The following is a 72089-nucleotide window of genomic DNA, read 5'->3' on the forward strand; positions in this document are numbered from 1 at the left end:
GGATCAGAAATGTCGATTTCTGTGCCAATGAACGCTGTCAGTGTAAAATGTTACCAAAATCTGAAGAGTGCTATCTTCAGGGTTAAAGCTTCTTGTAATCCGGTCAGAGTCAGTTAACATTTCGGAGGAACATATCGCCTCCATCTCCAGGGTCGACCAAGAAAGTATAGACTATATGTTCCTCCTTAAGGTCCGTTGATTTTCGCCGAATCACACAGCGTTGTATCCAAGTAGTTAAAACACTTCATAGTCACCACCGCGAGAACCGAAGATTACAACAACATCTGTTTGCAGAGTGTGCCGAAGGACAGCCAGTATTTGTTTAGTGGTGTGATACATTTATAGAACCCCCCCCCCGCAAGAAAAAGGAATTAAATCCGAAAGAAGTATCCAAAACAGTATGATGAATTATGCTTCATTTTGAAAGTTCAGAGGAGATGAAAATCATAACGCACATTCCATCAGTAGTCTGGTGGTTTAGAGAGATAGTGTAGCAGACTGGCGGAGCGTATATTTTTTAAAGTGTTGGCCAAAATCGCGAGGCAGAGGGAGGCCATGAAGATTCTGGCAATTGGGTGCATACATCATACAATACAACCATGCAAATTTGTGCTAAAAAGTAACTAAGTTAAAGATAAAAGGGAAAGTAAATGTAAGTGAAAAATCGTTACCGACTACTGAGCTTGTCCTTTTATTGGTGTTGTTCATAACTCCCTCTCATTAGTCTGTGTGTCGTATGTGGGCAGGCAGTGGGCAGTGCTAGGCAGTGGCTTTGTAAACATATTCCCACAGCAATGAAGAATTGTTTGAGGCGTCGTTTTCTATGCGGTCCATTTCGTGTCAAAGGAAAATAGGCTATTCTTCGCAGAACTTCTTGTTTTTATTTTATAATTACAATAGACGACTGCCATGATAGTCCATTAAGCAGGCCTCTTGCCATTTGACAATAATGGATGTAACAATAATACAGAGATTTTTTTAACTTTGTTGACCGGTTCACCGCTCTGCGCTTCACGGCGACCGGAGCGCTGCTTGCCGCGAGGCGCATACGAATTTTGCCAATGATTCAGCATGCCTGATGACCGAACAACTTTTGGAACTAAGGGAAGTAATTAATCTATGGACCGCTTGAGGGCATTATGTTTCACGGCCAGCAGTGCGGTTCTTGCGTGGAAGTGTCTTTATGATATGTCAGCAGTAGGCAGCAGTTACCAGCTCCATTAGCCATTTGTTCTCAATTAAAATTAGTGAGTAGCGTGTTCCGTCATGGTGCGTATACTTTACAGCAACGTGTATTTCTGTATGACACCTATGTGAAATACAAATATGATAGAATGTGTAAGATTTTATTTTTTCACGGCGGTGACTGTGAAGAAAGCAGTCTTCTGGGATGTGGCACCATGTAGATGTGGTGTTAACCGACGTTTCGGAGGAACGTATCGCCTCTATCTTCAGGGTAGAAGGAAAAATAAGAAAATCCGCAAGCGAAGAGACCGTGAGAACCGGTACAAGCAGACTGGTGTTGGTGTTGTCTCAGCAAGTCATGGAAGCCTCTGATCTGTTCCCTAAAAAACCCCCCCCCGGGACATGATGCCAGATTCACAAGGCTACACAGGCCATGACCCATTAACATAGCAACACCCCAGCTTAAGGGTTAGTGCCCTCCCTTTAACCTTGCCTTTCTCTCCCACTGACACAATATCATATACAAAACCCTGCTTCTGTCCCAGCCCCTTCNAAAATTTGATGTAAATTTCATGATGAAAGAGTTTCCACCAGACAAACAGTTCACAATTTGATGAACAACCTTAGAAAAATGGGACTCTTAATAAACAAGAAAAAGAAAAAAACATCAGCACTGAATGTTTACTGAGGAGAAGTGAGATGATGTAAATGCAAGATTGAAACACACAGAGAAATACTCACTGATACATCTAGCTCAAGAGACTGTTATGTCAAAGTCTAATGCAAGAATGGAAACAAAATTGCTTAAGCTTAGACCCTATAAAACTACAGCAATCCATGCAGCTGTGCAATCCAGTTAGCAGGGTTCATTTTTTGTAGTTGGTTTCTACAGTCTGTCATCGAAAGGGAGATCAATCCACAATTGACATTCTTTTCTGATGAAACATGGTTTCACTTGCAGGGATACATAAATAAGTGAAATAATCGCTACTGGAGTTCACAGAATCCATATCTAATCCATGAAGTTCCACTCCATCCAATGAAAGTTGGTGCCTTGTATGTTGTAAGTGCTAGAAGGATTGTTGTAAATGTTTTTTTTTTAACGAAACAAATACGAAAGATATCTACGTGTAGAGGTACAGCATTTTCAACACCTACTGTGATCTAGAAATTGTAATTACTTCATTCCAAACGTTATCGGTCATCAGGCATGCTGATTCTTAAAGAAATTTGTATGCGCCTTGTAGTCAGTGGTGCAGAGCAGTGGAACTGGCCAACAAAGTAAAAATCCTCCCTGTACTTATACGTAACATCTAGTGAAAGCTGTGGAACCGGTCAATGAAGTAAAAATCCTCCCTGTACTTGTACCTAACATCTATTGAAATAAAAATTTATTACAGACATTTCATTCATGCTGCTCTTCCAGCAGTCATATGGCCAGATCATTAGATTACACTAATTGAAATTCTGGGTTTGCTTCTTAGCTAGAGTGACAGATTTGTATAAAGCTGAAAATAGTGTAAGCATATGAGTTTTGAAGCTTTTATGATAAGTAAATGCAGTGAAGTCTTCTAGGGCAGTTAACTGTCAATCTTGACAGTGAAAATTATGCATCTAATTGTGTATTACTGATAGTATATACAGCCAGCTGTAGGATATCAATAGAACAAAGAAAGAAAGTTAATTAGAAACATAGTTAAATTTCCATTTTTGTATAAATTTCACAGAGATTTTCCAAATGTCTTATATATACAGAATATCTCATTTCACTGTCTTGATCTGCTGCCTGAAGTATATTTATTTATATTTGTATCTGTTTAATATTTTATTGGCCCTGATAGAGTGAAACACTATTATTTTATTATTAATTCTTCTTATTACAGGAAAGAAAGATGAAGTAACAAGGAAATTATGTTATGTAAGGGGAACTTATAAAACTCCTCACCTAATACTGTCAGAGTAGTCAAAAATAAAATGAGGATGGGTTGGACATATACCTTTCAATAGGGAAATAAGAAGTTCATATAGAACTTTATTAGAAAAATGTCTTGGAAAATTGATTCTTGAAAGTTTGAGAAGCAGATTGGGAAATTACAACTGGGTGTTGGCAAAATACTCATAATTTGTGAAGTTGTGACTGTTTTGAAGGAACTCACAATCAAATTTAGTAGTGTGGATTGACATAGTAGCACGATCTTCAGATTCTATTATCAGAGAGAGAGAGAGAGAGAGAGAGAGTAAAAATTGTGTTGTATTTTAGTATCCTGTTGCACTGATTCATATCCATAATGTGTATATATTAACCGTCTTCTAGTGCATACAATTTCACTTGTCACTTCACACTACATGTTTCGGCATCATTCTGCCATCCTCAGGTGTATTAAACACGTTAAACCATTGCACTGCCTGCCATCAAGTGTCCATTTATAAAATGATATAAAATGTGTGTTCATCGTTGTTCAATAATAAAATTTATATATTAAAACTTGTTAAGATCTATCATCTTACATGTCGTATATCAAACTCATGTGTAATGCCATTCATCCGTTATGGGAGTCGTTCTTCTTATGTTTAATTGTATATATACTGTGTCTTATGTGGCTGCATGCGTTGTATTGCTGGATGTATGTGTGTGTGAGTAAAAATTGTATCTTCTGTACATTTAAATAAAACTTCTAGCAGCCCTAGTTTAATGTAATGTACAAAAACAGCATATGACCCTTCATCAGATACCAAGCAAATGCATATGAAAATGAAAATCTCTTCAGTGTATTTTAATAGTATAGTAATAGTATAGTGTAGTATTTCTGAAATCAGTTCATTGCAGTCTGCTTCGATCTTTTTGCAACAAAACTATGAGGTAAGGTTAATTTTGTCTTTTCATGTGTATGACTATGCATTGTAGCATGTTGGCTTGCGTGCTTTTGATTTCTGTTATTGACTAAGTTGCACCTGAAGTTGTCAACTATTTTTATGCTTATTTTATATTATATGACTAATCTACTGTTTTTGATTGTTTTAATAAGTGAATTTTGTATGATAAGTGTCTCTTTTATATGCATTTTAATTTGACGCACTTGATTAATGGAATGAGTAATGAATGAACGTCTTAATGGAAATTTTATTTTATTTTAGTCCATGATAAATCTTGATAAATTTCTTGATCATTGTTTAATGTGTATTATAAGTATTATAAGTTTACCTCATTTAATTGCAATATTACTGTATTATTGTATAGATACTATGTATTCTAACTTGACTTGTTCCATATCCTATGGTGTCTCACCTGTACTGGATTTACAGAAGGTAAAAAAATTCAATTCAATTAAATTCAATTCTCTCACTTCAGAGTGAAGACTGTAATATAAGTATGTTGAACAAATGTCAAATGAACAAATTATGAACACAAAGATTTTAATATTTATTTACGTTGGACATATAGACTTAATGAGTTTGTTTCATACTAGTTGTCACCCCTGTTATATGCAGAAGAAGATGTTGAGGTGGTGTATCTCAAGAGGATGGTATTTACTGCTGCCAGCTCCAATGAAGAACCCCTGTCCTCAGATTATTATGATGATGATGACTCACAATTACATTACAAGTTCACAGCATTTGGCAGGTGCAAGTAACATATAAATGAACTATTCTCTTGATATAAACAAGATATCTTGCTTAGAAGCACAGACACTTCTGTTGTTAATTTGTTTGGTTTTCAAGAAAACCAATAAAAGAAGTGTAGGCTACTGATTCTGAATTGTTTATAGCTTTAAACAGAAATAATATGTTGTCATTGAAATGTGCTGACTAAAGAAGATTTACTAATGAAATCCACCATGTGAAGCGTTAAGCTCTTACAGCTACAAATATAAAATTCATATCATAACATCATACCACTTTCTTAACTGAAATACATGTACTGCAGTTCATTTTGACTGACTAACTGGTTGACTAGTTTACTCACTGAGTGCTTGATTGACTCTCTGATATTTGAACTGTGAAGCTCAACATTTTTAATACAGATTCCATCATTTTACTTGAGCAAATTAAATATGATCCACATTACCAAACCGTGGATTTATAATATTGCTTTTAATATTATCTTTCTAGTTTCATTTCACTTGGTTTTCAAGAGATAAATAATGTAAGGAAATATATCCTTTTGCCTGAAGGCAGATGGGGAATGTGTTGGCGTATATATTTTCAAATATTTTTCTCTCTGGAAACAGCTTCTTCTTGATTAATCATTGATTCAAATATTAGTTTTTTATGTGTGACTGTTGTGTAACAGCTGATGCATGAAACTGATCATCAACCTCCATTTAGTTCCAAGGTTAACTGTATATGGAGATATACCTCCATTCCCCCATACATCTAATTGACAGAGTACTGCATTAAGCACAGGGACTTCACATTTACTTGTACCATATATGGTTACTATGCAATCTACTATAAAATTCAGTGTAATTCTTTTTGTGCCCTTTAGGGTGCTTTGCTTTTATTATCTATGACCAATTTCATTTCATTGCATCAAGCCAAATGAACTGTATTGCAGGTCAGTATCCCTAAGGTTACGGCCCAACAAGAATCTAGTTGCACCCAACTTCAAAATTTACAAACATATGGATGTCAACAGAATGGAGCCACTACTGCTTCCTGCCAAAAATTGTCATTACTTGCAGCATAAGGAGGGAATCGTGGCTGCCCTCAGTGACTGCCGCCACCCTAACTCTCTGGTCAGTTTTATTTCAGTGTGATAGAACATGAGAGCTATGCTCAATAGGACTTTTTTTTTTGTGATTTATTATATTACATACTTGGAGATTCTAAGATAACTAATGATGATGCTGATAAGACACGATGGCCCATTACATACTGTCATCACAAAGAGACCCCATTCATTACCACCTCATTACAATAAACATAAGTTCTACAGCAAAATTATGCACTTGTACGAGTACATTTGGGAATGATACTTACTGTCTTAAGGAACTGGAAATAATGCCTTATAATGAAGCACCCCAGAACTAAATAGACTGCATGTACCCATGTCTCACTCATTTTGAGGCCTGATTCTCGTATAACTTTTGTTATTTACATTTCATTGTCTTTCAGAGCATTCTGCAGTTCTATACAATTAACACTGTATATACTTACTGGTTTTAGGCTTCCTTTATGGCTAATTATTGATGTTAAGTCAGTTCCTGTGTGTTCACACTATGTGGATAGTGTTTCTGATGTTCTGGAGATACATGCTGCCTCCATCATCAGGGTCATTAGTGTGTAGGGTTTGTTTGTTTCTGTGTGCACATAAGTTTATGTTTCAGAGGAATTGTATAGGGGCAGTAGAGGCTGATGATTGTATAGATCAGTGAAGACTAAGATGGATGGAGCATGAAACACTAAAAAGTCAGCAGTACTGCCACCATCACACAATGTAAATACCCAAGAACTGAATTAATGTCAAAATATATACTACATTTCTGCAGCATGGATTTGTGCTCTTGGACAACTCCACTCTAGAGATACAACCCATTGTGACCGAGGCACTTACCAGTACAGAGAGTGGTGCACTACACATAGTGAGGAGGGTACCAGTCCCCCACGCTGGTGCAGGTAATGTTTATGAAGTCATATCCACACACCATGTAAGCAAATATAGACAGTTCACACTATAGGGTGGAACTGAGAATGTGAATAAACATTCCTGTTCTCTCTTTCTTCTGTATGCCTTCATCTTCTTCTTCTCCATCTGTTCCTCCTCCTTCCTCTTCTTCTTTCTTCTCTTTCTTCTTAAATATGTCAGCCTTATTAGATATGTATCACATGGCTCTTTTATCATTTCTTTTGTATCTTGTTTCCTTAGTGGGTGATTTGCTTGTAGAAGTTACCAAAAGCTTTTGAAACATGCATATTTAAAATTAATTTGTATTTGTTGGCATAAAATACACTTCATAAGTGCCTGATTATGACATAATTATATGGTCAAAACATGTAGCACAGTTATGTTTACATTAAACATGCAAGACATATACCAACATCTATTGTCTTTATTGAAGATATCCCCATATTGTTTGTTGTGTCAGTTGTTGTAACGTAAGTAATTAAATGAAGTACAGTATTTATATGCCCAGGTGTCTAAAGACTTTTGTAGCCCTAATGTAAACATTTTTTTGCTGAAATGATGTGGTTCTGTTCACAGTGCCTGAGCTGTTGCTGCCAGACTCACTTGACAACTTGAAAATGATTGAGGTTGGTCAATCATCATGAGAGTTATTTTTAAAGAATTCTTGGATAATACAGGGCTGGATCATTTGAGTACTATGCTACTTACCTGTCAGAATCATAGACTGTTAAGAAGGTAGTTGAAGCCAGGCAATTATGCTTTAGCCTCAGAGACTGCACAGTCATTATATGAGATTGAAGTCCATCTACTCTACGATCCAGGGTACATCATACCTTATGTAGGCAAACATGTGGAAGAAAAGCCTTCGTAATTTCGTTCTAATTTTGCACCAAGTAGAGGGGGCACACGGTAGCGTAATTGGTTGAGGCACTATACTACAAGCCGGAAGGTCATGGGATCGAATTCTGATGAGGTCATTGGATTTTTTCAACTGACCTAGTCCTTCCAGCCTCACTATGGCCCTTGGGTTGACTCAGCCTCTAATGGAAATGAGTACCAGGAATGTTTTTGGAATGTTCTTGGGGTTAAAGGGCGGCTGGCGTGTAAGGCTGAGAACCTTACCACCATCTATGAGCTGATTGTCTAGAAAATGTGGGAACCTCAACATCTCACAACCCTATGGGCCTCCACGGCCTGTTACAGGGAGACCTTTACTTTTAGTTGAATGAATAATGGAAACATGTTGAAAATTTATTCTAGTAACTTTATAATGAACCTGAAATGGTATACATCAATAACTAACGATGATGACCCTTGTTCTCATAGTAGATGGAGTATAGCAGAATATCTGGTGATAACTGATCTCTATGGTACATTTCTGTTTCTAAGCCATGAAATCTACCTGCAAAGTTTGCACTGCAGCAGATGCTGTTGTAGTGTATAGAGTGGGCTGGTTTCAAATCTTGCTATTCAGTATTTTGAATAAAAGATTTTGAAAAATATTAATTGTGTAATTTTGGTAGTATGGAATGTGCACATATTGGCTTAGAACAAGGATTCAAGTGCACTTCCGTGTTGCAATTTTAGGCTGAAACTGAGGACCGGTCAACCCGCACAACTAAGAGGACAACACTAGAGTTGGCACTTTTCTTTGATGCAGCTGGGTACCAACTATTTATGCCATATTTTGGTGGTGATGATGCCAAGCTACGAGACATGCTGTTGGCCTACATGAATGGGGTATGGTGTGTGGAGGACAGAAAGAACTTATCTTTGTCAGTACAAGAATTTACCTTATATTTATGTTCCGAGATTTTACCATCCCTTCTAAGTCATTACCACTGAAACAATCTTAAGTAAGGGCCTGCACCTTCATAGGTGCTAGAAATCCTTCAGAAAGTGTTATTTCCTTTGGGAAAGTCTGTGCTTTTGATGGGAAGCTTAAATGATACTGATGCCTGTATTCTGTATGCACTGCCATGGCATTAGGTAAAGTCTGCATCTTTCACCTTTGTCTTTTAAAATTTGAAATCAAGAAAGTGTGGGAAAGGACATTAGAATAAAGCACTAACATTATAACTTATGTTTATGATAGGTAAAACACTAGTCTTAATTGTTAAATTGCATGCTTATAAAAGAAATTGAAATTCTTGTGGTGGTGAATATTGAGATTATAGTCTTTGGGGATGTGACACCATGTATATTGGTTCTGGAGTAAACTACTGCCTCTGTCCTCTTCCCTGAAAATAAAGGCAGCGTTACTCTGAAACATTTGTACTTACATACTAAACTACATGGTGTCACATCCCATGAGAATGTAATGTAATGTAAGTTTCTGCCTTTTAAACTAAGAATACTGTATAAATATGTTTGGTCTTGATTTGATAGTGAGAATATATATTGGTTAATAAAGAAGACTAAGATAGCTTCAGTTATGGTACAAACAACTAAAATTTCTTAAACTGTAACTAGATAAGGCATCAAAACACGGGTTGAAGAGGCTTCTGTTCATTAAAGTCTGAACAAACTGATCATATTTCACATTACTTGCTTGAGACAGAAAATGTTCCATAGTAGAGCATGCTGTGATGGCGACTCGTATCTTAAAGTCTAGTTGCCAAAAAAAGAAACCTAACTTTATTAAAAACTTTGTGTTTGGCAAAAAATCATTACAACACTGGAACCTGGCATTCTCTCCTCTTATCATACTAGGCATTTTAGATTTTATACATTTTTAAGTACAGTAATATTGCCCTATTTAGGTTTGTTGCTGGTTCCAGTGATTCTCTTAATGGTGTTTTCCATGAATTACTGGTGGGACAACTTGTACTCAGGATGGTCTCGCCTGAGCAGCAATTCCTCTTCATTCATGTATGCATTTAAGTGATATTCAGAACAGTATATTTATACTGGTACCAAAAAATAGGATTCACTGATGGATGAATGAATCAGTAATTCATAATTGTAAATAAATTATATTTTTGAGAATGCAAATTATGTAGATGACAATTTAATCATATGATCACTACAGGTCCAGGCATTATACCATCATCCCAGTCTGGGTCAATCAATTGACTTGACCTTGGTACGACTGAACCTAATGTCTCATCAGCCCAGGGACCTGCCTCACCATGATGGGGAACGGGGAAAGTTGTTAGATTCCTTCTGTGACTACAGTGCACGCAACAATCCTGGCAGTGATTCAAATCCAGACCATTGGGACATGGGGCTGTATGTGTCTGGGTGAGTCACATAAATCTTATGTTCTGTCACTGCTTCAGCAAAAATACTGACTTCCAAGGGCACTCAGAGAACTGTTATGATATGTTACAGGCTAGACTTCTTTGCATACGAGAATGGACGGAAAAGTGGAGTGACCATGGGTGAGTATTTGCGCATATGAATCCCACTGTAAGAACGCTGTGCACCTCTGATTTTATGACATCTTGCAGGTCTCGCCACAGTAGGGGGCGTCTGTCAGGACAAGTATGCATGCGTGATTGCAGAGCTGGGCACAACCAATGTGTTTGGAAAACCTTACCCATCTGCAGGGTTCACATCTGTGTACATCCTGGCACATGAGATAGGACACAAGTGAGTGAATTTGTCTGTCAAGCTGCAAGGGTATATAATGTAACTTCAGAATTATTCAATGACAAGATTTAAGTGTAAAATTATGCCTCATGGAAGGAAGTCATTTTCTGTTAACTGACATCAGATTGATCTCATAAGTTACCATGTTGGAAAATCTTGGAGAAATGTTTACTTTCAAGGAAAGTTTGCTTTCATTTGAGACAGTTAGTTCCAGCCACTGTAGCTGACAGCCTAAGCTGCAGTGAGCGTTATAAACAGTGCTTCTGTGAAGTACTTCTATACTGTGTCATGTAGGCCCCAATGCTAGGCAACGACTGTGAAAGAAGCAGCTATACAATAACCGTTGTTAAGTAATGGCTTCGCAAACAAGCATGATTCCACGGCAACAATTGCACAGCAGTGATTAAATTGTGTTTTCTGTGTGGTCTGTGCCAAGATGTTATAAACAGGCCAGGTTGGGTGAGTTGAGCTGGTTGGTCAGTGACTGAATTAGTCAGTCAGTAAGTTAGAAAACTGCTGAGGTACATTCAGTGGGAGCTGTTGCTGTGAGAAGCTGGTAACTAAAGCCGGGGTTAGTTTGGGAAGCCAGGGGAAGGGAAATGTTCGCCGTTGGAAGCCACTACCAAGCGATGACTGGTGAAGACGTGATTGTGGACACTAGTGTGTGTGCATAATAATGAATTGTATAGTGTAGTCATGTGTTGTATCAAAGAGTTCAATAAATCCAATTATGAATCCAAAACCCCATCTATGTTTGCTAAAATCATGTGAAAATATATTATGGGTGTACCTGACTTGACAGGAGGGGCAGCTGACTCTTCCACCTATGTGAACACTCATAAAGATGCCGTGATTTATTCCAGTCTGGGGATGCATCATGACAGTAGTCAGAATAACTGCCCAAAGGATGGCTACATAATGTCCCCATCACGAGGCACCAATGGTGAGACAGTGTGGTCCACTTGTAGTGCTGATGTCATTAGGAAGCTGAGGTGGGCCATAAAATTTAACATATTCATGCAGCCTTAAATTTAAGTGACTAATACTAAGTTGGGCATGTTTCCTGTAAAAAAAGAAAAATTATATTATACATGAAAATACAAATTTTCAAGGAAACTGATGTGATTTGTTAGGAAATAATCTGAAACATACTGCAAAGGACAAGAATTAGATGAGCCTCCAAGTCATAAATGTTCGATCAAGATGTGTGAGATGCTGAATTCCATACATATAGTTGAATTGTTTCTGTGGAGACCAGGTTACAGAGCACTATGTTGATTATCGATTTCTTATGGAAAGCTGTTTTTTATTACTCTTAAAATTTTAGCATAAAAAGTGTTGGTAAATTGTCAGTCACTGGTTCAGTGATTTGTATTAGCTCTTTCCAAAGAGTAGTTCAGTGGGTTGAGGGATGGATTTGTGGACTAATAGGTATGATGATATGGCAAGGCAACAGAGCTAAACATTGCCACATGGTGATGATATTTGCTGCAGCTGGGCCACCTGTCTGAATGATGTCCCTACCAAGACTCAGCCAGAGATGGATCATGAAGCACGGTTTCAGGATGAACCTGGGCAGAGATGGGGAGCAAAGCGGCAGTGTGAGGTGCTGCTACGTGACAAGGATGCCACTCTGCTGAACCCAGACAAATTGCAGGTGGAGGAAGGAAAGCAACTGTATTTCATTGGTTTCAGATATAAGATGCTATACAGGTTTATCCATGACATAATGATATTTCTGTACGATATTCTGCAGTACTTTGGATGTGGCTATGTTTCTGCATTATGAGAGACATAATTACCATGAAATATTTTGGTTAAATGTCCATGTTGCTCTGATGAAATGATGGAGAGGGAGACGGCATCCTATTTCCCCCTGAACATGTATTAAAATAATAATCAGTCAGGTAGATTGCTTTTATTCCTGATGGAGGATACAGAGGAAACTCACAAGCATTACACTTTCTTCACATATTATTCTCCATTTATTTAATATATTTTTAATTTAATATCTACATATTTTCATCATTGCTGACTGCTTCTGAAGGCCAAGTGTCCACCATATGCATATATTTCTACATTATTTTTTCTTGCTTCACATGTTTTACCATGTTACAGTCACTTTCCTCCTTCTAATGTTAATAATATTATGAATGCTTGCTGACTTTGTAATTGGCCATTGGCTGTTGACTTCAGCAAGTAAATAAATAAAGAACTGAATTTAATTCGTGGGCCTCTCTCTTTCCACATTAAGTCTACACATCAACAGATACATATCAGAGACTGTTTTAAGAGCAGATTTTTGGGCAGTCAGGTACACTGTACTCTGCTGGATCACTGTTGATTGATTCCTGAGGTTCTGAATTTCTTTCTCAATAGACAGAGATGTTTCTATCAAGTTTCATAGAGGTTGTGTGACCAAATTGTGTGCTCTATATAGGATACTTAAAAGGATGAGTGAACTGCATACAACTAAGTTGCATGTGTTTCCAGACACTTAATTTGAATTTAAGATTTGAGCTTTTCATGGTTGTGCTGTTCTTGGTTATGACATCATGGGGTATGAGAGGTGGTTAACAATCTTTTTTGAGGAACTTGTGGCCTCAAGCTTCTACTCTGTAGATGGTGACAGTATGCTTCTCTGAGATGTTGGTAATGCCCTATGACTAGTGTCATGGTGCAGAAGATGACAATTCACAATGAGTTCTGTTCAGACACTTTGTACAGACAAGTGAGATTTTCTTTGGCTTAGAGGATTTGCACCAAAGTTCACTCCTTTCCGTTAATGGATTTAGTGTTGTTTCATGCTGAATATCTGATCATACTGATCTTGCTGGCAGTGAAGCAGCTGTGAGACTTGCTACTGTTTGTGGTATTTTATATTTTGAACACATTTTATACCACAGTTTTCTAATTATTTTGCACCAAATCATATTTCCATATTTTGTTGTCTCAAATAAAATGCCGAAAGTTTGTGATCTCCTTATGGTGTGAGAGATGAAGTCCTAAGGACACAATATCTCATGAATCCAGTCATCTTGCTAGTGGCTGCTTGATCACAGGATCACCACCTTTATCTTTATATATCTTGCAATATTTGCAATTGTTTCTAACTGCCACCAATACTAGATGCAGAGACAGATACTTACCAGATACTTTTAAGATTATTCTGGAGGTCCACACATTTTTATTATAGTCTTCATTTTTCCTTCTTAACATTTACATGATTACTCCTTTTAGGTGTCAGGAACTAGCCCTTTTACAGTATCCTTAGGTGCACAAGGGGGCATACAGTAGTGCAGTTGGTTGAGGAACCATGCAACAAGCCAGAAGGTTGCAGGTTTGATTCCCGATGAGGTCCTTGATTTTTTTCAATTAACCTAAACCTTCCAGCCACACTATGGCTCTGGGGTTAACTCAGCCTCTAACAGAAATGATTACAAGGAATCTTCCTGGTGGTAAAGGGCAGCCAGTGCGTAAGTTTAACAACCTCACTGCCATCTGTGAGATGATTGTCTATAATGTGTGGGAGCCTCAATATATCACAACCCTATGGGCCTTCATGGCTTTTACAGGGATAGCTTTTCTTTTACCTTTAGGTTCAGAAGTAAGATTCCACTTTACTTTTTGATTTAGAATTGGGATTTAAAAAATATAATTTTAATACTTGGACTTCCTAATACACACCCATTTTTTAAAAGGAATCTGAGTTTTTAAGGGGATTTCATAGCTACGACTTCTGTATTTTCAATTTGTCGTTGTTTTTATCTCATTCCTCTTTTAGTCTGCATGTAATAATTTTGCCTTAACAGAGTCTAAAGGAGCAAAATAGGTCTCAGTACATCACAGTAACAATAAAAACTGCTGGTCACAAATATAGTAGAACACCAATTATCCGAATTAATTACTGACAAAGCTGGTTTGGATAATCGAAAATTCCTATAATTCAATTAAATTCTTATTCACGAAAAATGACCAGTACAATATAACACTATTAAAATGTGCTGTACTATTATAATAAAAAGGTAAAGTTGTCCGTGTGCCTAACTAATTAAGCACTACGTCATGAAGGCATGTGGGGGAGTGGATGTATGGATCCAAGTTTTCTTGACCTCGTCACTAGTTGGAGGTAATCGGTCAGCTTCACGACCTGGCTGCTTTACCCCCGGGGAAAGAGTCTCTGGTACCCATTGGATAGGAGACTTGGTAAAAAAAGTAAAAACTTTGATACAGATGAAGCATGAAAAATTAGTAAATGTAACTATGAATTAACATTTTCAGACAATTTATTTCAGCAGTGGTGTTTGACAGATGCACTCCTTACTTGAGTTGATTTGGTTAACCGGCAATTTGGATAATTGGCACTCTACTGTTTGTCAAATATATAAATATACAGAATTTATTAAAATATAACTTGATTCATGAGATTGAACTTGGGTAAAGCTTGCTACCATTCAGTCCAGAACCTTTTGTCTTCTTGTCTGCTGTCCAAAAACATAAAAATTAGAATATACAAAACTATAATTTTGCCTATGGTTCTGTATGGGTGTGAAACTTGGTCTCTGACATTAAGGGAGGAACATAGACTGAGGGTGAAGAAAGTCGTCTTCTGGGATCTGGCGCAGTGTATTCTTTGTTTCAGCCGACGTTTAGGAGGAACGTATCTCCTCCATCTTTGGGGCAGGTGAATTGCGTTGCGAACGCAACAGGTTATTGTTTGAGCATGAACGCTATGGGGTATCATGTAATATGATTTAAAATGATAGTCATGCCAGTGTCAGATAATTCTGATATCAGCTCTCACTGCATCATATCCATTTTAATGAGATCTTTTGGAATCAAGATATGCTGTACAGAAAGGATTAATTTCATCAGGCCTGTTAGGTTGTTGTGGTTTCAGAGGATCCTCTATCATTCTCTTGCTTGCAGTATGACAGTAGTTTATCCAGGAATTCAGCGTAGTATTCAGGCATTCTTGACTGGTATTCCTCAGTCCCTTCATGTGAATGCATAGTTAGTGATGACCAATATTTTTTCTGTTTCTTATCATAATATCATCATATAATTTCGGTTTGTGCTACATAACTTCATCAGTTGATGTAATATATTAGAGTTACTCAATGAAGAAAGAGAAGTAGAACAGATTCTACTTTCAGGTGGCATCTTTCATCATTTCAATCACAAATACAAAATGGAAGACTATTAATAGGACTTTTTTTAAAAATTCTTAAATTTAAACTGACTGTTGAGCAGACACAAGTTTAGCATTATTATTGTCTTCTGCAGGAAATCTGCCAAAATCTCAAGTGCAACACACCACATCGATCAGGCTTCTACTTTGCAGGACCTGCACTAGAGGGCACTACATGTGGCAAAAATAAAGTAAGTGTTGGCAATTGAAATGACTGCTGGTACTGTGGCACTGCAGTGTGATACTGAGCTATGTGTGCACATTACAGTGGTGCCAAGGTGGAGAATGTATGCCAGTGAAGAAGAAGAAACCTCCAGTGAAGGTGGTACCAGGTGGCTGGAGTGAGTGGAAATTGGGCTCCTGCTCTTCAGGGTGCATCACTAAGTCACGAAGTAAATACCTTCACCTTCATTTTATCTTCCTACTCAATAGCTTAAATCTAGTACAGTTTCATGATGGTGTGTTGGAAGTACATCTGGGGGGGGATTAATATACTGGGACCCAAACAAAGACTGAAGGGTTAACAGTGTTAGATTTATATAGTCATGGAAGTTGACCAGTGTACTAACTTGAAGAGTGGAATTCAGTGAATTTTCAGAACTGAATAGACATTTATAATTCATAACCATATACAAGGTGGTTCAAATATGACCGGGACTGATTTCTTTTAAAACCATAATTGCCAAACACTTAATTGCACATGTCAGTCTTCAACGTACTCCCCTCCAAAGTCAACACATTTTCTCCAACATTCTGGAAGCATCCTGATGCCCTTTTCAAAAATGACTTCTGGTTGGTGGTGTATCCACTCCCAAAGAGTCTGGATAATGGCATCATTGTCCACAAACCGCATGCCTTGCAAGTCTGATTTGAGCCTTCCGAACAGGTAGAAATCACTTCAGGCCAAATCGGGACTGTATGGCGGATGTGTCAGAAGGTTCCATTTCAATTTCCGGAGGGTTTCCATTGTTGTTTTGGCCGTATGGGGGCATGCATGGTCTTGAAGGAAGGCTACCTGCTTTCCACCTGTCTTCCGCTTGGATCGGAAATTTTCCTTCATGTCTGTTGCCAGGAGCTCTGAGTAATAAGCTGCATTGACTGTTCTGGCATTTGTCAGAAAGTCTACATGGGTAACCCCCTGCCAGTCCCAGAAGAACATTGCCATCACTTTTCCTGCCGAATGGCTCCTCTGCACTCTCTTGGGTTTGGGAGAACTGGTATGCCACCACTCGTGTGATGACTGCTGGGACTCGGGAATGAAGTAGTGCACCCACGTTTCATCGGTGGTACTATAGACTTCAAAAATTCATCACCTTCATTTTCAAACTGCTGTAGGAGATGATGCAGCTTGCATGTGCACCATTTTGTTCATGTACATCAAAGTGTGTGGTACCCATCGTGCATTCACTTTGCGATAGTGCAAGTGGTATTTCACGATATCTTGACGATACCAACACTGATGGACAGCATTGCTCCAAGTTCCTTGGTAGTGATGCGCCTATTCTCACGAATAAGCATGTCTGCACGATCAATGTTTGGCTCGGTGACGGATGTTCACGGCCGACGATCATGCAGTTCATTCTCCATGCACTCTCTGCCCTCTCTGAAGCACTTACACCACTCAAACACACGGGTCCATGAGAGACACTCTTCCCCATATTGTTGTTGGAGTCTGTGGTGAATTTCAGTGTACAGGACGTTTTCTCCAATGAGGAATTTGATTACAATGCGTTGTTCCACGTTCTGCAGTGCCTTCTGTTCGCTCATCACTCTAGCAACTCCCAGACAGGACTGAACAGGTTCTAACCTGAACAGGAGGGAGCGTGGAGGTTGTGGCTTCACTCTCTCAAGGTCGCACAGCTGCTGCGCAGTGCAGCTTGTTTACACACAAATCAGTCCTGGTTATATTTGAACCACCTGGTACATATTCTGTGCTGGTGTGCAAAAGCAGCCACAGCATAACCAGTTAATGATGCTATCAGTCATGTTCCTGTACATCAATTGTAGTGAAGAAACATGCAAAACATTAGAGAGAAAGATCATTGAAGTATTAATAAGCTGTAACTGACATTACTTCTTTTAGTTTATTTTGGATTTCACCCATCGTCTGGTATGTGAAAGACAAAAAAACCACGACGTTTCGGAGACTGGATCTGTCTCCGTCTTCAGGTGGATAGGGAAGGATAAACCTACTTAGTTGGGCCCCTTAGAAAGAGCTAGTCTCAATCACTCAATCAAGAGACTAGCATTTAAACTCTGCTAGTGGAAGTGTGTGCACACGCCGCTAGTAGAAGCGAATGCACAGTCCTAAATATTTAGTTTTTAGTGTAGTAATTACCAGACAGACTTGAGTAAAGCCCTAATAGAGGAATTAAGTGAACAACAGCAATAAAGAATATACGTATGAGTTATGCCCAAACTCATCCATGAACCAGTACTTTTATTGCAGATTCTGCAGATTAATGTGTTAAAAATCTATATAAATAAAAATCGATGTACATATCTTTTTCGTTGTTACCTGCTTGATGTACATATAGGCTGAAATGAAACTACAGTATTCGATTTCACTACGAACGGACAGAAAACAGATTGCACTCTGTAACTCAGCCACGATGCAACTGTCTGTTCATGACCCTAGAAAGGGCAATAATCTCTTGCAGCTATGACAGAAGGTTTTAGCACTGAAAAAGGGAACCCTCTAGCTTTCTCTTGAATAGCCATTCTTTCATTCTTCTGCCCTTCAGTCAAAAGATTCGAAAATCCGAAGAGTGTAAGCAGTGCTAGCAGAAGACCAAATGATTTTATTGCTTCCATCTGTTTTATGACATCAGGGACTGCTAAAATTTGTCAAGTGTTACAAACAGAAATCAAATTATAATGCAGACCAACTCTGTGAAGAACTGGGAAACCATTTTTGCAGTAAGCATCAAAATTAAAAAACAAAAACTTGAAAATAGAGTATAACACTTTGTATAAAAAATTTCAAATCTTCCATTATAATCTGTGACCCTATGTTCTTTGCTGATACAAACAACGTTAATTCCATCCATTTATCATAAAAATTGTGTTAGATACAGCATTTTTAAATACAATGCTTAAAATTGTTTAAGCGCACTAACAGGAACGGACATTTAAACGCAGAGTAGCAATGGGCACTTAAACGCGCACCAGCAGCGGGAAATTAAATAAACTGCGGCCGGCTCAAGCTTATCACTATTTCAGAAGTCTGGTGTTTAAAGGTTAAGTAACTTTGTTTTTTGAACGAGATGAAAACTAAGAATGCTCGAAATATGTAGTGAAAGTGTTCACCACTACATCATAATACTTGTATATGGTGGTTCACATAAGTATTTTGCCAAAACATGACAGATGTATAATTTCTTCACTTCATGGCACTGCGTGGATTCTACAACCACGTATAATATGTATTTAATTACTGCATCAGTTTATAATTTGTCATACATTAATACTATACATTTGATACAAGCAGACTGCAGCAACAAATATGTTAATCCACAGGCTTCCAGCAGAGGCATCGCACCTGTGATAATCCAAAGCCAGTTAACACAGAAGAAGGCTGTGAGGGTTCTAGTTTTGATGTGGTGCTCTGCAAGGTTGATAAGGTATGCAATTTAGTATTGTCACTCACAAATTAATAAGCGTGAAATGAAGTTCTCATGTATAATTATGCACTTTACAGATTTGCAAGAAGCAGATTTCTGTTGTTGATTTTGCTGGCCAATCCTGTGCCAACTTCAGCAAGCTACTTCCAGAATTGGACCCAAAGGGCTCTGGACTGCAGGCCCCACATGAGAATTGTAAGTCACAGCATAATAAGATCTTGAATGAAACAATGGAATTGCAAAACATTAGGCACCATGGTTTTACGTATGACCTGGAGAACTCCAGCTTCCCCGGTTTTTTCATTCTTTTCAGAACCCTAATTTTTCATTATCCCTGCTACAAATCACAGGCCTTCCTAATAATCTCACATTTATTTTTATTTACTTGTTAGGTCATTTTTTGCTTATCATCTCATTTATCTCTGAAGCGGTGGTAATACAACCTGTTTTTCCATCAAATGATAATAGTGTAATTCCATTCCCTCCGGAATAGAAGAAATGCTACTACTGTTTTAGGTTAGTTTCATTTATTTAACCTTGCATTTGTTAAGCAGTTGACAATGGGTAGCAATTCAGGCAACAATTATTTAATCAATTATGATTCACTGACAAGTGGCAGTCGCTCGGTAGGTATAGTTCACTTGCGGACTAAAGCCACGGAGTTGTTTTCTTATATTCTATCTGTGCACGTTGAATCAGTAGCATTATGAAGTGACATTTAATTTTCAGACAGACAAATGAAAGTATCTTCTTTGTTTGTAAATAGATCTTTCATTTAAAGTGCTTGTACAGTTTGTGGCCATGTGTTTAAAATTAGCAGTGCCAAGAAAGTTGGTCATCCCACATCTCACCATCTCACATAATGTCTTTACTCTGTTGTTTTGTTTTGTTAATACTGACTAACTAATTAACTAACTAACCAACTAACTAACCAACCAACCAACTAACTAACTACATGAAGCTGAACCCTTCTTGAGAAGCTGCCTATTGTGCAGCTACTCAAGAACTTCCCAGCAGATTAAGGAAACGGAAGGTTTATTACCACATCCACAAGAGTCCTCCACTGGTTCCTATTCTGAGCCAAATCAATCCAGTCCATACCACCCCATCCTATCTCTTTAAGATCCATGTTAATGTTATCCATTCACCTAAATCTTGTTCTTCCTAGTGGTCTCTTTCCTTATGGCTTTCCACTTCTCCCCATTTGTACTATATGCCCTGCCCATCCCATACTCTTTGACTTAGTCATTCTAATTATACTTGCAAAGAGTAAAAGTTATGAAGCTTCTAATTATGCAGTTTTCTCCAATCTCCTATCATGTCATCTCTCTTCGGTCCAGATATTCTTCTCAGCTCCCTGTTCTCAAACACCTTCTGTCTATGTCCCTCCTGTAATGCCAGAGACCAAGTTTCACACACATACAGAACCACAGATAAAATTACATTTTTCTATATTCTAAATTTTATGTTTTTAGACACAGATGGGAAGACAAAAGGTTCTGGACTGAATGGTAACAAGCATTACCTGAAATCAGCCTCCTCTTAACTTCCTTGTGAATCAAATTTTGATTTGTTACTGTCATTCCCAAATACAGTGGAACCTTGCTTAACGAGCATAATTCGTCCCAGAATCTTACTCGTAATGCTAAACACTCGTTAAGCGAAACAATTTTTCCCATATAAATTAATGTAAAATACGATAATGTGTTCCATGCCGAAAAAAATACTCAAAAAATTTTATGTATAATGTTTATTCAAAGAAAATTATATATACATTGTTAAGGAGCGTGAATCATCTTCATCTTTTCTTTTATATGGAATGAACCAACCTGGAATGCGAATTCGATTTGCAGGAAAAAAAAAAACACGAAATAATTAGTTTATTATTTATGATACATATCTAATTCTATTTTACTAGAAAGCTGTCTGGAGACATTTGTTTTTGCTGACGCTTCAAAATTTGGTGAAAATGCGACACAGCATTATCATTAAATAAATTTGTAGCGCGCATAGCCACTGCCTTATTAGGTGATGCTTCTCAATGTACGATGCAACAGTTTCCCATGCTTTCAGCATTTCTCTTATTGTGCCAGAAGATTGTTCCTTTGCTGTTACCTCCTCCTCCTCTGACAAACTCTCCTCCACAACTTCTTGCTGTGAAACACAATGCAACTCCAAATCATGCAAATCGTTGATGTAGACCGATTGTATGTGCGTGCTAGATCAGCCACGCTCACACCTTGTTCTCACTTTTCAATGATTTTACTTTTCATTTCTATGGTAATTTTTATTCTCTTATGGCTGTCTTTTTGCGGCTTTTTCTTCGGGGACATTTTTGCAAGGGTTATTAAACTTTGCACAAAAAAATCACAAATAATATGTCTGAACACAAGTTTGGAAAAATGTGTGATCACAAGCGACACTAAGATGCTAGCGGAACAAGTGCTAAACATAGACTGATGTAGCAAGTGCACAATCCGGGACTTCCCCTCTCCTCACTCGTTATGCGAAACGTCGCTCGTTAAGCGAGTCATTTTTTACAATTTGTTTTGCTCGTTATGCAAATTATTTGTTATGAGAGGTGTTCGTTAAGCGAGGTTCCACTGTATTTGAACTGTACCACATTTTCAAAGGTTCTGTTAGCTATCTTCATATCAAGAGTTTGCCTTATGTTCTGGTGATGATACAGCAACATATACTTCTTTTTCTCTGTGTTTACTAATAGACCCACCTCCTTACTAGTGTCAATTAAAGTTTGTGTGTTTTTCTTTATGGTATCTATATTATCACCCAATATATTCACATCATCAATATAGACCAGCAGCTGATGTGTCCCATTTAATTTCAGTCTCACCTGGTTTTCCTGGACTTTTATAATGGCATATTCTAAAGCAATGTTGAAAAGCACTCATAATAAAGCATCTCCTTGTTTTAGCACATTCTGGATATGACAATTATCAGACAAATATTTACATATATGGACTTTGCTATATGTTTCGTTTAAACATATTTTAATCAGCTTAACTAGTTTTAAGGGTACCCCAAACTCTACTAATGAATTAAAATGTAAGCTAAATATGTGTACCTAAAATGTGCAATAAAAATCAAAATTGCCTAAAGTATGTATTTATGTGTAAAATGAGAATTAATTGTTGATTATATAGAAACTAGGATGCAATTAAATATGAAATACTTTTTCATATATATGCAGCCCTTACTTATTACAAACCATTTATTTCAAGAAAAAATTTGATACTTATTATGATTCAGTTTCGGAATTTTTATCTTCAAAAAATTTGCTGCTGTAATAATTGAATATTTATAAATACCTATCATCATACCAAATTTTGAAATCTAGTATGGAATGGTGCTAGTGTTATTCCGATCTTGCAGGCTTTTAACTACTGCCATGTTTGTACTGCTGATGGCGGGGAGTTAAGAAATACTAATATGTGGAGTCCAGGTTTCACAAAATTCTGTATACTGTTGTCCTCAGTTGAAATGAGGCACATATCTTGCTAATCTTTATCATCTGGGAATAGAGGGTTTTAAATCCTCTAGTACTGTGGGGCTGGCAGCCAGACTTTAACTCTGGGGTGATTATATTTGTATTAAAAAACGCATTATTGGGCCAGCTGGACTGCACACTTGTAGTGTGCATGTTCAGTAAGGGCTAATGTAGGGTCATAAAATGGGATTATCAGTTCTTAGTAATGTAAAAGCTTTTACATTTGATTGGCATAGCTCGCCTATGGATGGGTTGTGCCATCTTCTGTCGACGTAAAGACACAGGATCATACTATACACCACGACTTGACCTCAATGATTTGGGCGTGAACCCATACTTCCCTGATGGCACATGGTGTCACAATGATGGTACATCAAACTACTACTGCCTGCAACATCATTGCTTGCCCGAGGTACAGCCTGTAGCCAGTTTTATGTGAATCTTCCTTTTGTAATGAAACTAAAATAAACTTTTCCAGTAAAGTCATTTTGAATAGTCTTAATTGTAAAAAAAAAAGAGCTTTTCTTTCACTTTATTTGTTTGGTTTTTTTTGTCTCATGTTGGACTACAAGTGATGTATAGGAAATCATAACACTAAAACTTTCACTCTAATTGCCGATACAATATATATAAGGCCAAAACTGTCTTTTTAACTGTTTATGCTGACAGGAAACTGTCAGGCATCCTGGCAAGTTGTTCCAATTACCCACTTACTTGGATCAGAATTTCCATATTTTCTTTCCCCCTCCCTCAGTTCAACAGAAGACTTATCCAGTGATGTTCAACCAACCAATTTAGTTTTTCCAGCATACACCCTCTACATTATGTAAACTCTTTACTTAAATTATCTCATTATAAATGTACTCCTTGTATTCTCCACAGAACTTCTGGCTTGGCAAGAGTCTGCCACATTTGTTTGGCAGTGAAGATGTACCACTACCACAGAATGCACCACCCCACCTTGTTCCACTCTCTGGTGACCTGCTGCGCTACCTCAGTCTTGGCACAGATGGTCTTCCATTGCTGACCACACTCAAACCTGGGTCTACATCCCCACCTGCTGAGGAGGAGTGGACAGACCATGACTATGTGGAGCTCCCTTCTCATTAGAGTGATGTACACTCTATGATGTTGATGTTGCACTCTTGTTTTGCCTTGTCATCACATTTTTTCAAAGTGTTCCAGATGTCCCAGTTTCATCCATATGCAAAGATTTTTTTTTTTTTAATTCTTGGTAATTCTAGAGTGGCTGCTTGTCACTTGGTTGTTCATATTCTTCAGATAAATGTATTCACTCATAAAGCAGAACATAAATATTTTCTGTTTTGCACTTTATTCATTATCACCATCTACAGCAGCAGCAGTAGTATTGTTTAAAGGACATTTAACATCACTGTATTAGGTGCAAAGATTTTGTAGCACTGAAAGAGTTGAGAAGCTTATTATAAAGAGTGAATTAGAAAGGAGGGAGTAGAAAATGGTTTTATTCTACATTTCCATGTATAATCAAGCCTGTTGTATGTACCCTTATTATACATAGCTATAGGGTTTTGAAATAAAGTCAGATGAACTCCTGACAGCTTGTTTTGAATAATTTAGCCATTCAGTAAGGTCAGGTCCATCATCTGAAAAAGCATCTTCATCCTCCTCCATATCTATCTTCTCTAGCCCTCTTGTCCCCACAGTTAATGGCCCTCATATGCTGACTGCAGCCTCTAACAGTGACTGATATCAAGCAAGTTTCATTCATTTGTCTCACTGTATGTGGGAGATACACAATTTGAATTTTACATGGGGCACTGGCTATTCTTTTTCACTTGGGTTCACTGCGGATTTCCTCAGTCATTCTTGGTGAACCTGGCATATCATTTTGAAACATGCTACAACTGTATTCTTTCCAATTTACTGCACAAAATACCCCCCCACACACACTCACACACAAAAAAAATCCCATTCACTAAAAATAGAAAATACAGAAATGAGATTTTTAGAAATTTGGCAGGCTATACATTAAGAGTTGAAATTAGAAATACACTAACTGTTAATGTACTAAATGTATTAAATTTAAGTCATAGATCTGAGAACAGTAGCTCTAATTGAAACCATCATATTGAAAGAATGAATCCAGAACATATTCCTAAATAATTAATGGGATCTAAAGGATGCCCAAAGTTACATTGGAAAATCAATTTCTTCAATTTAGAAAAGGAACAGACTGAAAGGTACAAACCTTTATGCTGATGAAATAATTTTCTCATTGCATTTGATAATATAACCTTGCAGAAGCATTATTAAATACCCTGAAAACAAAGATATCTGATGATGATCATCACAAGGGGATTGTGTGTGTGTGTTAGTACGTATCTTATTTGCTTTCCACTACTAGATATTTAGATATGCTTTTGAATTTGTCATGAAGTTCATTCATGTTAACAAAGATGATCAAATATTCCACTCTGTATGATAATTTTCATCATCTTCATTAAGCTGATCTGTACTGTTACAAAAATGAAGTAATATCAGCAGTCATGTTAACAAAAGTGCTGAAGAGTAGACCAAATGATGTTCAGCATGTAATATCATAACCACAAAAGAGTTCATTTCCACAAATTTTAACCACAGATGGTGGTGTATCTAAACCTTAGGCACATGAAAGAAATTCAGGAGAATGAGACTGTTCAAAATAAATAGCTTTACCTATAAGAATATTACAATGTAAAATTACTGCTACAAGTTATACTTAATGGTTTTTATTACTTCATTATCTTCATTATCAATGTAAATATATAATGACTGCAGTGTATCATATAAAAATATACATGGGCATTCTTAAGTAGTTACTATAGGATTCTGGTGATGGTGTATAACACACAGAGATATTGGGTTTTTGGACTTTATCCATCGTCCTGGTTTCTAAGATAACTAAGAAAAACACGTTTCCGAAACTGGATCTGTTTGCATCTGTTTGTGAGGGAAAACACCTATTCTGTTGGATCCCTTAGAAAGATCTAGCCTCAATCACTGCACAACCGATATCACAAAACACAAAGATTATAAATACCTGAGACCTGGCTAAGTCCATGAGAGCTAATAAGAAAAATATACATAACAAATTGTACCAAACACATACAAGCGTGGAACCAAGATAGATAGAGCCGTAGAAATTTATGTCATGAAACCAAACTAATAATCATGTCCATGACCCCACGGCATGGAATAGAAAGAAGAACTAGTAAAAAACTAATAGTGTCTAACTAGCGTCAACAATGGAGTAAATCACGTCTATCTATTTTAGAACCTAATATAAATCAATAACTCTTTCCTTGTTGCGTTCAGTTGAGGCTGTTCGAAGACGACCGCTCTGAGGCTCATCTTCGATGCTGGTGTTCCCATCTTTAAAATGTTTCACCCATCTTCGAACACTGCTTGCACCCATGCACACACTTCCATTAGCACACTGAAGTCTCTGGTGAATTTCTGCAGCAGGGATTTCCTCTTTCACAAGAAATTCAATGACAGCACGCTGGTGAAATGACATATCGTTTTTGGCCATCTTGTTAGGAGTCATACTGGTCACGTGATGCAAGCTATTGACATCACAAGACACTCAAGGTTAACACAACAGCTGGTTCCACCTACCACTGTACTCTCTTTCATCTGCTGTTCCCAGGTTGCATGCAAAAACAAGTTGCTCATGACTTTCGGTACGACCTACATAAGTTATTTAAGAAGCATGGGCAGTGAAAATGATTTTGAGATGACTGAAATGGAACTAGTGGATTTAAGCTAATTTTAGTGTGTATTTATTGATCACCACATAGGTACCTTTATACATTTTTGAATAAGTTGGAAATAGTGATTTTTAAAGTGCAAATGAAAAGTATGAAATTAATTCTGTGTGGTGACTAGAATATAAATTTCTTGCAAGATAGTGCACAGCTTAGTGCATTACTGAATCTTTTAGAAATTTATAACTTGATAAATACAGTTACATCTCCAACAAGGATAACAAAACCTCAGTATCATTAATAGATGTTATGAGAACTGATAAGCTATACTTAAAAACTTAACGGAAGTGTTAGATTTGGGGTATTCAGATCATTTTCCACAGATATTACATATAAAGGTAAATAAGCCTAGAACAAGATGGGAAAAAAATTACAAGAAGACAGTTTTCAGGTAGGAATATAGAAGAATTCGACCATATACTTGAGATGGAATCCTGGGAAGATGTTCTTTTTTATGATGAAGTAAATACCTCTTACAATACTTTTTGAACAGATTTTTGTACTATTTTGAAAGAGCTTTTCCTTTAAAGACAGTTTATAAGAAAAACTATAATGAGATTAAATGGATTACCCAGGGCATAATGGTTTCAAATGAGACTTTTAAACACTTTAAAGAAAAAAATAAAATTTTCAAACGATATATTAGAATACATTAATAGATATTAGAAAATCTATAAAAGGTTTATAACAGAAGCTAAAAGAAAAGAAAATGATAGGTTTATGTTAAGTTCACATAAAAAAACAAAGGAAATTTGGCAAATAATAAATAAAGAAACTGGAAATTCTCGGCAGGGCGATTATATAACTAGTTTAAAGAATGGAAGTGAGGAAACATCAAATCCACAAAAAATGGCAGACATGTTGAATTCCTTTTTTATTGAAAGTGCTGAAGATCTTTAGCGAATAATGTAAACCATTCTCCAGTACAAACCTCACAATAGAGGGTTCAATATCAAATGAACACAATGTTTTGGCTCCCTGTTACCGAAATTGAAATAGAGAGGGTAATAAAAAGTCTAAGAGGTAAACCATCTGCAGGTTTTGATGAAATTCCAGAATATTTAGCCAAGAGATGTTCACATTACACAAAGAAACCTTAGTACATGTTTTCAATACCTCTTCAAAATCGGGGGTCTTTCCTGATAACATGAAAATAGCTAAAGTAAGACGACTGAATAAAAAATGGGAAAGACAGGAAGTTTATAATTACAGGCCAATATCAGTTTTGCCGGTTTTCTCCAAAATACTAGAACAATTGGTGTGTAACAGTGTTATATGGTACAACATGCAACATGAAGTGGTAGCTGGTCGATGCAGTGGTGTCGTCCATATAAACAAAATTTAGTCTCTTAGAGTCTGTCCAAAGATTTACGTGGGGATCGCCAGTAGCTGTGTGTTTCACCGGAGTGCCAGGAAATTGCAGGTGGTGAACTGGATGTGGAGTGTAGTGAAATCCGATCGAAGTGAGAAAATATTCAAAGTCCAGTCTGGTAGAAGATAGGATAGGTTTTATTAAGCAAACCAACGTACAGTCGAACAGACCAGTTATTAACAAGAGCTCCTGACCCTCAGGAGAGAGTTTATATTCACACTACACTAGGCGTTGGCTCAAAGGAATGTGCTTTGTTCTCCCAGTCCTTTGACCTGGTCATGATCCCTAAAATTAATAGCCTTTATCTTCCTCTCAATTAGTGAGTATTGCTCACTAACACTTTGTTTACACAGTGTTAGTGTGAGGACCAGAAATAAACAATTCCAAAGCCTTATTTACACTTTTAAACTGTTGAAGGGTTGTCAGTTTTATAGCTGCGTGTGGCTTTACTTTGCAACCATACCCAGTATTAATAAACTATTCTGTGGCATGTTTAAGAATTCGTGGTTAATGCACTGCCGTGACAGTGGGCAATAATATCAGAGTGCTGCTGGCTTATGTATTTTGACAGCCTGAAATAACAGAGGGCTTGGTTCCTATGACAACAGGTTGATATCCTTTGTTACAAAATATACCATATTAACAGAAGTGCAAAATGGATTTAGGAAAACAAATCGACAGAAACAGCTTCCCAGACCTTCATTGAGAGTATACAAGAGTTGATGGATAGGCGGTTACACGTTATAGGAATACTTTTTGACTTGACAAAGGCATATGATGTGATAGACCTATGGTTTAAATCTTATTTATCTCACCGAGTACAATTTGTTGAAATAAATCACTTGAATAAAAATATAATCCAAAATACATATATATCACCCTTGAGAGAAACAATACATGGGGTACCACAGGGGTAAATTCTGGGACGACTACTGTTTCTTCTGTATATAAATGATCTCCCACTAAATGTACAAGGTGCGGAAATGGTAACGGAACTGCCGTTGCAGTAAGAAAAGGCATTCCCCATAACCATGTAGACCCACCACCCCTTGGTTCAGTAGAAGTGACAGGGGTCTGCATACCAATTGGTAATAGCGAAGTGCTGCTTGCAGCTGTTTATAAATCTCCAGGCAGAGCCTGGAGTGATGCTGACATCACTGAGCTCTTAAGCTTCAGACCTAAGTCTATTTTGGCAGGTGATTTGAATGCTAAGAACCCATTTTGGAATAGCAGAGTTTCAAACCACTCAGGCTTGAAATTTATTTATTTATTTATTTATTTGATAAGAGTGATTTCGAAAGCTCAGCGCCACAGTGCCCCACTCATTATTCCCCTGCGGGAAATGGTGACGTGCTGGACATCGTGGTCCACCAAAATATCAGAGTGTCAGATGTCGTCTCTGATATTTTGGACTCAGATCACCTACCAATAGTATTCCACATACTGGATCACGTTAAAATTAGGAATCTTTCGGAACTCATCGAAAAATTTACAGATTGGGAGCGCTTTCAAAGCCTCGCTTCTGAATTAATATCACATAAATTAGAAATTAATTCGGGGGTAGAAGCCGCTAAAGCGGCACGCGACTTTGCAGCCTCTATTGCTTCGGCATATAGGTTGTCGACAAGTAAAATTACACTTTCGGACATAAACAACGATCTTCCTGGTCTAGATCGTTTTATCGTTTGATAAAATATAAACAGAGGCTACGAAAACTGTGGCAAGAAACCAGGGATCCAGCATGTAAGATTGCAGTCAATTGGGCCACCAAATCAATCAGGCGAATGACCCGAAAAAAGACACTTTAACGGTGGGAAACAAAAATAGGTAACGCTGAAGTCACACCTCAGATTATATGGCCCATTGGGAAATCTCTCCATAAGAGAGACGGACCAAGGGCACCAACTGCTATTCATGGTTCTTCTGGCCTTAAATTTCATCCTTCTGAAAAAGCCAACGAAATTGCCGACTGTTTGGAAATTCAGTTCACGCCACATGACCTGTGCGACGAAAACCATGAACAGCGGGTGGAGGCTAGAGTTCAAGCTCTGCTGGAAGCCGTAGACGACAACCCCCCTCAAAGGATCAGACCGTGTGACTTTAAGAAATTAATAAAATCCCTGAAATTAAAAAAGGCCTGCGGAATTGACGGCATCCCAAATGAATGCCTCAGGCACCTTCCAAGGCGACCATTGGTTCACCTAACTCATTTATTCAATCATTGTTTTCGGCTCTATCATTTTCCAAATACTTGGAAGGAAGCAAAAATAATAACTTTACCTAAACCCGGTAAAGACCCGAAATTTCCTCAAAATTTACGTCCGATCAGCCTCCTGTCCACGACAGGAAAACTATTCGAAAAAGCAATCTTGAAATTCCTCCGTAAACATATTGAAGAAAAAGGCCTGCTCAACGCAAGACAGTTTGGTTTTCGTGCACGTCACAGCACGGCATTGCAATGTATGAGGTTGGAGGACCACGTGACCCTTAATTTTAACAATAAATGTCTACGGTTGCAGTGTTCTTGGACGTCGAAAAAGCCTTTGATACCACGTGGCACTCAGGATTGCTGTATAAGTTATCAAAATTGGAATTCTCGTACAGTTTGACCAAACTTATTGGGTCCTTTCTTTCTAAACGTAAATTCAGGGTCTCTGTTGAAGGCGAAATGTCAACGCCAAGGGAAATGCAAGCAGGGGTGCCACAAGGTTCTGTCCTTTCCCCTACTCTTTTCAACCTGTACATAAATGATGCCCCCCAAACTCATGGTGTTCACCTGGCCCTCTTTGCGGACGACACCTGTCTGTATGCGACAGATCGCAAGGAGGGTTTTATTGTTAGAAAACTCCAGAGCGGTCTCAGCTCAATGGAGACCTGGTATGAGCGCTGGAATATAAAAATTAATGAAGATAAGTCTCGGGGGGTCTACTTCTCTCGTGACCGCCTGAGTCTTGTCTTACTCTTAATGGACGAAATATTCCATTTGTAAATAATGCAAAATATCTAGGTGTAATCTTCGATAAGAGAGTGACATGGAGATTACAGATAGAAATGATCGAAACCAAGGCCTTCAGAACATTCATTAGAGTATAAGAGTATTCCCTATTCAAAAGTGAGCGATTGAGCGCTAACATTAAATTGACCCTCCGCAATGCTCTTAATAGTTCTGTAATGACTTATGCTAGTCCCGCCTAGGAGTTTACGGCAACACCCGTCTAGTGAAATTGCAGCGCCTGCAAAAAAGGTTCTCCGCACCATTGGCAATTTTCCAAGGCGCACACCGGTCCGCAAATTGCACATGGCATTCAAAATTCCATACGTATATGATTCCATAACAAAATTATGCAGGCAACAAGCAGAAGTCATACAAAATCATGAAAATGGGAATGTTCGCATTATTGGTCAAGGTGAAGCCCGACATAGAAAGTATAAGAGGCTTAAACTTGGCGGCGGTCAGGCATACGATCGTTCAAGTGACTTGACAGCCGTGGTAGCAAATAATACTAGAAATAGGGCATAATCTGCTGTACAAAGCCTGGTTTGACAGAGGCCTTGTATATACTGTACATAGAAATAGGAATTAAGACTAGAATTAAATTGTAAATATATGTCAATACTGAATATGGACTGACTAAGACTGACAAGTGACAGACCCGACCTCTCGTTAGAGAGGGCGCCCGAAATGGACAGGACAGCAACTTTCATAAAGAAGAAAACATCTGGTCATTAGCCCCAGCTGGGACTCGACACCAAGACAGACAGACTGACTGAGCGTCAGTTGCAACATGACTTTGACTTTGACTTTGACTCGCAATCGTCAGTGACCACATCAGCCAGTCAGCTATCACACCTAGTCCAGAGCGATCGGTCTTCGGAAGCATCGGCTTTTCACTGCGCCAGGGACGGCTGCCTCGGCTCTCCGGCGGTCATGCCCAACTCACCGGGAAACTGGCGCAGCTGCCGCCACTCCAGCGACCGCGCTCCACGACCAGACGTCTTCCAGCAACCACGCTCTACGGCCAGGCAGCTTCTGGCAACTGCCGCACTGCGACCAGGCAATTTCCGGCAACTGCCGCACTGCGACCGGACAACTAACTCAGCTGCGCAACATTAGCCAACACCGTAGCCATCATCTATTTCTACCGGTGCGAGGAGCCCTACATCACCGGTCAGACAGACCAGCCGAACGGGCGTAAAACTCTATCCACCGCGGTGGAACAAACGGCCCTTTTCAGGGCCCCCAACCTTTCCGAAGTAGTTGTCTATTGGAGCGTCGACAAATCCCACAGGATAAAAAGTGAGAGTTAGTTCTACTGCATGTGCATAATCAGGATACTAACCTTAAATTATATTTGAAGCAGTACAGCAAAATACTAACTAAAGCGATTGCAGCGGCAAAAAACTATATTATAACAGAATTATCTCTAACTCTGATGATAAAATGAAATGTACATGGAAAATAATAAATAAGGAAAAAGGAATCACTAAACAAGATATAGGTATCCAAGCTCTTATGCTTGATAATAAGCTAATTAGGAATCAAAGGGAAATGGCAGACACTTTTAATAATTACTTTTTATCTGTAGCGGAAACGACGAGAATTAATAATAATATAGATAAGTTCCAGTGTAAATATACGTAGTAGTTTGTATATTTTTTTAAATGCTGTATTTATATATTGCTTATGATTGTAACAAATGTTGGTAGTATGCTTGTAAATTTGTAGATTTATTTTGTTAACTTGTATTACCGAATGACTTGTCCAAGTGTTACTATATAGCAAAACGGATGAAATGAAATATAATACAATACAATATAATACCTGTCTACATAGTGTTACGTCCCAAGAAAGTAGTACACACCAGTACGCACTCTTCTAGAGTGGTGTTATGTCAAGAATGGTGAAGAAGCTATTGTTTTGAGATACAGATTTTTGTACAACATAAAAAGTGGTCACATAAACTTTGTTCTTTGGGATTATATTTATTTTGTAACAATCAATATCCTGTAAACTTTAGTGTTATAAAAGAAAATACTTTCATTTATTTTCGTCACATGATTTTTGTTTACTACTACATTCAAATAACTATTTTTTCTTTTCTTTCATGTTGCTCACACTTTGCGGCATAGGGCACCCGTGAAACGCTTGTTTCACTTCAGTTTCTTTATCCTAAGACAGCTGGTAGGACTCCTTGTACGAGGGATCAGCCCGTCGCAAGGCCGCTACGGCCACTGCCTACACAGGGCAACAAAAACACAGAACAAACGCAGACAGACAACCATGCCTTGAATGGGATTCGAACCCACGATCCCAACGTTTGGGCCAGCGAAGACCTTAGACCGCGCGACCACTTTGTACGGCCCATCAAATAATTATTTTAATTAATAATTAGCACCATTAGCACTCTTCTGACATGTGCTGCTATTAGTGGTGTAGAGCTGAAGTATGACATACACGGCAAACGAGTAGAGCTTACCAATTCTTCGAGTTATCTGTGCCACAAGAACTGGACTTACGCCACTTTTGCTTTAAACTTCCCGAAAGAGTCTTTATTCGTGCACCTCTGTGCGCTTGTGTTTACGTCTGAGAGTTCTAGGTTGTAATTTAGTAGGTTTGGTAATTAGGCGTTAATAGTATTTGCAAAGTACATGCATGCGTCAGTCATAAGACTGGACTTTAATTGCAATGAACTTGGTTTAGACGAATGCGCAATAATACAAATAAATTGGAGGAAAATACAGTATGTAGTATAGATGTAGAGGTTATATTCTGTCAAAGCAAATGTGGAATTTACGATGTGGGTGTTTTTGCCGTAGAAATAGTCATATAAGAAAAGGCGTTTGGTGTACTCTGAATAGGAGCTGTTACTGAGTGAGTGGACAGATTGTTTAATTTAACATTGCATTCTCCTAAAAGTAAAAATTTTATATCATTTTTTAATTAGAAAGATATCTCATTACAAGGGAACTCAAGCTCTCAACCAGCAACCACAAAAAGGACACATAATTCAATGTCATATACAAATGTGGTTGTCGCATCCAACATACGCTTTACCTGAACTAGATTTCAGGTTGTACTTAGGTGTATCAGGTACAGACCATTTAAACTACCCAGTCACTTTGAGTAACATCTGGGTAATATGTAGTACAGAGTCAAATACCATACCACACCATAACACTTTCTCATGCCTTCCACCTGCTTATAAAAATAATGTAGAATTAATATTCCCCAGAATTGTAATTCGCAATGAAGTACCCAAAGGATACGTTAATATTTAGGAAAATGTGGCTTTCATTTTGCAAGTGTTTCACGTGTTCACTTAAATTCATTCATTCATTTCCTTCATTTTCCATATATCCATACAGGTAAAAAACCTAAGATGTGGAAATAGTCCCTTTGATAATAGATGTGTCCAGATACATATAATAAATTACATGAGTTACATAATTAAAATCACATACATTAGTCAATTAACATAGATAATAAAATAAACTTATTACAATTATAATTAATAAACATAATTTAAGAAGAACATTACTATAAAAACTTAAAATTAATACAATTTAACTTAAATTACCTAAGTTAACTGAATTAAATGCATTATAAATTTATGCACTTATGACCAATTATCTTTCTTTCTTTATTTAATTTTCCCATAAATCAAAATACATTGATACAGGACTTGTCATATCGCAATACTATCAGCAAAAAGCATATACAGGCAATTCTGCAGTTAAACAATACGTATAAATCATGCTTATCAAAATGAAAAGCTGCATAAAAATCAATACAAAAGATTACATCAACCATGCAAAAGACTGTATCAGATTATAAAGTATTTGTAAGAAGCAAGGTTTTCCATTATTCACCAATCTAGATATTCCTGCAATGAGTGAAAGGAGCCAATATGGAGAAACTTTTTTAAGGCATATTTAAACTTATCAACATCATTTGTCATGTTCTTAAGATTCTGTGGTAAATTATTAAATATCATAATCCTGGAACAGTAGACATCTTTTTGGACTTTAGTTAATTTATAAGTTGAATGATGTCAATCCGAACTTTGTCTGGCATGGATACTATGTATATCAGAATTTAGTGTGAAAGTATCGATATTTTTAACAACAAACATGGATATTGAAAATATATATTGTGAGTAAAACGGAAGAATATTTAGGTACCTAAACAATGGATGACAAGAGTCCATTTTTCTAGCTTTCATAATGGTTTTAACTATTCTTTTTTGAATTTTAAAAATTAAATTACTGTTGGCAGAATTGCCCCAAAATATAATTCCATAGGACATAATGGAATGTACATAGGCATAATAGGTCATCAGTAGACTCTCCTGGGACACAATGGAAGATAAAGTTCTGATGGCATAGACAGCTGAACTGAGCTTAATTACTAACTGGTTAATATGATCTTTCCAGGACAAAGTATTATCAATGATTAGTCTAAGAAATTTGACATTACAAGTGTTTTGGATTGGAGTATCACTATATATTATATTTAAGTTTTTTAACAGATTCAATTTTGTTGTAAAGTAGACACAGTTGGTTTTACTTAAATTTAGCGTTAGTGAATTGTGTGAAAACCACTCATTTATTTTTAGCAGGATTGCTTTCAAGGTAGTTTCGAGTTCTGTGGAATTAGAATTTGAAGACAGTATACTAGTATCATCTGCATACAAAATTGGTATGGATGATTTATTTACTACATAAGGCAGATCATTGATATACAACAGAAAAAACAAAGGCCCAAGTATCGAACCTTGTGGAACACTCTGTTTAACTTTTTGCCATTCAGAAACACCCTTTCTATAATTATTATTTATTAAAGTTCTTTGATATCTATCAGTCAAGTAAGATTTAATCAGCTTCTCTGCTATACTATTGATGCCATAAAACTCCAATTTAGCAAGCAATATGTCGTGATTGACACAGACAGACGCCTTGGTTAGATCACAAAATAATCCTCCGACAGCTAGTTTGTTATTAAGTGCCAGTAGGATATTATTTATTAAGTTAAAGGTAGCCATATCAGTAGTTGATTTGGGTTGAAAACCATAGTGTTCTTGCGCCAGTATCTCAATTACATCGATATGATTTTGCACTCTCTAGAAAATGACTCTTGAAAATCTTGGAAAAGGATGTCATCAAGAATATGGGTCTATAATTAACAATATCAGACCTGTCACCCTTTTTGTAGATGAGATTAATTTAAGAATACTTCAAGCGGTCTGGAAAAATACCAAGGCTCGGTAGTTTATTACATATATAAGTTAATGGAGACAGAATGAATGGTAGGCTTCTTTTTAAAATATTTTGCAAAATCATATCATATCCACGTGAACTCTTCGATTTTAAAGACTTAATTATGTCTTTAATTTCACCTGTGGTTACTGGAGTCATATTTATATTAGGGAATGGATGTTGAAATACCTTGAAGAGATTGTTTAAGGAATCCACGACCTTAGAAGATGAGCTAGATTGAGTTTGGGGTACTGGGGCAAAAAAATAATTATTGATAGTATCAGCTATTATTTGTACATTGTTACATAGTTTACCCTCAATATTTATACTTGGGACTGAATTATTAACAAGTCTGGTATTGGTGACATCTTTAACGATGCCCCAAGAAGTCTTAATTTTGTTTTTAGAGTTGGAAATTATCTTATTATAGAATGATTTTTTGCTCCCTTTATAACCTCAGTTAACACCTTACAGTATTTCTTATAGTGCCTTATTTGCTCAGGATTTTGAGTTTTCCTACTAAGCATATACAGCTCTCTTTTATGGGCACAAGTAGTTATCCAGGGTTGATTTTTTTTATTTAAGAAGTACATTTTATAGGGGAAACTATGATTAAATATTCTTATATAAGTATTAAGAAAATTATTGAACATCAATTTCACATCACCACTTATATTAAAAACATCATCCCAAGATTCATGACTGAGACTCGTACCAAATTCTGTAATTGTACATTCATTAGTGCTAATACATTATTTTGAACTGTAATTGAAGATTGAGGATGAGCAGTATGTGGGTATCATTTACTTTTCCAGCTGACAGGAAGAAAGAGATCTTGTTGATGTGTATTAATTGGAAATAAGTTTTGTTTTGTTTGGTTTTATCACGTTTGCTGCTGTGGGCAAGTGTCATATCTGAAGACCTATGAAGTGCAAGTGACACATATTTAATGTTTGTAAATTAGCATAAAACAATATATGCACAAGAGAAAGTAGTCAGAGAATGCATAGGATTGACAGAAATGCAAGGCTTGGTAATAAAACGGTGGCAACATAGAAATACCATATTTATGAAACAACATCCAGTTACAGTAGTTACCAGCATAATGTATTTTTAAATAACCAAAGAAGTTTCAACCCCTGTGGGATCATCAAGGGTGTCAGTATAGTCATTCATGGTTTTACATTATTATTTCTCTTGTCATTATTTTGACACATCTGAAAACCCGGTAACATCTCTTGTGTTAATAGTACGATAGTGTTGATCTAGAAGTTAAAATTCCTATATACAGTATATAAGAGTTTTGTCTTTAGTCCATCAAGTTGTCTCCATTATTGTAATCTTGTGTTGTTCTGTCATCAGTAGAATAACATCCTCCCCTATCAGTGACATAAAATATCAGTATAAATGGTCATATTACTGTAATGATTATTTGCATACTGAAATTATTTTGTTAAATATATTTGGTCAGTTGATTTGAAGGTCACTCAGCTGTTCTGTGTACAGTTGTTCTGCATGAAGTATCTGTGTTTGACCTTGTTTATCAAGGTTTGTATTTAGAAATCTTGACAAAAACATTCTGCATTATGTTCTGTTAGGTTAGGTTTGGTTGGCACATCAGACCAATGGCCATCTTTCTGTACATCCTCTTGTGCACTTGCCTCTAGCTTTGTCAAATTGGGCTATATTAGGATAATATATAACTTTTTTATTATTAAGACCATCACAGCACAACTATATCAAGGTCAGTGCCTGGTTTTGGCTCTGCTACATGTTTCGGCTATTAATAGCCATCAGGCAAATACATGGCTAACATATGTACTCCACTGAACTGCAGTATTAATAAAATTGGATTCAATAATATTAATTATATTAAAATACTTGATGTAAAAATACAATAAATTAGATTATATAAAACAAAAGTTATAGTATAAAACAAGAATAAAATTCTTCGATTGATGCTTTACATCATCGAGTCAGTTGTTGGTTTTTGTGATTTTGTTTCGTTCCCATGGACAAATTGGAGTATTCTATATTTTGTGTCTAAAAACTGTTATTGGAGGCTCATGATGTTGATGTAGTAATATTAATGTTAATTCATATTTAGTCGGTGCCTCATCTTACAAAGTATTGTCCGTTCTATAGGGAATGTAAAGGAGAACTCTAATTTATTATCTATAATCTAATTTATTGTAATTTTACATCAAGTATTTTAATATAATTAGTATTATTGTATCCAGTTTTATTAATACTGCAGTTCAGTGGTGTATATATGTTAGCCATGAATTTGCCTGATGATAGCTATTAATAGCTGAAACATGTAACAGAGCCAAAACCAGGCACTGACCTTGATATAGTTGTGTTGTGACTATTACTATTATTACTATTTTTATTACATTCCATTAATCCGTACAAGGTCAAAGACCTATAGGATATAGAAACTGTCATAATAAATATAAAACAATAAGTATAACAGTAAATCTAATATACATGTCATATATCTTACAGTAGCCATCTGAAACAATTTTACATAAAATTAATACAAATGTGGTAATAAAAGTAAATTACAACTCTTAACTAAATAATGTACAGGTATTCATTGGGAAGTTGTTTTGTAAAATTCATCAATGGTATAAAATGCATGTTCAGTGAGATAGCTTCTCAAAATAGATTTGAATTGCTTAACGTCTTTAGATAACAATTTAATATTCAAAGGTAAGTGATTATAAATCTTGCTTCCAGAAAACAGCATTCCTTTTTGTACTATTGATAAATTTGTAGAGGGTAGTTAGTTAGTTAGTTAGTTATTGGAGAGGGTGGGTTTCCCCATGTACTGAGACCTGTATTGGTCCATTGTGCTTCCCTCTTATGATTTCTACCAGTCTCTATATCCTACCGGTACTGGTGCTTACCATCAGTCCTGCCCAGCCAGCGAGACCGGCTCTACTAGCTGAGAGGTATCTATAATGCTTCCCCCATCTACCAGAGGTATTAGAGACTGCTGTTGGGCGGGAAACGTCTGTTAATTTGGCTCAGTGACCTCCTTCGGAGATATGAGGTTCTTTTACGTGCCGTAAAGCTACGACACGGGACCCACGGCTTAAAGTCCCTCCCAGAGGACTTGTTCCCTGAATTTTTCTGCCCTTAAAAATTCGATGACCTCTGCCGGGTATTTGAACCTGCGTACTACGAGTCATGAGGTGGGAACGTTACCTCTAGACTACGGAGGCCGCTTAATAAAAGGCTTTATTGCCCTTATTGCGAGACATGCCTTATTTAAGCTTGATGATAACTAAGCAATATGATTCTTCCAAGACAGGATGCTATCAGTATTTATTCCCAGAAATTTAGTGCAATTGATGTTAGTAATTAATGAGTTGGTTGATGTAATTTGAATTTATATTTCTCTATGCATTCTTAAAAAGAATTGTAAGAAATGTATTTCATCACAATTTAGAGTTAAAAAGTTCCTATTAAATCACATCATTGTTTCATTGATAACTGAAATAATATTACTTCTAAATTCTTCAGGACTCGAATTAGATATAATAATACTTGTTATCCGCAAATAATGTAGGTTGAGCTAATTTCTTTAAGGAAAATGGGAAATCATTTATGTAAATAAGAAATAATAGTGGTCCCAATATAGAGCCCTGTGGAACTCCATGTTTGACCTCCTCCCATTTTGAAAACACTTTATTAAGTTAATATCTTTCATAATTGTTCTTTGATATCTATTTTGAAGGTATGATGTCATTAATTTGAGTGCTGTACCCGAGATTCCATAAAAGTTCATTTTCTCCAGGAGTACATTGTGGTTGACACAATCGAAAGCCTTTTGTAAGTTGCAAAATAAACCACCCACATAATTTTTTTTTTGTCTAAGGAGGTCAATATATTATTTAGAAGATTATACATTGCCATTTGGTGGATGATTCTTTTCTAAATCCAAATTGTTCCTTAACCAAGATATTGTTCACATTTAAATGGGAGTACAATCTTTTATAAATAATTTTTTCAATGATTTTAGAAAAAGTTGGAAGAAGTGAGATAGGTCTGTAATTAAAGACTTCAGCAAATAAATAATAAAGAAGTTATATATTATAACACAACAGGATGCATGAAATGGAAATTATATTAGGATAAGTTAGAGTTAGGCTGAGATTGGCACATCAGACCACTGCTCATTGACCTGTACATAGGGGCGAAGGGTAGTTCAAGTTAAGTTAATTGGCACATCCACCTCCACTTTAACGTTTTTTTTAGGATTCACAAAATATTGACATTTTTAAGTTCTAAAAATTATCACATTTTTAATTTGTGAACATTTTGAAGTTTTTGAAAACTTAAAAAATTTTAAACTTCATGAAAACTTTCTATTTTTTCTAATTTTTTTTTAAAATGTCTTTAGTAAATAAGGTGAAATGTAAGTCCTGCCGATTTTTTACTCTTCAAGCTGTAGACTACTTTAATCATTTCAGTCTCTGTTATTTCTGGTAGATCAGATTAATCTTTTTGGCTTATTGTATTATTACTAGTTTTTGGTGGATTAAGTGTTTGTCAAGTAAGAGTTTATGGTTTCTAAGAAGGTAACATTGAATATGTTACATGTTCTACGTGGACTTGGAGACTGTTTCATTTTCCACTTGTAGGTGTACATTATAAATCTGTGAATCATTCAGGGAGTCTTTTTCTCTATATAATAATTTCCACAGTACCTTATTAGTATTTTTTGCATCCTTTGCATCTATATGCACTTTGGAGCCAAGCTTGGATTGGATTAAGTTAGGTCAGACTAGTTTCGGTTATGTTTGTTCTAGTGCGAAGGAGTACTGGATGAGGTACTACATGAGTGATAGCGCCATGTAGTATGAATCTGTTTCTTAAGCTCTCCACCTGTCTAGATTCACATGATGTTTTCATTATTGCTGATATGCACATTAATGTTGAGTGTTCTTTTTATAATTGTATCAGAAGCATTATTAGTATCCATCATTGGTATAGATCATCAAAATGTCTCTCTACGATGATATGGATGCCATCAAACAGAAGTCGGAGCAGGTGGCTGGTTGGTCATCTGGCATCAAGCTCCTGCAATCACAGCTGCAGCTGAAGAAGGCTGTACAAACGCAGGTAATGTGACGTACTTGTCCGTCATATTGTTACATGTAGAAAATCTGTGGGTTTAAATTTCAGACGTAGATAGCTTGATGAGCATAAATTTTGTAATAAATAATGGTGATAATGTTTGTAGAATTGTTTCATATGAATCTTATAAGCAGCAAAATTGAGTAAATATGAAACATAAATAAAGCATGAATTTGTGACCATTTTAAATAGATGTTTTGACAGTGACATATTTATCTGACTTGTTGGAAAGCATTTTCCTATGTGACAGGCAGTTGCAAGACTAAGAAAGAGGAACACGCACAGACTGACTTGTCAGTAAAGTTAGAGAATAACATTTATGTATATTCTTTTAATCATGCCTTAGAATGAATATGCTGACTGTTCATATCACACAGTTATACTGTTTGTTGCAACAGCATTTTACAGTCATTGTTAATATTGTCAAAAAAAAAGCATCCAGCACTACCAAAAACAAAACTGTGTTATGGTGGTGTGTGTTATGTCATGTGATGTCATGTCATATGCGATCTAAGTACAACTTTGATTGTTATTGCAGCCAAAACGGGAAGCCATGCGAAAGTCTGGTGTGACACTGGCCCCTGTGATAGATCTGAAGTCCAAGAAAGATGATGAGGATTCAAGCTCAAATTCCAGCTTTGGGAATTACAATTTAGGAAAGGTTAGTTTCTCAGATACCTGTAAATTCAATATGGGAATAATTTACTGGTTCTGTATGACTGTGGATGTTGTTTTGCAATGTTGGCAGGATGCACGAGGGATCCCCAGAGATACAGAATGGAACTTTGAAGGAGAGTATGATCCCATGTGGCCCAATGACTATGAGAAGGTTGTTAAAGGTGAGACTATGTTGAACTAAGTTGACTGAACACAAATACTTAATGACTGCAGGTTAAATGTCTTTGTTACAACTCGTTTAATCACAAGCCTGCATTATCCCTAATATAGTGTTTTCATGTGTATGGGGTGACTATAGACATGGTTTGAATTTGTGAATGGATTTACTGACCACTTATGCACACCACTTAGAACTACCAGTAATTACAACTCTGTTGCTGAGTTTCATGCTTTAAAAATCACCACACGCTAACTCATCTGTAGCCTGCAGTGTCTTCACTGGTCGTTGCTTGGTAACAGCACTCAACAATGAAGATTCTTCAGCTTCTGTGCTCATATCATTGCTGTCTGTTGAATATCCCACATCTGAAATGTCAACTGAACTATAGCACCTCCTCTCCTCAGCCTCCCTGGCAGAACTCAACTCTCAACTGATTGGGTCAATTCAAAGTCAGAGTTACTTTACAACTCGTGGTTTACTACCAGTCAGTTTGTCTTGGCGCCAAGCCCTTTGAGACTCGCAGACAGTGACTCTTTTCAACTGAACCCTTACGGTTATACTCCTTATGTAACATCCTCTTTGACAAGAAGATGGGTTTGTCTCTTATGAATATGCTTCGCCTTTTGTCAAATGTACGTATCGCATATATACTCATAGCATGTTATTGAAAATTCTTTCTTTTGCACTATACAGGGTGTCCCATGTGTTTGGTGCCATACTTCAGGAGCATACTGAGAGATCCCTATAGAACAACTTTGAAATAGGAACCTATGTCTGCAAACGTAAAATAGCAGCGCTAGGACGGCATTTAATATCATTTTGTTTAAACTTGGTGCCTCAATGTCGAAGAGCATGCACAGGCATATTACCCCCTCCAAACTCTTAAGACTCACCTGCTAGAGTAGATGTTGGAATTGGCGCCCTCCATTTTCAATGCATGCATTACATCACCGAAAGAAACCCTTTCAAATATTTGAGGTGTCTCAGGGATCATGTCACATGCAACAAGTATTCTGGCCAACAGCTTGAATTCATTATCCACAGGCATGTCGTAGATCAGGCTTTCACATGGCCCCAGACGAAATAGTCCAGAGGTGTCAAGTCTGGGGATCGGGTTGGCCAAGGCACTGGGCCTCCTTTTCCTATCCAACGACCAAGAAAAGCAGCATCCAGGTAGTCTCATGATACAATGCTGAAGTGTGCCGGCACTCCGTCATGCTGTATCCACATGGCAAATCTTCTAGCAAAGTCGGAAGGATATGTTCCAGGAACACCTTGTAAAAGGGCCCATTGAGTTGTGGTGGTAGGAGGAAAGGCCCAATCAAGTGATCGCCAATGATGCCCGCCCAGACATTGACAGAAAATTGCGCCTGGTGGTAACCAACTACAGTAATGTTGGGGTTTTCATCAGCCCAAATGTGGCTGTTTTGACAGTTGAACCAGCCATCCCTTGTAAACTGCACTTCGTCTGTGAATAACACGTGATTCAGGAAGTTGGGCTAATGTAAACACTGGTTCAGTATCCACTGACAAAATTGAATTTTTGGTATGAAGTCAGCTGGATCTACGTCGTGTACTCACATTGGATGATACAGATAAAGTTGTTGGTCATGCAGGATCCTCCAAACACTTTATTTTCATGTCCCCACAATCTAGGCAATGGCATGAGTGCTGGTGGATGGCTGTTATTCTGTGCAATGCAGTTCGACATTGAGGCGCCAGATTTAAACTAAATGATTTTAAATGCCTCCCTAGTGCTGCTATTTTACATTTGCAGACATGGGTTCCTATTTCGAAGTTATTCTATAGCGAACCCTTAGTACGCTCCTGAAGTGTGGCACCAAACTCCTGGGACATTCTGTATACAAGTTCTCTGTCAGTACAGGCTTTGCAAAGCAGATCATGTCTATCATATGTATGTATCTTATGCTACAACAGCATCTTAGTCATTGCATAGCAATGGCTGTACATGCTGCAGTATTATCCATATAATTGGAGATGATTTATGGCTGTATGTGTGTGTGTTATGTGACTTTGTATATATTATGTTCTCATCCTGTACTATTTTATTCATACCTACAGGTGGCTGCTGTGTTCAAAACTGTATCATCTGTTTTTCATAGATTTGCTTATTTGGAGAACAGTACAAAATTGAATTATAATTAACTTATATTCTTGTAAACCAAGAGACATCAGATTTCACAAGTGTGAATGAGATAAATATTTTCTTTAACGAAATATATGATGGCCTTCTTTCAAAAGCCATACATGCACCAAAAAAAAATTTACTTCTGATGCTGTTAGAGTTAGTAGTCTTGTGACAAAAACCATTCTGAATATTAACAAGATGTTATTTTATAAATATAACAGTTTGGGGTGAGTCAAATGAAAACCTTAAATTTGTAATAAAAAAATCGAAATTTTGCGCCATTATCCTGTAAGTTGGTAAGCTTGCTACATACAGCGTGCAGAATGGCCTGTAGGTTGCAGGATAGTGCAGATGCATGAACACTGTCACAGCACCAGTATAAGATGGCTGCCCCACTTGAGACTTGCACCAGGGAAGAACAGCGTTCTGTTATTTGGTTTTTGTGTAGTGAACATGTGAAACCTATTGAAATTTATCAAAGAATGAAGTTTCAGTATGGTGATGCATGTTTGTCACAGCAGCAAGTGTACGAATGGAGTAGGAAGTTTGCAAATGGTGTGACTTCAGTGGAAGATGCTCCTTGTCCGGGTCAGGCACATCAAGTTGTGACTCCAGAGAACACTGCAGCAGCTGAAGCCATAGTGAGGGAAACCCGCCGAGTGACATTGAATGAAATTGCAGCAAATTTAAACATTAGTCATGGTTCAGCACACCACATTGTGCATGAAGTGCTCCAGTTTCACAAAGTGTCTGCAAGATGGGTGCCATGGCAGCTGACTCCTGAATTGAAAGACCGACGTATTGATGCTTGTGAAGAACTTCTGCGGCGTTTTGAACGAGAAGGTGATGACTTCCTTGCAAGAATTGTTACTGGGGACAAAACCTGGTTTCACTTCCACCAACCGGAAACGAAGAGAGCGAGCAAGGAATGGTGCCATTCCTCATCTCCAAAACCGAAGAAGTTTCGTACACAACCATCAGCAGGGAAGGTTATGCTGACTCTCTTTTGGGACTAAAAAGGCATCATCTTGGAGCACTACATGCCTAGAGGGACCACTGTCACCACTGCATCATACTCAGATCTCCTAAAAAATCATCTTCAGCCTGCAATCAAATCAAAGAGACGTGGATTGCTGTCCACAGGTATCCTTTTGCAACATGACAATGCAAGGTCCCATACTGCCCGTACAACAGTTGCGACAATCAGTGACCAGCATTTTGTGTGTCTTCCTCATCCGGCATACTCACCAGACCTTGCCCCAAGTGATTTCCATATGTTTGGACCACTCAAAGAAGCAATGGGATGAAAGACATTCCGTTCTGATGAAGAGGTACGCCACGTGGTGCATGTGTGGTTGCGTGGACTACCAAAAGAATTTTTTTCTAAAGGAATTCATGCATTTTGTAAGCACTGGAGGACTTGCATTGAGCGTGGGGGAGATTATGTTGAAAAGTGATACAGCTTTGTACCACTTGTGCACAATAAATAATACCAAAAAAATATTTAAGGTTTTCATTTGACTCGCCTATGTATATTCAGGAGGTTCTCGGTTTGAATCTTGGTCAGGGCCCATGGCTATTGTGACAGCATTTTCATGGTTTTTCTGTCATTCTGCCATCTGACTCTGTGATACATCCTAAAATGAGCCACGAAGAAAGACAACTGGCAAACCATCATAGTTAATAAAATTTAATTAAGTATAGGCATGTGTACAAAATTTGAGGCTATTTCTGGACATTTTCTGTCTTGAAAATGACTCATCTTCTTTATTATCATGTCAGTTAAGCGTGTTAAATGTTTCTGCTGTTATTGGTATATATTTGTATTATTGGCAGACCTGAGGGAGATTCGTGATCGGGAGAAAGAGAAAGAAGAAGAGGAAAAGCGACGGAAGAACCGGGAGGACCGTGATCGACGAGTTCGAGATAGGTGTGTGTTGTAACCCCTTTATGGTTGCACTAATATGTTAGCAGTGCAACTTAGCCAGCGCACTCATTACGTGCTAGCTGTTGTGTTTCTGTTACACTGCTTAGGGATACAGTATTTTGCTGCACTGTTCTTTATTATGAAAGTTTGTCAAGTCTGAGTGTAGTGGTTGTTGTATTGTGCATGTTAGAAAATTTACCATTTTTATTGTGAAATTGGGGGTTGGTAAGGAAATTAGAAATGATAATGAGCCAGGATAGTCAGGCAGGGATTGCAGTGGTTGTTGACTAGCTGTATCAGTGGGCCGCGCTACTGGGATGTGATGCCTGTCAGCATTCAGGATTTTTCACTTTGGCATCAAATCCACACCACCTCTTGGGTCACCCACCTTGTATGCATTTGCTACCAGAGAATAAACTTTTGGAACAAGAAATTGACCCCTCATCTCCATCTGTGGCCAAGCTTAACACTTTGCGGACCGCGCACCCTTTAAAAGGTTTTCGCTTTTAAACATGGCGGACCATTCGCGTGTTAACAGGTTTTTAGAACACGATAAGTTGCAACACACTATACTTCGCTCTGGCGCCACCTGCATTGCACACAACCAACTGCAGATGCGTGATAAGACTCTGGAATGTTTAGTTAGCAGTCAGTAACTTGACCTCGCTGTTTCCTTAACCGACTATAAAGGAAAATAAATGCTTTGAATTCTTCAAGCTGTGTGTATCAGTCAGTAGCTAGTGGGGAGAATGGATCAACGACAAATTCTCCTCTGATGACCTAGCTGACCTGCCTTGTGAGATGTGTAGTAATGGGTTGCCATTCAGACAGCGACAGTGACGGAGGACAACAAAGAATTGTGGCCACAGACAGTAAAAGTGACAGTAGCTCCGACGATAATGCGGGTAGTAACATTGCGGGGACAGCAAAAATCTAGAAAAAATCTAAACCCTGATTCAAAATTGAAATACAAAGCAATTCTGATGAATGTGGCAAAGGCCTGGGCTACAGTCCAGATGGTGGCGGCATAACCAGGGTCACACAAAGACTTAGTACGACCAGGCCCATCAACTCCCACCCCATGAAGGCCTCATGTGGACCCTCCAGGGCGACTCTTGAGTGATATGCAGAAAAATACCCTTGTGAAAATTGTGAAGAGTGAACATTCCAAGGGGAAGAATACTTGTAGCCAATGCCGTGTTTGCACAGTTCACAAAAAAAAGGAGTATGTCTACATTTGCAAGTTCTGTGTAATGCCACTTCACAAAGGGGAAAGTTTCCAGAAATATCACACCCTCAAGCACTTCTAGGAGCATTGGTAAGTGTTCTCCAAAAATTTTAGTTCAGAAAATTAATTAGGAGATTTTATATTAATTTTTAAAGTGAACAGTGCACAAGTTAGGGTAGTATGTTTAAAAATGCCAGTCCCCAGGGTGATTTAAATATTTAAATCACCAGTCTGCGAAGTGTTAGAATGTGTGAACTTGTATCCCCAGGTTCCATATTCACCTGCATTGTGCTTAGGCATAGGGATGTTTGTACCTTTGTATTATATATAATGGCAATACATATTCTGTTCTGTACCTCATAATGTACTTCTTAAATGAAATACTGAGATGCAGCAGTTGCAGTGATAATGACAGCGACTGCACAGTTTCAAATATTAGAAGAATATGATCTTAATAGTTTTTATTAGTGAAATCAGTACTTCCAGAGTTTTTTTTAAGAAAAGGGCACATTCTTTTAAAATATAATAGTTCTGTTTTTGTGAGCTGTGGTCAACATTAGATTTTTTTTAATGAGCAGTATACAATGATTCTTCTCATTTCAAGTGATACTTAATTAACATTAATCTGGTTTTGATTAATTTTACACTTCTTCAATGGTATGAATATGTGAAAGTTCCATTCGGAGTTGCAGGTTTAGGATATCGTATGGGTATTCATATTTCTTATTTCAAAATGCATTGTAGTTGAATATTTTGTTTGGTGGAATTTAGAGCTGTTTATGACCATTAGTGATCTTTATAGTTAATAATGTGACGTGCCGCCAAAAAGGACAGAAGTCACGTCCATTGATAGGCAACGGCTGCGATAAGAATGTATACTTCAGTGGACACGCAATACCAGCAGACCATTGCATAGGAATCGCCCAAACAACAAATATGTTTCCCTGGAAATGAAATGATATTGATGGAAATGAATACTGCCAGTGGATAAAACCGAACCCTTTAACACGATGTTCACTAGTCGGTCCAAGTGCATGTTATAAAAGTCCAGCTTGGACAAGAACAGTCAGTTTTTAGCAGAAGCAAGTTCGCATCCGACAAAGGACGGAATACACTTCACCAAGGTCAGTGGTGCAAGTAATTGTGATTTGCTAGTGGGGGGTGGAGTCCAGCTGGGTCCACTCGGCATGGCGGTCACTGATGGGCCTATTGTACCTACCCCGGGTGATTATGATGATGGAGAATTTGGTGGAATGAAGATTGGCAGGGGAAATTGAAGTACTCGGAGAAAACCCACCCCAGTGCCACTTTGTCCACCACAAACCACTTGATCGGATCTGGGATCAAACCCGGGCCGCTGCGGTGGGAAGCCAGCGGGTAATTGCTTGAGCTATGGCACTGCCAAAGTAATTGTGATAGTGAATTTGTGAATAATTCTACTTGCGAGAGTAAAAGAGATTGTCCAATAAACGTCTTGGCCAAATCCGAGACCCATGTGAATTTACTTGTCGCGTTACATAGGTGACACATGACAATAGTTTTGTACTCTTCAGATTCAGAAATGGTATTGGCTACAGAATGTGATCTTCCACCTTAATTGTCACAGAGTTCTTGTTTATGTTAGGCAGTGTGATGAGTTTGCTAATAAATACTTGTGGTAAGTTTATAGTGCTGCTGTATATTGCAGGTTTGATGGCAGTGATGAACGCCGTAAATCTGGTTTTCCGGGCCGCAAGGATTCAGATGAGGAAGAGGAGGAAGAGAAGCCAGCGGCCAGGGTAGGGGGTGTGGCCATAGCTCCTCCTCCCTCACTCCAAGAACCCACACCTGCCAGTGAGAGTCCTCGGCCATCTGCTTCTCCTGTGTCTGGAGAGAAGTATGGTCTTTCTTTTGGAGGTTCAGTGGCAGCGAAGATTATGGCAAAATATGGCTTCAAGGTTAGAGGCAGTGAATTGGGTTATATGAATTTGCAATTCAGACTGTAAAGCAGGCCTCTGCTTTTAACCAGTGGACATTGATACTTCTAGGTTTGGAGTTTAAATATTTCATTTTGGTAGATTTTGGACTGTTCATAAATATTGTTATTCATTCCACTTTGCACAGTGTTAAGAGGGGAAAGAATACATTCATTTGTTCATTTCCATCTGTGTGTATCAAAAAGATTTACTTTGAATGCCACTCCTTTTACTAGATTTAATCTTGATTCTTATTATCTCTGGTATCAAAGTTTAATTTTTAATTGAAAAACTTGGGTTGCTGCTTCACATGAAATCCCAGTTTTTGTACTTAAAAAGATTGTCATGTTTTAAGATTTTGATTAAATTTAATATTGGGACCTTTTAATAAAATTCAAGATCAAGGTGCTTTTATACACATTTTAGCCAATTAGGATTGCTGTGTCACTTGTGGGCTAGAATTAGTTTTTAATATAGTTTTAATCTGAAAAAAAAAATTTCTCACATTTTAAAATTTCGGGTGTCATCTTGTATCATATTTAGATGTAATATCCCCCTCACAACATTTATTCTTTTGCAGTTAGAGGCTAAGACCATATGGCAACACTAGACCAATGTATTAGCCAAATTCACATTTCAGACCACATTGTGAACTGGGCCCATCCAAGAGTACTAGCCTAATATTCAGTCTGAATCATCACTACTGATTAATAAAAGAAAGCATAAACACACAGCTGTCAGTATAATGACAACCAATCAACTGATATCTGAAGTAGAGCCAACTACAAAAAGGTCATATATTTCAAATATGCAAGCAATGTCCAACCTCGTATTCATTTAATGAATCCGCCACTGTCACAAACCTTCAGAGAGCCATGGAAGTTGGCACTAATGAGATAGTGATGTTCATTTTGATTTCATTAAACATCTGTAAAACTCATAATGCCTTTATTTCTATATGAATATATACAAAGAAAACTGAATTTCTATGTATTCAGTTGACATTTTTGTTGAATTTAATTTTGTAACAACAGAAATATAAAGTCCTATATCTGTGTAGAGAATTTGACAAGGAATGCTAAATGAACCCTTTAATGAAATACAAGGATGAATGTTAACATGTCATGTTATGGGACTGATTCACAGTTCTTTGGTGGTAGTGCAATAACTTTTGTGACTATGGTAATTGCACATTCCATAGCAATATCATAATATCAGGACTGTTATGCAGATAAAACTACAAATCAATTTTGTAAATTGTAGAACTGTCTGCATGCAGTTAGTTAGCATCCTTGCAGTCTTGTAAGAGCTTTCTCATCTCACGTATTTGAAACAGAGTATCTTCATGTCAGTCCTTAAAAAAGTTGCTTCCTCTAAAATAGTGTTTCCTTTTGTGCTTGCTTGCATATATATTTGCTTGTTTTTTCCTGTTAGTATAAGCTAAAAAATCAATTATTGTGTTTCTGTATATTATCCAGTGGCTCTTTTTATTTAAAATGCACAATATTTTGGATATTCTGTCTCTGTCTTTAGGTGGTACCTACTCAGTTGGACACAATCAATAGAGCTAGTCCCTATCTCCAGACACCAGCACCAACACGAGATAGGATATATAAACCAAGCAGAGCATAAACCATCAGTGAGAGTTAAGACAGGCATTAAAATCACTAAAGCTCCACATATATAAGGGCTAGCACCTATGTTCCTGCACTGTTTCATGGCTATTGTTTTTAAAACCAGAATACTATCAGAATAGAAGTCATCACTAAAGAGCAAATTGTATGGTACCAACATAAAAACACAATTTTCACACATAATCTGCACTGGATGGAGTTGTAGTTTTCTGACTTCTGCTGTGATAATGGAAGTCCAGATGGGAGAGATGTCCAGGCTGGGTTGATTGAGCAGATGATATACCAGAGACGTGTGGGCAGATTACTTTTATTTCCTGTAGGTGGTCTTTGGTTCAATCTGCAGGACCTTTGCCTCTTTCTAGCATATTTTGGGGATGGTTGATGTCCAGAAACAAAATAATTGTATTCATGTACCATCATCACAGACTTTTAGAACTTGTTTACAAAACATTCCTTGAGCAGACGCTGATATGAGGAACTTTAATTCAATCCACATCATTATAGTCTACTTCGTTGGGTTTCATTTCTTTAATATGTCCATGCTATTCCCTTCCAATACACACTTCTGTTGTTTGCCTATGAATGCTGCTTGTTAACTGTAATAGCATTGTTATGAAGGAGTGGGAACCCAACTGAAGCCTGAGTACTGCCCCTCATGCTTCCTTGGACCACCAGCACATGCTTGCCATGTGTGCAATAATGCATGTTTGATTTTGAAACAGGAAGGTCAGGGCTTGGGAAAGCAAGAGCAGGGTATATCCATGGCACTGCAGGTCGAGAAGACCAGCAAACGTGGCGGTCGCATCATAAGTGAAAAGGAGATTATGCCTCCACCACCTGTAACATCACCAGGCTCATGCTCACCCAATGCCTCACAACAGCAGAGCACTGGTGCCCAGCTCAAACCAGAACCAACCATCACAGAAATCATGCGCAGCCCATCTAAGGTTGTGTTACTTCGTGTAAGTTATAAGAAACATAATTATTCTTTTTAAAGTAATTTGGCACTTCAGAAATCATGATATTGGAGAGCATCCTGGATTCTTGCTTCAACATTACTAATAAGGTGGCCTTGCTATACTAAGTTTGAAGAATATATAGTATTGTTAATAATCTTTTTGCCAAAAATATAAAATAAAAATATAATAACTACATGAAGTATAGATTTACCTTCTGTCTTGCAGGTTTCAAGATAATTAAACGAAAGAGATGTTATGAGTACATTTTCATATTCCATAACCAACCATGGCCTCCAGAACACAATTGCAAAAAAGGGGAGGGGGAAAGAAAGCAAAATAGATTCTTTATTGATTGTACACTGCATTAATCTTATGTTTTGTTCTTTTAATGTAGTGCACTATTACAACTTTGGAGCAAATTTATATATGATTAATTTTAATTTAGTTTGTATAATAACAGTAAACATTCAGGCCTTAAGACTCTTTATTTTGCTAGCATTCTTGTATAATTTTGACTTCTTGCAAATTTGAATAAGAAACAACATACTGTGAATAGTTGCTTGTGAACTTAATGTTTGTTGCAAGGGAGAAGTTCATCATATTCATTTCATTTATGATTCCTTCTGTGTAATGCACCTGTTTGGTGTACACTCAGTACTTTTATAATCTTGTTTAAATATTATTTTGTTTGGTTAATGTTTCACAGTCTATGTAGACCTTCCAGTAAAGCATCAATAATGGCCAACCAATATGATGTATGATGCCATTTAATTTTAACGAGATTCCCAGAATTACAATTTTGATGAAATTCATTTAAGGCGAGAGCTGCTGGGTGAACAAACATACTGTAGTATTGTAAATACTTTGTTGTAGAATATGGTTGGTCCTGGGGAGGTGGATGATGATTTAGAACCAGAAGTGAAGGACGAGTGCAACACAAAATATGGAGAAGTAGTGCGGGTTGTGATATTTGAGCAACCTAATGTGCCTAGTGATGAAGCTGTTCGTATCTTTGTTGAATTCCGTCGCATTGAATCAGCTATCAAAGGTGAGAGTTTTTAGTCAAGATTCTTAACGTGTAGCTTTTTTAAAATGACAAGAACAGTTCTTAGTATAATAATCAGGTAGAAAACTTCAGGCATTAGGTAAGTATGGAACTAGAGATGCATAACTTGCACTGTGTTCTGAAGCATTTATTTTTCTGCCTGTCTCACTGTATCTCCTTGTATTTGCCTATGCGGTGTGATCATATACTTTCCAGACTGGCTGTAGTATTAGGACAGCACTTCTTGCTATGTGAAGGTGGATTGGAATCTGTCATTTGTCATTCATTTGAAAGTTGTAACTTATATAAATCAGAAATAACACATTGTGAAGTAAGGTTGTATGTTAGGTCCTCTAATATCTATGTTGTATCAGAAAACAACAGATTGGACGGCTAATGCATTTTCATTAAATTCTGCATCAAACTAGACAGAAGTACTACAAAAACATGTGAGATGTTGGAATTTGCTTTTAGAGAAGAAACAATGAGCGAACTCAACATTTTATTGGTTTTCCCAGTCAAAAGATGAAGTGATATCAGGTGACAGTGTTTAGCATTTGGGACTTTTATTTATAAGCAAAATGAAGTTGTAGTATGAATCAAGGAACATGTTCATATAAATAGATGTGTCACTATCCACAGTTTGGCTGATGAGGTGGGACCCTCATTTGAATCATGTCAAAACATTTCGACACAAGACCTGAACATATTATGGAATGCTATAGATTCTGTGCCTCATCTGCTGATTGGTAAGTGAACACAGAATCATATCAGTATGCGTCACGACCTTCAGGCAAAACTTCAGAGACCCCCATAATTCCTCTTGAAGGTTAATCACATTTGACAAACCAAAGTTGGCACTAAATTGGAAGAGACTTGATGATATTAAATGAGAGGCTGCACTTGACAAAGTTCAAAACACAGGAGTTTTGGAAATGCTTCCAACACTGATACATTTTTTAGACTAACTGTATCAAGTTGAATGGGAACTACTTCTAAGTACTGATCACACTGCATATCTGCATATGTCTACATATGTAATGGAGTAAAATACAAATTTAAAGCATTGATGGAATAATTATTACATTGTTCTTTTTCAACAAGCATCACAGAAATGTTATCATTCAAAGAAAGTGTATGCTGCTTCCTCTGTTGATACATTGCTCAGAGAAGACCATTCTGGCAGCTGTAAACATTGTGCTTAAAGGAAAAATGAGACATACGCACAGTACTGAGTCAGGATGAAAGTGCAGCTTAGTGCACATCATTTTAGGTGCAAGGTGCACTGGGTGTTTACAAGTTACATTTCAATTATGAGACACCATTTTTTTTCAGAGATAGAAATGTATAGTATTTATTCATATATTTATGTGTTTAATGCTTTGCAGAATTTGATAGTTTACTTAAGAGAAATTTAGTTTTATGGAAACAATTAAGTAAATTATAGTAATATTTCCTTGTGCAGGTAGAGAAAAGTTGTCAAATGAAGGAATTTTCTGAATAGCCTTAAATGTATGTAGGTAAGTCAATAAGTAAGTTACAAATGGATATAGAATTTAAACAACTAAGAATACTGATTTGAAAAATGCTTTTATTTCTCAACATAATCCCCCTGTACATTGAGGCACTTGTCCCATCGTTTCACAAGCCCCTGAAAACCAGCAGCATAAAATCCTCTGGGCTGCTGTCGGAACCAGGTGGTTAGTGGGATCATGAAGGCATACAGCTCACCGCATTCAAGCCTCAAGAACAAACCATAAATGCCGACTCCTACTGTAACATCTTCAGGAAACTTCGTAAGGCCATTCAACAGAAGTGACCAGGACTCGCCAAAGGCATATTGCTCTTGCATGACAACGTGCGTCCCCATACTGCCAACAAGACAAATGAGACACTGCGAAATTTCAAGTGGGAAGTCCTCGAGCATCCTCTGTATAGCCCCGACCTTGCTCCAAGTGACTTCCATTTCTTCGGCCCTCTTAAACATCATCTTTCGGCTGAACATTTTCCTGACAATGGAGCTGTAGATAGGGAAGTCACCGCCTGGTTCCAACAGCAGCCCAAAGAATTTTATGCTGCTGTTTTTCAGGGGCTTGTGAAATGACAGGACAAGTGCCTCAATGTACAGGGAGATTATGTTCAGAAATAAAAGCATTTTTCAAATCAGTACTCTTTATTTGTTTAAGTTCTGTATCCATTTGTAACTTATTCATTGACTTACCCTCGTATATTCACTATCGTTCATTTAATTATTGATCTGTGTTGAAGATTATTGTCTCTTGGGATGTGACGCTGCATGGTTTGACAGATGAGTAACAAAACATTTGAATGGAACCTAATGCTTCTGTCTTCTGCCCTGAAGATGGAAGCAGCAGGTTCCCTTGAAATGTTGGTATGTATCCACCAAATTATGGCATTACATTGATTGATTGATCATTACATAGTAGGAGTCTTTTATGAGAATGTCTCATCCCACATTGATGTACATTGTTTAACTTTGTTGTATTGTATAAGCCAGTGTTTGTTCCAATTCTTAGTCAGGGGCTTTTCCCACTGAAGAATTCTTCTGATATGTTGTTTTTTTTTTTTTTAAATGCAGTACTCAATAACTGATTTTAAATATTTCATTTCAGCTGTAGTGGATCTCAATGGGCGCTTTTTTGGTGGACGTCAGGTGAAAGCAGGCTTTTACAGCTGGGAGAAGCTGAATAACTTAGAGTTACTAGATTAATTCATTACAGACCGAACTGTTTTATATATATATATTGAGAGATACAAGTGACTGTGTATATGTTTATATGGTTGTCCCTGTTCAGATACTTTACTAGTGAGAATCTCACTAGGTCAAGTTCTTTATCACTCTTTATTGAAGTGATGATTTTTATCACATGTGATGTTGCCAGTGGTGATCCTGGTCATAAGTATGGAGACAGTGGTGACTGAACTTCATCAAACTCTATTCAGCGTAGCTGTGGGAGATGAAATAAAAGTGATGTTGCAGGATCCGTGGTTGTATCTAAAGGATCTCGCTAGGCTTTGTGACTTTATATGGTATCTTATATTATTTCTGTTTCATCTCTTATTCACACACAAGTTCTATACAAAAATATGCAACTATTTTCATGGCATTTATTTTTTAAGCAATAAGTGTACAGCTATGAAAAACATATTGGGGCCCTGAAAATATTTGTTTTCCTGCATACCATTCTTGTGGATCTGAGCAGCCATCTTCCTTGCTACCTGTCTGGATAACTGAATCAGTTCCTCTGGCTACACACTTCAACCCTCAAGATGGAGGCACTATGTCAAAATCTTCAGTATCTGCCTATGAAACTACATGGTGTCACAATGCAAAAAACCTCAGTCTGAATTGTGGAGTGTTAATGCCAAAACTTCAGAACCATTGATTGTAAATTAAAATTATGTATACTGTATTAAATTCAAGGCATGCAGTCGGAATCAAATAATTTCAATAAAACTTAAAGAGGCAATTTTTATACATGTTGGGTTTTTGGAGTCTAGCGCTCAAAGGCCTACTGATGCTGTTTTAAGTCCACAAAACATATAATTTTGACTGCAATGGAAAGATAATCATCAGTGGGGAAGAGGTGAGAATTTGTAAGTTGATGTTTTTCAAAGCTCTGTTACTGCAAGAACTCCTTGTTATAGGTGAATTAAAAGAATTTGATTTAATTTTAATATGCTTAACTAATTTAAACAGACTTAATTTACAGCCCTCACTTCAATGCAGATTGCTTGCCATCTGGTTGAGGGGCAAGAAGTGTGTGGGTGGTGGAGGAAGAATGCAGACTAAGAAAAGAACATATGGTCTAGCTGTATAACCTTTTCTGCACATATTTTACAGTCATTCTTTGAGGGGATAAGAAAACCCCCAGTCCAGTATTTCCTCGTTTGATTATGAGATTCTTTTGGAACAGAATTGTCACATAAATCAAGGAGTACCTTTACTCATAATTTCAGGATGCTACCTTTCATGACTGTTCTGTCTTCCACTGAAGACGTTTGTATGGTTTCCATGTTTACATTATTGATGGTAGGTATGTAATAAATACAGGTTAAGTAACATCTGATGGCATGATGTTCCTACCAGGTCATATAATAATCTGTTGTAGTGAATATGACTAGAATTAGGGCATAGTTTGCTGTAATGAGCCTGGACTGACAGAGGCCTTGTATATAAAAAATAGTAACTGTAAACTTGTAAATAACTGTACATGCTGACAGTGGACTAATACTATCGAATTTGAGAAATGACAGACGCGACCTCTTGTTAGAGAGGGCACCACACATGGACAGGACTGTATCTTTCATGCAAGAGGAAACATCTGGTCATGAGTTCCAGCTGGGGCTCGACACCAAGACGGACATACTGACTGTCAGTCGCAATGTGACTTTGACCTGTTATCATCCTCTAAACCACTGTAAAACATAATACATTTACATAGCTCAACTCAGTCTGCAGTACATCTAGTTCTAAGAATATTATATTTAAGCATCCTGTTGCACTCCATACGATAAATGATATAATGATACAAATTCCGTCACCAAGTACAAACAATATATTATGTGTCCTTGATCTTGTTCACCTACACTACATGTTTCGGCCTCAGACGGCCATCATCAGGTGTATAACACTCACGTCGCTGTCACACTGCACTCAGCCCAAAATTTAACATTTAAAACACTTTTCTTGTTATTATCAACATGTTGATAATATATATATAAGTCAATAAGTAAATTACAAATGGATATAAAACTTAAACAGATAAGAATACTGATTTGAAAAATGCTTTTGTTTCTCAACATAATCTTCTTGTACACTGAGGAATTTATCCCATCGTTTCACAAGCCCCTGAAAACCAGCAGCATAAAATTGATATGAAGCACAGGTTCTATGAAGAATTAGAACATGTATTTGATAAATTCCTGAAATACCATGTGAAAATTTTGTTAGGAGATTTTGATGCCAAAGTAGGTAGGGAAGAAATTTCCAAACCAAGGATTGGGAATGAGAGTTTCTGCCAAGGAGACTCTAGGTTATTATGAACTGAAGATGCATAAGCCACGGTTCTATGAAGAATGCTCAAAATTATTAGACCAAAGAAAACAAGCCAAATTACAGCAGTTACAGGATCCAAACGAGTTAAGTGGGGATAATCTGAAATATATAAGACGTGAAACAAGCAGGCATTTCAGGAATAAAAAGAGAATATCTGAAAGACAAAATTGTTGAGCTCTGTAAGAACAAGAACATTAAGAGACCTGTATAGAGGAATAAATGACTGAGAGGGGTTAACACCATAGAAGTAACTTAGTGAAGCATGAAAATGGTGATCTGCTTGCAGATTCCTACAACATTTTGAATAGGTGGAACAACTACTTCTCTGTTATTGAATGTACAAAGGGTCAGTGATGTTAGGCAGATAGAAATACATACAGCTTTGCTCTTAGTACCTGGTCCTAGCCCTTTTGAGGATGAAATTACTATTGCAAAATTGAAAAGGTATAAATTGCCTGGTAGTGATCAAATTCCAGCAGAACTTATTCAGGCAGGAGGCTAAATATTATGTTTTAAGATCCACAGTCTAATTAATTCTATTTGGTGTAAGGAAAAATTGTCTGATCAGTGGAAGGAATCTACTATTGTACCAGTTCACAAGAAGGGTGATAAAAACTGACTGTAGCAATTATGGGGGGATATCACTGCTATCAACTTCATTCAAAATTTTATCCAATTTTCTTCTCAAGGTTAAGTTCATACATAGATGAAATTATTGGGGATCATCAGTGTGGGTTTCAACATTAGAGAACTACAGATCAGAGCTTTTGCATTTGTCAGATATTGGAGAAAAAATGGGAGTACAATGAGACAGTACATCAGCTATTCATAGACTTCAAGGAAGCCTATGATTCAGTTAGGAGGGAAGTATTGTACAATATTCTGATAAGAGTTTGGGATACCCATGAAACCAATCAGGTTGATTAAAATGTGCTTAAAAGAAATGTATAGTAAAGCCCGTGTAGGTAACATTTGATAAATTTCATATCCAGAATGGTCTTAGACAAGGAGATGCTTTATTGCCACTCCTTTTCAACTTTGCTTTAGAATATGCCATTAGGAAGGTCCAGGAAAACCAGGTGGGACTGAAATTGAATGGGACACATCAGCTGTTGGTCTATGCTAATGTGAATCTACAGGGTAATAATATAGATACCATAAAGAGAAACATAAAAACTTCAATTGACGCAAGTAAGGAGGTTGGTCTAGAAGTAAACAAAGGAAACTGTGTATGTATGTATGAAGGGGTAGGCCTACTCGGCCCTTGCACTTAGACCTCAGTGGTCCATTGTGCTTCCCCTTTTTAATTATTCCCTCAGGAACCCCACGCTTCGGATGAAGCACAAGATTTTGGACGTGGGGGCATCAAAATAGTCACTTGGTTCCATAAAGTACTGACCCAAGTGACGTAGTCATAAAGAAGCTAAAGCCTCACATTCACACAGGATTTGTGTGGCTGTTTCATTTTCTATCTGACACCTCTCACAAGTGGGACTATCACTTAGTCCAAGTTTGAAGAGGTGTCCTTTAAGGTGACAGTGTCCTGTAAGTAGTCCTAGCACCCATCGTAGCTGGTTCCTGTTGAGCTTCAACAGTTCCTTCGCTCTTTTATCAGCAGGTCCTCGTATGAGTCCCTTAGCTTGCCTGAGTCTAGTTAAGGATTCCCATTATTTCTTATGTTTTATGTTAGTCCAGTCCCTGATTGCCTGTTTGGCAACTTCAAGAGAGATGCCACAGGCTGGTTCAGGTCCTGTGAACGGATGTTCAGCTCCAATTTTAGCTAATTGGTCTGCTGCTTCATTTCCAGCAATACCCTCATTCCCCAGCACCCATATCAGTTGTACCCTGTTATGTTTGGCCAGTTCCATGAGGGTTGGTGGCAATCCCAGACCAATTTTGAATTGATCTGGTGTTTGTCAAGTGCTTTGAGTGCTGTTTGGCTGTAGATAGAATGTAGATGTTCCTATTTCTATAGTTCCTATCTAAATTCTCCATAATACATGCTTTAATGGCATATACTTCTGTCTGGAATACTGTTGTGTACTGCCCAAGGCTGAAACTAAGTTTCCGCCTCGTACCATGGCAGTACACACCAGCTCCAGTGCCTCTATGTGTCTTGGAACCGTCTGTATACGAGATCAGTCCCCGTTTTCTGTCGGGCTGAAACCCGTCTTCCCATTCACTCCTTTCAGGAAATCTGACTGTGAAGGGTTTTTCATATACATGTCTCAGTATCATTTTGTCAGACCCCATTTGTAATATGGGTTCTGTTTTCATGTCCTGAGTCATGTCTGCATGGTCGAAACCATCAGATCTAGGTTTGCATTGTCCACAGCACTGGAGACGGTAAATTCCTGCCCTGGCCTCTGCATCCAACTGCATATGCAGTGGGGGGAGTCCAAGGAGTATCTCCAGTGCAGCTGTTGGAGATGTTCGAAATGCTCCTGTAATACCTAAGCAAGCCAACCTTTGCAATTTGCCAAGTTCTGTCTTGCTTGTCTTGAATTTAACTCTGGGCCACCATACTGTGACACCATAAGTAATTATAGGTCTCACAACCGCAGTATATATCCAATGTACAACGTGTGGCTGCAGTCCCTAAGTTTTACCAAACATGCCCCTGCATGTCCAAAAAGCCTTATAGGCTTTGTTAATGACTTTGTCCAGTTGCTTTTTCCATGTGAGACCCTTGTCTAAAATTAGACCAAGGTACTTGACATCGCTGGAGAGCTGGGTTGTCTTATTGAAGAGAATCGGTTCCTTAAGACCCTTTACATTTCTCTTCCTAGTAAATGGTATGATTACCGTCTTGTTGGGATTGAAAAGGAAAGTAAGTATATGTTGCTGTCTCATCACCAAAATGTAGAGCAAAATCCTGACATAAAGATAGACAACAGATGTTTTGAAAATGTGGCACAGATCAAATATTTGGGAACGATGATAACAAACGAAAACTTTGATTCAGGAGGAAATTGAGAGGAGATTGGACTCGGGTAATGCTTGCTACCATTCAGTCCAGAAGCTTTTGTCTTCTCGTCTGCTGTCCAAAAACATAAAAATTAGAATATTCAAAACTATAATTTTGTCTATGGTTCTGCCGACACATCTGTACGAAAATTTGTATCTTTTCTTCGAATTTGAAATTTTTTTATAATTAGGAAAAACTTTCAATTCTCATTCTGTAAAATTATTTGCACAGTTTTGTATCTTGATTAAATTTTTCGAAACAATATAAACACCTATGTTTAAATTGCAAAGAAAGAACGGGTGCCCCCAATGTTTCCTTTTCGCCTGTATTCTCATCTTACGCCGTCTGAACCACCATAATGTCATTACAGGAACAATATTATTATCTGACATTGCAGAAGAGAAGTGCACGAAATTGGCGGGCATACACGCCCACTTGTGATGCGAATAACTAGTCGAACGTAAGTTTTTTCAGTGTGCGCCTGCTAATTTGGAAACCAATTGGCTGCTTGAAATCGGCGATATTTCTCGGAAATCGCCGTTGCGTTCGGCCTTAAGGAGACTGGCAACCGCAATTTCCGAGAATTGTTAACAGCCTGAGTGTCCCGGCTTCAACACGTGTTATTGAATGGAGATGTGAAAACTGAGGAAACTACATAGCCATTTTCTCAATTTTCACTGCTCCATTCAGTAAGATGTGTTCAACTCAGGCTAATAACAATTCTCGAGAATTGCGGTTTCCAGTTTCCTTAGTGGGTCATCAATCTAGTAACCGGTGACGACGGTAGTCTTGTGCGGTCGTACGTACGTGAGTGATGATGTTCGAGCGGTTTGTAAAAGTTAATGTAAATGTTTGAAGCGTGTATGGGTTAAAAGAACGAAATTGTTATTTTAAAATGTCTGTTACATATATGATGCGCTTGAAAATAGTTGCTTTTGTAGTTGTTTGTTTTTTGCTGTGGCAGACACTACGGCATTTCCCTTCTTTTTCCGAGTTCTCAAATCAGGTGAGTACGAAAGTAAGCTGTTTTGATGAGATGTCAAGTTTTGTGGGAATCTAATGTAAGTAAGTGTTTCTTCACTGTCTGAATTTAGACTGCTCAAAGAACGTTGGATAGTCATGTAAAATGCGTTGTAAAGTTGCGTGACTTCCACATAAGAGTTGTTGAAACTTGACAATTAAGAGACAGTATTGAGTTTTAAGTAAAATATTTATTCTCAATATTATTTCCCTTCTTGCGTTGTTATACCATGTGGATGTGGGCGATGTTGCCTAGGTTTCGGAGGTACATGCTGCCGACACCTTCAGGTTCCAAGTGTGTAAGATGTGCTTATTTGATTGTATATAGAATTCTATTTAGAAAAAAAATGGTGGGGGAGGTAATGGGGGGTTTGTGTCTTGTCTGAGCCAAGAGTTACAGTGGAGCAAGAAAGTTGGACCGCAGAGTGCATAAAAACATTGGCAACTAGTAGTTCATGAGCTGTCACCCATTAAAGTGCCCACCAGACATAATGCTGCATAATTTTCAGTTTTGTGGGTCAGTTGTCTGGGAAATCGTTATGGATTGAAGGTAGGTTTTGGCAGGGATGTGAAGGAAGGAGCATGAATCAGCCATAACTTGTTTTTAATTGACTATGTAAAATACTTGATATGAATGTAAGAAGAATGCTGTATTATGGTTTAATTTGTGCCCTTCTGGTATATTAAATCATTGTATGGGGACAGAGTGCAAAGGCACTAACCAGACGAATATTTATGCTTCAAATAAGGCAGGATTAAAACAGCTGGAATCAGGCAGAGATAATTCTAGGCAACTAAAGATATTAACAGTATACTCACTCTACATTCAAGAAACAATCATATATGCAAAAGAAAAGTATAACATGCACTATAAATAAGTACATATACGAGTATATAACACAAGAAATAATGACTAACATAGGTATGCCACATAATTTTATAACTTTAAACCATCAATAGCAGGTTGTATCTTCTATAATAGATTGCCTACCAACATAAAGCAAGTAAATAACAAGAACCAATTTAAAAAGCATTTGAATTACTTACTTATTAAGGGATGCTGTTATTCAGTAGAAGATTATTTTGATGAAGTCTGTAATATTGGCTACTGATAAACAAGTTGTATAGAATAATCTGTATTTCTAATAATTTTATACCATAATCATTAATGTATATTGATAATAATGTAGGTGGACATGTCCTATATCAATGTATTTTGATATACAGGATAAAATAAAAAAGAATAAATGAATGAAAAAAGTGTATCTTAGAAAGAAGGTTGATGAGCCTTGACAGAAGCAGTGTGTAGGCTGGGGTTTTCCCTTAAGAGAGAAAGAGAGTCTCATGTCTTGTATGGAGTTATAGCTCTTCCTTGGATATGGTATGGGATTTGTGTGAAAAGTATGTTCACGGCTTCATCTCTGTATGGATGACTTTCCAGGCAGGACTTAACTGGTAGCTGTCTTTGGTGTTGTCATGTAAGTTGATTTCTGGAGCTTCCCAGATAACTCTCCTGGCATAGTGGGGTTGGTTGGCTAATGCCATGGTGTCCTGAAAGTATATTTGGTGTGCCTGCTTGGTTGCATCCTCTGCCACCACCAGGTGTTCCTGATGATCACGAGAGAGACCCCTGGCTCTACCATTCAGGACACTTGGCAGTGGTAAGTCATTCACTTAATCAGGGACACTCGATATATTCTAAAGACACATGACATTATCCAGACAGTCTCGCTAAATCAGGAGAGTTATATGGGAAGCCATAGAAATCAAACTAGACAGCAACTTTAATAGAGAAGATGGCTACCAGTTAAGTTCTGCCTGGAAGATCATCCATACAACCAAGCAGCAGAAAGGACACCATGAGCATTCTCTCCCCACAAATCCCATGGCAGATTGAGCAATGGCTACAACTACTCTATAAGGGGGATCCCCCCCCCCACACAGAAAATCTTCAACCTACCCACTGCCCCTGTCTAAGGCAATGGATGAGGTATACCATTCATTCTTCTGTTTTCCTGTCTCTGCCAAAACCCATGGTGATATCCATGCCATTCTTCATGCCAGTTGACCCACAGCATAAAATGTCAAGTCACATTATGCCTGGTGGGCACTGAGATGTGTGAATGCAGAGGAACCTCAGTTATCAGTGTTTTTTATGCACTTCATGGCCATTAAAATGGCCAGTTGCAGAGCATTCCTGGTCTGTTGTCCCTATTGGCCCAGATGAGGCACGAACTCTCAGTCTCCCCTCCAAGTGTTTTAAAAACAGGATTTAATATGTACACAGAAACTCGCCCACCTTACACACTTTAGCCCTGAAGATGGAGGCAGTGTCACGCGCATCCATATGGTATAACAATTCAGAAACAGAAATAACATCAACAGTTAACTCTCATGAAAGCCAAAATTGGTAATATTTATTCTTGATGAGTGTACTGTCTTGAAGATATTTTTTTTGCACATTCCAAGACAGCCTATTGGTCACCCCCTAACCACCCTTAATGTCCTGTAGTACAGGAGTGAAAGTTTACAACTTAGGATTAATCTGAAACTTAATTAGCTCCTGGTACATAAATTGTTGTTCTTATAGAGTTTGAGTCACCACTGGGAAACTGTGGTGCCGTCAAGAGTGCCACCAATAATAGTAACTGTATTTTATGAAGCTCTTTGTCCAGACTCAAGAAGTTTTTTTACAAAACAGTTACTACCAACTTTTGAGAAAATTCCACATCTTATACAGGTTAATTTGGTGCCATATGGGAAAGCCAAGGTGAGTTCTTTAGATGTTATTATTTTATTTAGGTTATGTACTATGATTTTCAGAGTTAAACAGTTATTGTAACAAGTTTCTCATTGGACTGTGCATAATGATATATTGAACACTTTAGGCTGGTGTTGTGCACTTTAAGATTCTGTTCATCCCATGAAGATAGAAAGTAATTATTCTGTAGTACTTTGTAAGTATTCACATACTAAGTATAAATAAATGGTGTTGTAGCTTATTGCTATAGTGTAGTGTCTTTATGGTTATTACAAACAAATGGATAGAAACAGCTTTCATATTTACAATGTCGGTAGAATATCATTCTTTTTAGGCTGGAATTTAGTAAATCAGCCATTGGAAATATTTACTTTCAAAGGTTTTTGAGGACTTCCAAGATTCAGTGAAACACCATCTTTCATCTGTTACATGGGAAAATGATTCATGAAGAAAATTTAAACAAATTAATGTACACAACTATGATATTCTGCTTTCAAAGTTGGAACATTATGGGATTAAGGGAAGAGCAACGATGTAATTAAATCCTAATTATTAGGTAGATACCAGAGAGTAATAGTTGTTTCTGACTCAATTAAATTCTACTCTAAATTGGAGCCTATTACTGTTGGAGTCCCTCAAGGATCCATACTTGATCCCCTGCTTTTCCTTCTATATGTCAATGATTTGCCTAATGCCATAGCTGATGTATCCAGTCCAGTCTTCTTTGTGGATGATAAAAGTCTAATAATTACTAATCCTGATTCCCCAAGATTTGAAAAAGATATAAATATAGTTTTAGAAAAATGAAATAAATGGTTTAGTAGTAATTTATTACTACTAAATCCTGCAAAAACTTATTTTCTACAATTTGTAACTAAAAACACAAGAGATCTTGATTTACATATGCTATGTGGGAAAAAAACAAATAACCAGTGTCAATGTTACAAAATTTTTAGGTTTGGTTATTGATCATAAATTGTCATGGCAAACCCATATTGACCAAATGATACCCAAACTAAATAATGTTGTATTTTAGTGCCCTGTTGCACTAATTCCTATCCATAATGTGGGTATATATTAACCGTCTTTTAGTGCATACAATTTCACTTGTCACTTCACACTACATGTTTCGGCATCATTCTGCCATCCTCATGTGTATTAATCATGTTAAACCATTACACTGCCTGCCATCAAGTGTCCATTTATAAAATGACGTAAAATGTGTGTTCGTCGTTGTTCAATAATAAAATTTATATATTAAAACTTGTTAAGATCTATCATCTTACATGTCATATATCAAACTCATGTGTAATGCCATTCATCTGCTATGGGAGTCGTCGTCCTTATGTTTTAATTGTGTATATACTGTGTCTTATGATGTGTCTTTCTTATGTGGCTGCATGTGTTGTATTGCTGGACATATGTATAGCTATATAACAAACTCTGATGTCCACACCCATAATACCAGATATCTTCCAGTGGTAAACTTAACAACATTTCAGAAAGGTGGATGGTATTCTGGTATCAAACTTTATAACCACCTCCCTCCAGAGCTTAAACAATTATCTTACAGCATCCCTGGATTTAAAGTGGCGTTAAAGAAGTTTCTTATCACCAATTCCTTTTACACTGTTGAAGAGTACTGCTGCTGGAATAAAGATTGATCCCTCATGTATATTTAAATAAACACCGTTGCCTATTGGTAGGATGCAACAGACTATGTAATAAAGTACACAGGAGAAAGATACTATTATTGTTGTGATATAGATGTATTATATATTAAGAAATTAGATTTTATATAACTATACTAAGAGTCTTGGTGGTCTCTTGATCATGTATGTAATTTTATATGTTATTTTAATATATGGAATGTATTGTTGTACAGTAGTCTTGTATTGAGTATTTAAAATTTTGACGATGATGATGACTATCTGGTATGTATATTCATATGTTATATTGTATTGCTGACTTGTTCTATATCTGAGGCAGACACCTCCATGGATTTTGTAGAACTGTAAATAAATGAATGAATGAAGAAGTTGGTACCTATGCAGTATGTTGTAATAACCAAAGTGATCATGGATGTGACTGCAATAAGCATCTGGTCTGCCTTTTGATTGTTAAAAGTTTTATGTCATATTGACAAAACACTCTCAGTTGTATGAAAAATAGTGTCAAATATTGTATGGGTAACTGCATAAAGTTACAAGCATGTGTTTTCAGATAACTGCATAAAGTTGCAAGCATGTGTTTTCAGATCAGAGCATTAAAAGTACTGGTTCAAGATGACAGTTGCCAAGGAGTTTCATTAATTTGTCTGACTCCAATAAGATGGTTTGTGATGCATTAGGTTGCTGCAGGTTAATGTGAATGACTGTAAGTAACAGTGTATATGATTCATGGTAGCCAGACTACAGTCCCAAAGAAGGATTTAGCGTTTAGTTGTAGAATGTGTTGAACTTACATGTACGATGGGGTACCCAAAAGAAACCGAACTAATTTTTTTGTGGGCAGAGCTTTTTGTAGTATCGTGTTTTGCCGCTATGAGAGCATAGAGCTAACATTCCTGAGTCGATAAGCTGACTACCGTTGCTTCAGAAGGTAAGGACTAGTTTTGGCAGAGTTTATAGTGACAACTGTTTTGTGTGATCGTCGTTTTTGCAATGGCTGATTTTCGTGAACAGCGTGTGGCGGTGAAATTCTGCTTTTTGCTCGGGAAAAGTGGAACAGAAACTCTTGAAATGTTAAAAACGGCGTACAAGGATGATGCAATGGGGAAAACTCAAGTGTTTGAGTGGTTTTCCCGTTTCAAAAATGGTGAAATGTCAATTGATGACAAACCTCGTTCTGGTCATCCTTCCACGGCCCGAACACATGAAAATGTTGAAAAAATTCGTGAAATCATCAAGGAAGATCGACGACAGACCATTGAAGAAATTGTGACTTGGAGCTCAGTTCAGCGAATTTTGACAGAAGATTTGGGAATGAAAAGGGTGGCTGTGAAATTCGTGCCACGACTGCTGACTGCTGAACAAAAACAAGGTCGTGTGGAAGCATGCTGTGCTTTGAAAGAAGAGTCCCGAAATGATCAAAACTTTTTCTTGTTTCCTCGAATGAAAAGAGACATGAAAGGAAAGCGTTTTGCTGATGTTGCTGAGGTGAAGGAAAAAATGACGGAGGCGCTGTCAAGCATCTCAAAAGATGAATTTAGACAATGTTTTGAAAAATGGAATAAAAGACTAGACAAGTGTATTAGTGTAAGTGGAGAGTACTTTGAAGGGGATTGAAGGTTTGTGCTTAAAATTTGAATAAATAAGTTTAAAAAAAATAAGTTTGGTTTCTTTTGGGTACCCCCTCGTATGGCTTGCCAGAAAGAGGTTTATTTTACTCTTGATATTGTCACATGTATTAGTGAATAAAGACAGGGTTTGGATAGGTAGTTGGATTTATTAACCACATCCAGGTTGTAACTACAATTAATTATTACACCTTTGCTACTTTACACAATTTACAGTCACTCCACACTAATCTCTTCAGTCTATCTGCACTAGTCTTCACAGATTTATAACACGGAAGCTCTTAACAGTCTCAGTGAATTATACACCAAATATGACACATAAGTAAAGTTTTTTAATCACACATTAAGTCGTCACAGACTGACTTCTTGTACTCTTCTCTACCCCAGGAGCTTAGTGCTTGATTGCTTGTTCATGTGCTTCTGCCACTACTTCTCACTCGTAACTTGTAACTGCCCCCAAATAATTCTGTCACTTACATATATAGCCGTGGAATGGACATGGACCTACAGTAAACACATATCATGTGATCGCTATCCAGTCAGTCTGTTGGCGCGTCAGTTCTACAGAAAACAGCTTCTTTTATTGTCACTTGTTGGATCGTGTTTACAGAGCTGTTGCCTGGCAACCCATTGATCAGATCTGTTACAGTATTAATGCTGGAATACCGTGATCAATTATTATCATTGCATCCACAATCTTACTGAATACTTTATCATAACTCTCTCTCTGCCAAGCATGGATGTCATAAAACTAAGGATACCAGCAAACAGATTTCATTTCACTTGCTGTTGCAGACAGAGACAGTGGAAGCCGGCTACATGTTCAGTTGTCAGCATGGGCCATTGGAGTGCCAGGCAAACAAGATTCATGCTTGTGCCATCTCTAAGGTGACACAGCCTGATACACAGCTGAAATACACAACCTGCATGATCAGTGATAACATGAACCCAGAGAAGATTGGAGAAGAGGTTAGATCCTGCCAGTGATAGGTGCTCCAGAAATACATTTACGGCTATTTTAAAATGGGCATTTTGTAAGTAAAATTGTGTGATACGAGCCCTTCAGGAAGTGCTTATAAACTATAGAAAGAGGAATTTATGTTCTGTGTATTTTGAAATTGCCTTTAATAGAGAGAGAGAGAAAATAAACCTAGTTAGCATCATATGACATCCATTACTTGCACACAACACTGTATCAGATCTCATATTTACAGTATTGAGGGAGCATCCATCAACCCAATGTATAGAAGCAAGTTTTTTTCTTGTGATTGTAGTGTGCCCAGGAGCATGGTGTGAAATGGAAGTCAATAGCAGAATGTGCAGCAGGTAGTGAAGGAGATGAGCTGTTGAAACGTCATGGCGACACAACCAATGCGCTATATCCGAGAGTGAATTTCATCCCCACTGTCTTGCTGAACCAGGTACATTATATCTGGTTGTTTGTTTATGGTTTATTTAATAATGTTGTCAGTAGCTCACACTACAGAGCATCGAATGGTAGGTTGATTTGTGAATAATGAATTGGAAAGGATGTACGTAGGTGGTACCGAAAGTCATGAGCAACTTTTTTTTTTGCGTGCAACCTGGGAACAGCAGATGAAAGAGAGTACGATGGTAGGTGGAACCAGCTGTTGTGTTAACCTTGAGTGTCTTGTGACATCAATAGCTTGCATCACATGACCAGTATCACTCCTAACAAAATGGCCGACAACAGTATGTCATTTCGCCAGTGTGCTGTCATCGAATTTCTTGTGAAAGAGGAAATCCCTGCTGCAGAAATTCATCAGAGACTTCACCATGCTTATGGAAGTGTGTGCATGGGTGTGAGCAGTGTTCGAAGATGGGTGAAACATTTTAAAGATGGGAACACCAGCATCGAAGATGAGCCTTGGAGCAGTTGTCCTTGAACAGCCTCAACTGAACGCAACAATGAAAGAGTGGATGAGATCATTCAAGATGACAGGCATGTGACTGTGGACACAATAGCCCAAAAACTTGGAATAGGGCACAGTGCAGTACAGGAGATGATTGAAAGCTTGGGCTATAGGAAAGTTTGTGCTTTTGGGTCCCGCGGTTATTGACCGAAGACCACAAAGGTCAGCGAAAAGCCAATACCTCAGAACTGCTGCAGAGATATCGACATGAAGGCGATGATTTTTTGCTCTGTATTGTGACAGGTGACGAAAGCTGGTTTCACCATTTCAAGCCTGAAACAAAACAGCAGAGTATGGAATGGCACTATTTGCATTCTCCATCAAAAAAGAAGGCAAAGACAGTGCCATCAGCTGTGAAGGTGATGGGCACAGTCTTCTGGGATGCAGAGGGGTTTATTCTGGCCGAATTCCTGGAACCTAGGCAAACCATCAATGCTGCTCGTTATGTCCAGATGCTGCAAAGCTTCATCGTATATTGTGTGATAAACGTCCGGGACGAAACATCATCATCCTGCATGACAACACTCGCCCCCACGCCACTCACCTCATTGGAAGCAATTGCAAAGATGGGGTGGGAAGTTCTTCCACGCCCCTCCTATAGCCCTGATCTGGCACCCTCTGACTACCATCTTTTCGGATATTTGAAGGATCAGCTGTGTGGACAACGTTTTGAGACAAGGGAGGCAATTCAGAAAGCAGTGCATCAGGTCTTCGGATGGCTGGAATGGAATTTTACAGAAGGGGAATTTTCAAACTCCCAGACGCTGGGAGAAATGTGTACAAAGAAGTGGCAATTATGTGGAAACATAAAGAAAGGTCTGTAGATTGAGGTGGCGTATTTGGTTTGTCAATAATAAAGCATGTTACTTTACAAAAAATTGTTGCTCATGACTTTCAGTACGACCCTCGAAGAATGAAGCAGTCATGGCTAAATTTGTTTTACCCTCGATGAATTTGTGTGGAAAGGATTAAGAAAAACACACAACAATTGCAGTGAGAATGGCGAGTGTCTTGGAAGAGATTTGAACCCAGGCCCTCCAGAATACAAAATGGGCATGTTAACTGCTAGAAAGCAATTTTTGGTTTTCCAGATGTCAAGTGGTGAGTACTGTACACTTATACCAAACAACACTTTCTGTCATGAAGATTCAGATATATGTAGAGTTGAAATTTTAGTCAGTGAAAATAATAAATTAAAACGATCTTCAACAGACACAGTATAGAACTTTCATATGGCAAACTAAACGAGGAAAACGTGTGTTATGTTAGGTATATATTGGCGCAGGTGAGAAACAGGAAAAATGCCTGTAATGTTTTGGTTGTGAATCTGATAGAAATAGGCTCCTTGAAAGTCCGAGGTTTAGATGGCAGGATAATATTAATTTGAATCTTAAGAAAATTAGGTTTTGATGGCTCAGGTTAAAACCCATTGCTAGGTTACTGTTGTGGTAATGTACCTCCCTGTTTTGCATTGTCAGTTGAATTTATAAGCATCTGGCAACTGTGGTCCAGAACACCTGTACCCATAGAGCAGCTTATTAACATGGAACTATTTTGAAGTCAGTAATTGGATTTTCATTGCCATTAATGATTATTGCTGTATTCACTCAAACTTACATATAAATATATTGTAGAGGTGTCTCTGCTTCTGAGATACATTTTGTGATGACCTGACATCCATCAAAAGCAACTGCATGCATCTTGACATCTTAGCTGCCACTTAGCCCCTTCGTGCGGTCATTTAAATTCCGCTGCCGTGTCTCTCCGGCGGTAATATATTCAGCCGACCATTTAAATTTTGCTCAAAAATGATTTATTCATCATTGTTCTTAAATTATATGAGATAGGAACATGAAACTTTCACTAAAATGATCTTAAAAGGTGGTTATGAGGTCCCGGTATCTTGGCAATGGAAGCAGTTGGTTTAGAATTTGAGCAGTGTATGGTACGCCTTGAAGCACGAAACTTTCACTAAAATGATCTTAAAAGATGGTTTTATAAC

At 37.6% G+C, this 72089-nt stretch overlaps 3 protein-coding genes across 13 annotated transcripts in view; all 3 read left to right on the forward strand.

The window, feature by feature from the left end:
- LOC111861953 (A disintegrin and metalloproteinase with thrombospondin motifs adt-1) overlaps window positions 1–25453 on the forward strand; it is a 51155-nt gene extending 25702 nt beyond the window's left edge. The window contains exons 5-20 of the mRNA XM_023846945.2: window positions 4653–4807; window positions 5741–5921; window positions 6675–6801; window positions 7388–7437; window positions 8399–8551; window positions 9843–10054; window positions 10145–10194; window positions 10264–10405; window positions 11269–11397; window positions 11900–12062; window positions 15692–15787; window positions 15865–15988; window positions 19116–19219; window positions 19297–19414; window positions 22964–23139; window positions 23610–25453. Coding sequence (XP_023702713.1) covers window positions 4653–4807; window positions 5741–5921; window positions 6675–6801; window positions 7388–7437; window positions 8399–8551; window positions 9843–10054; window positions 10145–10194; window positions 10264–10405; window positions 11269–11397; window positions 11900–12062; window positions 15692–15787; window positions 15865–15988; window positions 19116–19219; window positions 19297–19414; window positions 22964–23139; window positions 23610–23837 — 2208 coding nt within the window. The 3' untranslated portion in view covers window positions 23838–25453. The remainder of the gene's footprint in view (window positions 1–4652; window positions 4808–5740; window positions 5922–6674; window positions 6802–7387; window positions 7438–8398; window positions 8552–9842; window positions 10055–10144; window positions 10195–10263; window positions 10406–11268; window positions 11398–11899; window positions 12063–15691; window positions 15788–15864; window positions 15989–19115; window positions 19220–19296; window positions 19415–22963; window positions 23140–23609) is intronic.
- Window positions 25454–33391: 7938 nt separating this feature from the next.
- On the forward strand, window positions 33392–56725 carry LOC111862000 (splicing factor 45). Of its 10 annotated transcripts, XM_023847022.2 has the most exons (10): window positions 33411–33759; window positions 39889–39983; window positions 41148–41276; window positions 41830–41952; window positions 42040–42130; window positions 46115–46208; window positions 49121–49370; window positions 51745–51984; window positions 52855–53029; window positions 55660–56725. In XM_023847022.2, the coding sequence occupies exons 3-10, from the start codon at window positions 41157–41159 to the stop codon at window positions 55755–55757; spliced, it is 1191 nt and encodes a 396-aa protein (XP_023702790.1). In that variant the 5' UTR covers window positions 33411–33759; window positions 39889–39983; window positions 41148–41156; the 3' UTR covers window positions 55758–56725. The 10 variants fall into 10 exon arrangements, with proteins under 10 accessions (XP_023702795.1, XP_023702792.1, XP_023702790.1 ...); XM_023847027.2 differs by lacking the exon at window positions 39889–39983 and having other exon boundaries at window positions 33392–33484; XM_023847024.2 differs by lacking the exon at window positions 39889–39983 and having other exon boundaries at window positions 33401–33484; window positions 41118–41276.
- Window positions 56726–61674: 4949 nt separating this feature from the next.
- LOC111862002 (GILT-like protein 1) overlaps window positions 61675–72089 on the forward strand; it is a 21647-nt gene continuing 11232 nt past the window's right edge. The window contains exons 1-4 of one of the 2 annotated variants that reach the window (XR_002842358.2): window positions 61675–62080; window positions 64685–64864; window positions 68949–69122; window positions 69428–69574. Coding sequence is in view for 1 of the 2 variants with exons in the window: in XM_023847030.2 (XP_023702798.1) it covers window positions 61970–62080; window positions 64685–64864; window positions 68949–69122; window positions 69428–69574 (612 nt within the window). In the remaining variant the exon portion in view is untranslated. The remainder of the gene's footprint in view (window positions 62081–64684; window positions 64865–68948; window positions 69123–69427; window positions 69575–72089) is intronic. The other variant, XM_023847030.2, reaches the window with a different exon arrangement.

Source organism: Cryptotermes secundus, unplaced genomic scaffold (assembly GCF_002891405.2).
Source record: "Cryptotermes secundus unplaced genomic scaffold, Csec_1.0 scaffold181, whole genome shotgun sequence".
Taxonomy (NCBI): domain Eukaryota; kingdom Metazoa; phylum Arthropoda; class Insecta; order Blattodea; family Kalotermitidae; genus Cryptotermes; species Cryptotermes secundus.

What these genes read in the sequence shown, in the direction of transcription:
- LOC111862000 (XM_023847019.2), top strand. Translation starts at nt 33,593, where the DNA reads ATGCGCAATAATACAAATAAATTGGAGGAAAATACA. An exon ending in AGAAGGCTGTACAAACGCAG is followed by an intron (nt 41,277 to 41,829) that starts GTAATGTGACGT and finishes TTGTTATTGCAG; the next exon opens with CCAAAACGGGAAGCCATGCG. An exon ending in CATTGAATCAGCTATCAAAG is followed by an intron (nt 53,030 to 55,659) that starts GTGAGAGTTTTT and finishes ATTTCATTTCAG; the next exon opens with CTGTAGTGGATCTCAATGGG.